Here is a 72,089-nt window from a genome sequence, read left to right on the forward strand (position 1 = left end):
GTTGAGCTGATTACTTTTTTGTGTTTCTGTTATCCTTTCTTTGATTCTATTAGGGTAACGTGTGTATTCATTTACTCGTTTGCCTGCCCAATCACTTTTTGGGTGAAGCTTTAAATACCTTCCTCATGCTGGTATTTAGTGCTGGTGATATTGTCATTTTGAAGTCCAGCTATATTGCTGTTAGTTTCTGACAATCAGTGAAAGACCAGATAGGACACCTATCTCTGCTGTTTATGTTTCCCACTCTACACCTATCTTTTGTTTGTTGTCAGTAAGTAGGCGGCATATTCTTTAGCAATATACACTTGTTTGTCTTACACACTCTGGGATCACTTTCTACTTCAGCACACCTTCCCTTTAGTAGGTAATTTGCACTCAGCTCTGCCCTCTGGTACCTTAGGAGGAATATGAAATGCTTACATTTATCCCTTGTGAGTTGCTATACGACCATAACACTAGACCCCCCAAGGAATTTATTAAGATGTGTGGTGCTCACTATGAACCCCCAGGCGTGTCACAGAATTTTATAACGTTGAGCCGTGAAAATAAAAAATAACTTTATTTCCCACAAAAATGTTGTTTTTGTGGGAAATGAAGCAAGGAAGGGAAGGAGCGCCATTAGCCTTTTTGAATTGGCTGAAATTGTTAGTGGCTGCCATATCGCCTTTGGAGAGCCCCTTATATGCCTTAACAGTGGAAACTCCCCACAAGTGACCTTATTTTGGAAATTGTGTTGGCCCCAATTTTTTTTATTTTTGCAAGGTTACTAGAAGAAATTGCACCATAAAATGTGTTGTGTAATGTCTCCTGAGTACATTGATACTCCATAGGTAGAATACTATTGTTTGAGCAAACTGTTGAGCTCTGAAAGGAAGGAATGACGTTTGATGGAATGGTCTGTGGGTATCATGTAGTGTTTGGAGAACCCCTGATGTGCCTAAACAATGGAAACCCCCCAAAATTGACCTCCTTTTGGAAACTAGGCCCCACAAGGGTTTTATCTAGATGTGTGGTAAGCACCTTGAACCCACAGCTGCTTCAAATAATTTTATAGCATAGAACCGTAAAAATGTAAAAATTTGATTTTACCACAAAAATGTTCCTTCATTTTTACAATAATAGCACGAGAAAATAGCCCCCAAAATTTGGAACATGTGTCCTTTCATTCCTAAACCCTAAATCTGTGGGTGTACCCTGAGGTACTCTCATACAATTTGTAGCTTTTAATTTCGTACCTAGCCCTCTTACTGGGCTGGTATTGTTAGAATTTAAACTTCCTCTTGAAATGTTTTAGGGACTCTTCCTCATATGTCTCTTTGGGGAATGTGCACCTCAGCAAACTTGTTGCTGAAATGATCAATGACCGGACAAATTTGAAAAGTCTTTCAAAGTTTGGGTCATCTCAGGGTGGACACTGTGCATTATCCTTTAAGTGCAAACATTTGTGGATGACCTGAAAGACTTTTTGGGTCATAGCCATGCAGAACACTGGAGTGTTTCATAAAACATCAATACGCCATATTGCTCAATATCTGGCTTCTTCACTATGACCAAGTGAAGAACAAGGCTCGAAAACTTCATCATTTCTACTGTGACTATTGGAGTCCAGTTAGAAAATGATGAAACAGGGCTTTGGGCCAAAAACTGTTGGGCCTACAAATTTGTCTGGACCACCATGAGATTTACAAAATTCTCAAAGAAATGAATTTGAATAAATTCATTTCAGTGAGACCAGCCGTGTCAAATTGGATTACTGGTTGGGCCACAAATTCAGGAATCTGGGGCTCATAATTTTTGGGGGTGAGGTCAATAAGGGATCACTAACTATGGGCACTGGCTGATTTGGTGTCCTGGGGCGTCTGCATGGTGGTTCGGTATCACTGGAGGAAGAGGAGTAAAAATAAAGGAAGGTGGGATCCTCTCCCCTCACTATCAGTGTCGGTGGCAAGGACGGCATATGCCTCCCTGGCTGAATACCATCTTCGGGACATTTTATTTTTTGTGTGATGTGTATGTATAACATAATCAAATTTTATTTATTTAATTTTATTCAGGTGTGTGTGTGTGTGTGTGTGTGTGATGTAAACTTTTTTATTAGGCTAGAAGAAAGAAAAAAAATAGAAGAAAATAATCTACAAAGAAAAATATAAAAATACAATAAAAAGGAGACTACAATAATTTGGGAAAATAAAAAAGAACTAACTAAATGACAGTAAAAACAATTACTGAGCGAACGCAACTAAATTACGCTAATAATTCTATGCAATAGAAAAAAACTGTAGTATAAGTGCTACAAGAATTTCCCACTCCATTTCTGAAATTACAATTACTAAACAGACGTCAGTAAAAATCTGACACTAATTCTGACCATATTCATTAAAAATACCATAACAGATGTGGATCACTACAGCATATTTTTACTATCCCTAATCTAGCTCTATCTACTAATCTAAATTATTAGTTTGGAATCTTTTTTTACACTTTACTATCAGGGATGATCGGATACCTGAAATATTCGGCTTCGCGAATGACTCGCCGACCCCAGGGCCTTATGTGACTCGGTGTCGGGCTGGACTAGTCCATGGTAGTCAGCGGTGGCGGGGCCCGACTCCGTGACCCTGGTGGAGTCAATTAATATGGCGCTGTGGGGGTGATGATAATGTTAAAGTTTATATAAGATTCGTGACGCCACCTGTGGTAATTTGCAGCTATGGAGCCGCAGCTGCTGGAAGGGACCTCCGGGGCTGATGTTATAGCAGCTGAGATGTTGCTTGCTCTCCACAGGTAGAGCGGGTACCCCGGGGCAACCTTTGGTGCTTGGTAAAGTCTATTGGGTTGTAGATGCAGTGCAGGATAAAGCAGACAACACAGGGCTTGCAGTTAAGATCTTTACTCACTGTTTGGTCTCAATTCGGCAGCTGTCCGGTTGCCCACAGTATGCTGGGATCCACTGTCAGGTGCCTCCGCTGATCCCGGGTAGTTCAGAGGTCAATACCGGTGCACCCCTCCTGTGTCTCTTTCCTGACTGACTTCCTAGCCTCGACCGTTGTAGCTGTGCTGATTTTGGCCTCCACCACAGGGCCTGAATAAAGGGAGCTAACCGCAGTTGTATCTTGCCCCCTTCACAGGGGATCTGTGGCAGGTTGTGGCCCTGGGCACTTGCAACCACCCCGGGCCTTTCGCTGTTACTTTTGAGGAATTGTCTTTCTTCCCTCAGTCTAGGGACCGTCCTTGAATGCAGCCAGATTCCTCCACCCGATCTTCCAGTGGAACAGGCCACGAGCCAATATGCCCTTTCGTGGCCCTGGGATCCTTTCTCTCTCTTTAGGTGTCACCTGGGCCTAACTAGACCCCAGGATCTCCACCAGGAACTTCCTTCTCTCACTTTCTCCTTAGACTTTTCTCCTTCACTCTCCTGAGGTAACTACCCTCCCTCTCACACTCTAGACTTCACTCGACTGGCACTTCCTGGTTTCCTTGTCTACTCTTTCTTTCTGACTCCTCCCACACACCCACTGACTAGGCCCCACTTACACTATTGGGACCAGAAATGGGACTTACGGCCCCATGAATACATCTATTGGGGTTGCTGCCACTATCCCTGACCCAGTGTATGCCTATCAATTGGTGTGTGTAAGTTTAGTCTGTGGACCGGCATATGACCTCATTCTTACCCAGGATGGGACATCACACCTCTGGCTGAGGTGCAATATCTCTGTGGCGACGGAAGCCTCAGGGGCGCCACACAAATATCCGACAAATAGGTCGCCACTATGTGAATATTCGATGCATAATGTAAGTCTATGGGAAGCCCGAATAGTTCCCAATAGTTGTTATTCGGGTTTCCCATAGACTTACATTGCGCATCGAATATTCACAAATAGTCGAATAGTGGCAACCTATTCGGCAAATATTCGCGAAGCCGAATATTTGAGGTATTTGATCATCCCTATTTACTACCTGACACTAATCCAGAGTATAATCAGTAAAAAATACTGTAGTAGACGCCAATTACTACAGTGACACTATTTTTACTGTTACTAATCTAGTCCTATCAAATAATCTAAATATTTTAGATACTTTTTTTATTATAAAAAATAAAATCCCAACAATAGATGATGATCTGCGCTCATTAGCTGCAGGATGCACAAATGGATTTGGTGCTAAAAGGAAAAATAATAGACAGAAAAAAAAGTCCTGGGCAAAAGCAGGCACAGACGCCAATCAGTGATGTGCATCACTGATCAGCGTTCAGCGGCTGCAGGATGGTGGTGTAAAAAAGTCTGCCAAAAACAAGTGATCAAGTACTGATCAGCGCTCGGCATCAGAAGGAAGGTGGGAAGGGGTTAGGGAGAAGAAAGTATAGGTAAAAGAGGGGAGAGAGGGATTGGGGTGGACTGGAAAAAAGCAGAGGACAGGAACATAACCGGAAGAAAAAAGGCAGATTTTCTTTCTTCTTGTCTTCTGTCAACAGCAGGAGCAGCAAGAGCAGAACGTGTCACAGGTTAAAATAGTTTATGTCACCACAAATCCCAGCAGATCCAGTAGCAGAACAGCACAGTGATTGCTCTCCTCATGTCTCCAAGCAGGAATGAGGCGGAGCAGAGTGGTTACTGAGAGATTAGACCACATCTCTGCTCTCTAGTTCGAGCAGTCAAGCGTCATCGCGTGACTGCTCCAATCAGTAACGCTGTTGAAACCGCCATTACCTACTTACTGCTTAGCGTCGGTGCTGTTCTAACATCATTAATAGCTTGGCTTCAATGTTTCAGGCAATTTCATTTGCCTAAAACATTGGATTCGCTGTGATTGGCTGTTCAGAATTGCACTGCCAATCACAGCAATTGTAGTTGCGGGGGTGCGGCGAACCCCCCTGTGATGACGACCATTGGTGCCCTGCTGAAGACACGGTGACCAAAGGTTTCCATGACAGAGGTTTACATCATAGGACGCGATGGTGTTTAAAGGGGTTTTCCCACAAAGTTAATTTTAACCCCTTCACCACCCAGCATGTTTTCACCTTCCTAAGGCTATGTGCGCATGCTGCATCTTAATGCATCTTTCATCTTGAGTGCATCTTGAGTGCATCTTTTTTCCTGTGGTCACAAAAACACAGCTTATGGCCCAAAAAACGCATGAAAGTACACATGCATTTTGCCGCATTTTTATTAATGCGTTTTTAAAGGAGAAACAAAATATGGTAGGATAGGATAATTAATAGATAGATAGATAGAAATAAAGAACTTATAGAAGAGATAACAAGGAAGAACAGATAGAATAGATTTTTTTTTTAATTATTTTGTGGTAAAAAAATGATGTGGAGTCCCCCTCCCATTTTTCATATCTAGAACAGGAAAAGCAGCAACTGTGGGCTGCGGCCATCAGCTATCTTCTGTACTTTGGCTGGTTATGAAAAATAGAAGGGATCCCACACTTTTGTTTTTAAATTATTTGATTTACTATTTTTTCAAAAATGATATGGGGTCCCCCCATTTTTCTAAAACCAGCCAAGGTACAGCAAACAAGTGGGGGCTGATATTATTAGGGTGGGAAGGGCCATGGTTACTTGGCCCTTTCCAGCCTAACAATAGCAGCCCACAGCCACCCCAAAAATGGTGCATCTATTAGATGGGCCAATTCTGGCGCTGGGCCCTGATCTTCCTGTTGCCCTGGTGTGGTGGCAATTGGGGTAATAAGAAGTTAATGGCAGCCCACAGCTGCCAATAAACCTTAGATTAGTAATGAGAGGTGTATATGAGACCCTACTTTACTACTCTGTAAGTGAAAGTAAATAAACACAAACACCCCAAAAATCCTTTATTTGAAATAAAAGACAAAAAAACACCCTTTTTACCACTTTATTAACCCCAAAACACCCCTGCAGGTCTGATGTAATCCACACAAGTTCCCACAACGCTTCCAGCACTGCTACATCTGAATTCACACTGAGAACATGACTGCCCACTGTGAGGTTCAAGCACCAACTGAAGTGAGCCGTGCAATCAGCGGTGACATCACTCAGGTGATTTGCAGTCACATGTGGTTGACTCCAGCTGTGGCCGCGGCTAACCTGAGTGACGTCACCACTGATCGCAGCTCAGTCTCTGCCTGAACCTCACAGCAGACAGTCATTTTCTATGGCGCTCGCTGTGAGCTTCTGATGTAGCAGGGCTGAAGGTGTCATGGGACCTTGTGTGGATTACGTCGGACCTGCCAGGGTGTTCTGGGGGTTAATAAAGTGGTGAAAAGGGGTTTTTTTTGTCTTTCATTTCAAATAAAGGATTTTGGGTGTTTGTGTTTATTTACTTTTACTTACAGATTAGTAATGGGGGGTCTCATAAACGCCTCCCATTATTAATCTAGGGCTTAGTGGCAGCTATTGGCTGTGGCTATTTAGCTATTTAGCTGTGGCTTTATCTGTGATGGGTATAATAATATGAGGGGACCCTACGCCAATTTTATTTATTTATTTTTACTGTATGATGTACACTCACAAACAGCGCCTGTGATTGGTTGCAGGCAGACTCTTTCACACAGGCTGGGGGAATGTCTGACTGCAACCAATCACAGACGTCAGGAAAGCCGGTGGGTGGGGAAAGCAGTGCAAATGCAATGATGGTAATGAGTGGCCCTGGAAGTGAATGGGTGGCCGCAGGAGTGCCGTGCTGGAACCTCGGTAAGTATGAAGCGCTTGCTTCATTTTTATTTTTCTTTTTTTTAATTTCCTGAATTGCCAGATCCGGATCAACACATGGGGTATTATTGCACTCAGGAGAAACTGTGCAACAAATTGTTCAGTGAATTTTCTCTTGCTACCCTTGTGAAAATGCAAAATTTGGAGCTAAAGTACCATTTTTGTGGGAAAAAGTAACTTTTCCTTTTTTGTTTCACATTGCTTTAGTTCCTGTGAAGCACATAAAGAGATAATAAACTTCTTGATGCTATTTTGAGCAATTTGAAAGGTGCACATTTTTAGAATAGTGTCTCATTTGGGTATTATCTATCACCTAGGCCCCTCAAAGTCACTTCAAATGTGATGTGGCCCTAAAAAATGTAAATTCAGTTGGAACAATGAGAAATTGCTGATAAACTTTGAGCCCTTCTAACTTCATAAAAAAAGATGTTTCAAAAATTGCGCTGATGTAAAGTAGACATGTGGGAAATGTTATTTAATAAGTATTTTGTGTGACATAAAGCGGGTTTTACACAGAGCGACATCGCTAGCGATGTCGCTGCCGATCGTACCTGCCCCCCGTCGGTTGTGCGTCACGGGCAAATCACTGCCCGTGGTGCACAACATTGCTAACACCCATCACACGGACTTACCTGCCTAGCGACGTTGCTGTAGCCGGCGAACCGCCTCCTGTACCGCCCCACGCTCGGCTGCAGCCGAGCAGCTCGGATCCGGGCTCGCTGGTAGGTGGCTCGAGCATCTCTGGACCCAGGGGGCCCTGTGGTCACTTCGATCTGAAAGGGGCTGGTGGTTTAGGGGACGTAAGTGTACGGCCGGAGCCGTGGATAAGTTCGTGATGCCACCCACGGGATGTGGTGAAGGTAGACACCACCACTGCAGTTACGGTGCACCCGGGGGAGATGGTATGCAGCAAGATGTTAACCCCTCCGTGGGCAGGTATGGTGGCCCCTGGACCCGTTGGGTGTTGTGTGGTTGGGCGGTGCAGGGAGGTGCGTGGCTGGAGGGCACTGTTGTACTCACGATTAGCAACACACACAAGTCTCTGGTAAAACAAGTTGATGGTGGTCGGTGCCCGCAGCCGGCTGCGTCTGGTCCCCCACCCTGTTGGTGGTCTCTGCCTTTTTCCTGCACCGTGTTGTGTATCTGTGGACTGCCTGCGCTTCAGCGACGGGAGACTGCTCCCCGGCTTTGTGGATGTCGGGAGAGCCTTTTTGCCCGCAGACGCTGGCCCGTGGGATCTCTCTGCCTGTGCGGTGGCTTTCTATCCCCCTCATTGGGCTGTCGTCTTCAGTCGGGACTTTGGGTGGGAAAGGACCTATAGTCCAGATCGCAATCAGTTAATTAACTCACTCCAGTGGCTTCTGGACCTCGTTTCAGGGTGTCAGTACCTCCCTTTGTGCTCTGGTTTCCGAGTCGGTTCCCCGGGTCGGTACCGGCGGGCCACTACCCTGTCCCGGTCCATCATGGTTCCACCAAGCCGTCTTCCCGGCTCCTGCAGGCTGAGGCCACCGCTTTCCTCCTAACCAACCCTGGCACCTGTCAGACTGCTACAGACCTGGGCACAGGCCTGCTTCCACTGAACTCTCAAACTGATCTGACTGTGTTTCCTGCCTCAGGCTCTCTGGACTCCTCGGTGGGTGTGGCGAACCACCTGGCTCCGCCCCCTGGTGTGTCCATCAAGCACTGAGAGAGGTGACTAGGTTTTAATGGTTGGCTGATGACACCTTTTTAGGGGACAGGTGTAGTGCGGGGGTCTATCTGTGACTACCTGGGTAGTCCATTGCGTCACACCTCCTTTCTAAGGAGGCGGTTCGTGCGGCATCACAGCGGCGTTACTAAGCGGCTGCCCAATAGAAGCGGAGGGGTGGAGATGAGCGGCCGTAACATCCTGCCCACCTCCTTCCTTCCTCATTGCCGGCGGCCGCAGGTACGATGTAGTTCCTCGTTCCTGCGGTGTCACACGTAGCGATGTGTGCTGCCACAGGAACGACGAACAACCTGCGTCCTGCAACAGAAACGATAATTGGGATTAGAATGACGGGTCAACGATCAACGATTAGGTGAGTAATTTTGATCGTTTAACGGTCGTTCATGCGTTTCACTCGCAACGACATTGCTAACGAGGCCGGATATGTGTCACAAATTCCGCGACCCCAACGACATCTCGTTAGCGATGTCGTTGCGTGTAAGGCCCGCTTAACTCTCTGGTTTTCGGGCATAAAAATTTAAAGTTTTAAAAAAAATGTCACCAAATTTTAGATATTTTCACAAATAAATGCAAACAATACCAACCTAATGTTACCAGTGCCACGAAGGCCAATATGTTATGAAAAAACTATCTCAGAATCACTCAAATCCGTTGAAGCGTTCCAGATAACTTGTCAAAGTGACACTGGTCAGAATTGAAAAAATTTGCATGGTCATGAAGGTGAAACAGGCTGGAGGGTGAAGGGGTTAAAGAAATTGGCTGTTACAAGTAACTGCCCAACTACACCTATAACTGCTTTTTAGCACTTTGTCAATTTTTATAACATAAACTAAAGCAACATATTTTAATATACTATTTTAAATATACTTAATAAAAATTACATTTTAATTCACACACTGTTCTTTCTCCTTCCCCTCATTTTACGAGCAATTATAAGCTTTCCACTATTGAAATTCACACTAATCGAAAATGTAACGTTGGAGTAAAATTGGGTGAACTCGGTGAATTTGAATTTCCAAAAATTTGCCCATTTTCAGTCATGATGGAATTTTCACGGTTCAACAAAAGCCATTTTGGTAAATTCGCTTTCATGGGGTTTCTTTATTGTTTCTCAGTAAATGAAAGAATCCTCCTTAATTATGTAGTTTGGTTCAAAGGAGACATTAGTGAAGGAAGAAGTAACTTCTTTCATCCAACTTGAAATCAGCAAAGTTAGCAACAAATGTAACATTTTCAATGTGAATAGAGATAAGTGGACTCATGGAAGTTCGGCTCGGCGGGTTCAGCTGGACTTCTGATAAAGTTTGGTTAGGGACCCGGAGTTGACCTAAACCCCCATGGAAGTCACTTTTTGGGCAGTTGGGGTCTCCGCCCACATGCAGTGGGCGGGGTTTTTCCATATTTTTTTTTAGGTACACACTACATCCAATCATGCTGCTTTTATACCCAGTGTAAGTCGATCATCAGTGCAAGCATCTCACACTGGGGTGAGGACCGAGTGCACCCAAGCACATCACAGCTCGTGGAAGTGGTTTACATACGTAAAGCACCCAAACTCTGGGGGTTTTTTTTTTTTTTTTTTAAAGTCTGTGTTCGGTACAACCACCAAAACACCAAACCTCGGGTTCGCTCATCTCTAATTGTGAACCCTGAAAATGCTGAACAGTTGCTTGAAATAAACTTTAATATGTTAATAAGATGCAAAGAATAAATCTTTCCATTTACATTTCATTCCTCCAACAGAAAATGAGAACCCATGTCTACCATATAAAATTCTGAAGTGTAAATTATATATTACTGTAGATAAGAAACCACAAGAATACTAGTGATATGCCTGTTGTATATGAAGTGATGACAATCTAGGCATTGAAATATGTCACGCTCCCCGGGTCCCCTGTGCTGCCCTCCGGCTCACCTGTCACGCTCCCCGCTCTCCAGCACCCCTTGCCAGCGCGTCCCCAGCGTCCTGGTCCCCGCACCCGGCGTCCGTCGGCTTCACAGCCCCATCCTGGCCCTGCTGCTTCCTCCTCGCAGCTTCCTGCTCTGGCTTCTGGCACTCGGGCAGCGCGCATGCGCATTAGGGCGCGCGCGCGGTCATTGACCCTTTCTTAAAGGGCCAGCGTCCATTAACAGGAAATGATGCAAAACAGGTACAGGGTATAAAGGGGGTTTATGTCCAAGGGGGCGGGGCCTGATCTTCGTGTTTTTTAAGCTAGGAGTCAGGTCTCCTGGTGTATATGTGTATATACTCACCTATCTCTCTTGTAGAGCCGTGCCTGCCTCGCCATCCGGTCCAGACCGAATCCCGAACCCCGAACGCAGTCCATCTGCCATCCTGACAGTCCGTACCATCTCGGATCCCTGCGGTGACCTGTCATCTCGCTCCAAAGGTTCCGGACCCCGCCTGACATCTTCTCGGCTTCCGAACCTGAGCTGCGTCACCCGGACTACCACCAGTGACTCCGTAGTCCCAGGGACTTCTCCGTTATACTCCTGTGCACGGACTGTTCTGCTGCCTATAGTGCTCCAGCTACCGGACCCCTTACCACCATCTAGGAGTTCGGCCCAGTGGATCCACCTCCTGGGTCTGCCCGTCCACCTGGCCCTGACAGTAAGATCAGGCCATGGATCCCGCTGCAGCACTAGCAGCCGTACAGGAGGAACTCCAACGCCAGCGAGAGACTCAGACCCGCATGCTGCAATTTATGTCTTCTGTGGACGCCCGCCTGAACACGCTACAAGCGGCAGTCACGGCTTCAGCATCCCGGGCCTCCACTAGTCAAGCCACGGCTCCAGCTCCCGTGGCGACTTCGTCAGATACTTCCAGACTTCGTTTGGCCTCACCACCCCGGTACGCCGGAGACCCCAAGACCTGCAGGGGATTCTTAAACCAATGCTCCCTCCATTTCACGCAGCTGCCGCATTTGTTTGCCTCTGATCAAGCCAAGGTCGCCTTCATCATGTCCCATCTAGAGGGTGAGGCACTGGCGTGGATGAACCCCTTGTGGGAGAAGGGGGATCCTGTGACCACGAACATCCAGGACTTCCTGCAGGCATTCCGTGGCACCTTTGATGAGCCCGGACGCGCCTCCGCGTCTGCTTCGTCTCTTCTCCGGTTGCGTCAGGGGACTCTGACGGTGGGCCAATACGCAATCCGGTTTCGCACCTTGGCTTCGGAACTCGGGTGGAACAACGAGGCCTTAACCGCCGCCTTCTGGGAAGGACTCTCGGGGCGAATTAAAGATGAGCTGGCGGGTCGTGACGTACCGACCACCCTGGATGCCCTGATTACCCTAGCGACTCGAGTGGACATCCGCTTTCAGGAGCGATCCAAGGAAGTGTCCCGTGCGAGACGTCCGGTACGGCATTCCTCTCCTCCGCAGAAGCCCTCCGTACTTCAGTCGTCAACAGCTGGGGCCCCCGTCCACGAGCCCATGCAGATCGACAGAGTGCGGCAGTCTGAACAACGTAGAGCTGAGCGGCTCGCCAAGGGCCTCTGCTTTTACTGCGGAGAGGACACACACCTGCTACGCTCCTGTCCTGAGAGGCCGGGAAACTCCAAAGCCTAGGGTTGGTAGGAGAGGCCACCCTAGGTGCTGGGACTCTCTCAGACCCGGTTACATGGACTGTGCAAGTGACAACGGGAGAGACGCGGTTCACGGCTGAGGCATACCTCGATTCCGGGGCAGCAGGCAATTTCATCCAGCAGGCCACGGTGGACAAGTACCAGGTGCCTGTTACTCCACTTGACAAGCCCCTCGTGATTGCCTCTGTGGATGGGAGACCCCTCTCTGACACCATCTCCTGGATCACCAAGCCGGTGGAACTGCGTATCGGTGCCCTGCACACCGAGAACATCGCTCTCTACGTCCTCCCACACATGTCCCATCAAATCCTGCTGGGACTTCCCTGGTTGCGGACACACGAACCATCAGTCAGCTGGGGCACTGGCGAAATCACCCGATGGGGCTCTTCGTGCCATGAGAAGTGCCTGAAGACCATACAACCCATCCGACGACCTCCGGTTCCAGAGAACCTACCGGGGCTGCCCTCGGCCTATTGGTCCTTTGCAGACGTCTTTGATAAAAAGGAATCCGAGGTACTTCCGCCACATCGTCCCTACGATTGTGCCATCGACCTGCTCCCTGGAACTACACCACCTCGAGGACGGATATATCCATTGTCTCCAGCCGAAACAAGGGCCATGTCTACTTACATCACAGAGAGCCTGGCAAGGGGATTCATCCGGAGATCCTCCTCTCCTGCTGGAGCAGGTTTCTTCTTTGTCAAGAAGAAAGAGGGCGACTTACGCCCATGCATAGACTACCGGGGTTTGAATCAAATCACCGTAAAAAACAAGTACCCTCTGCCGCTCATCCCTGAATTGTTTGACCGGCTTAGAGGAGCTCGTGTGTTCACCAAGCTGGATCTTCGGGGTGCTTACAATCTGGTCCGCATCCGCTCTGGGGACGAATGGAAGACCGCGTTCAACACTCGCGATGGGCACTATGAATACTGCGTGATGCCCTTCGGCCTGTGTAACGCCCCAGCCGTCTTTCAAGAACTGGTGAACGACGTCTTCCGGGACCTTCTTTACGTCTGTGTGGTAGTACAGTTAGGTCCAGAAATATTTGGACAGTGACACAATTTTCGCGAGTTGGGCTCTGCATGTCACCACATTGGATTTGAAATGAAATCTCTACAACAGAATTCAAGTGCAGATTGTAACGTTTAATTTGAAGGTTTGAACAAAAATATCTGATAGAAATTGTAGGAATTGTACACATTTCTTTACAAACACTCCACATTTTAGGAGGTCAAAAGTAATTGGACAAATAAACCAAACCCAAACAAAATATTTTTATTTTCAATATTTTGTTGCGAATCCTTTGGAGGCAATCACTGCCTTAAGTCTGGAACCCATGGACATCACCAAACGCTGGGTTTCCTCCTTCTTAATGCTTTTCCAGGCCTTTACAGCCGCAGCCTTCAGGTCTTGCTTGTTTGTGGGTCTTTCCGTTTTAAGTCTGGATTTGAGCAAGTGAAATGCATGCTCAATTGGGTTAAGATCTGGTGATTGACTTGGCCATTGCAGAATGTTCCACTTTTTTGCACTCATGAACTCCTGGGTAGCTTTGGCTGTATGCTTGGGGTCATTGTCCATCTGTACTATGAAGCGCCGTCCGATCAAATTTGCGGCATTTGGCTGAATCTGGGCTGAAAGTATATCCCGGTACACTTCAGAATTCATCCGGCTACTCTTGTCTGCTGTTATGTCATCAATAAACACAAGTGACCCAGTGCCATTGAAAGCCATGCATGCCCATGCCATCACGTTGCCTCCACCATGTTTTACAGAGGATCTGGTGTGCCTTGGATCATGTGCCGTTCCCTTTCTTCTCCAAACTTTTTTCTTCCCATCATTCTGGTACAAGTTGATCTTTGTCTCATCTGTCCATAGAATACTTTTCCAGAACTGAGCTGGCTTCATGAGGTGTTTTTCAGCAAATTTAACTCTGGCCTGTCTATTTTTGGAATTGATGAATGGTTTGCATCTAGATGTGAACCCTTTGTATTTACTTTCATGGAGTCTTCTCTTTACTGTTGACTTAGAGACAGATACACCTACTTCACTGAGAGTGTTCTGGACTTCAGTTGATGTTGTGAACGGGTTCTTCTTCACCAAAGAAAGTATGCGGCGATCATCCACCACTGTTGTCATCCGTGGACGCCCAGGCCTTTTTGAGTTCCCAAGCTCACCAGTCAATTCCTTTTTTCTCAGAATGTACCCAACTGTTGATTTTGCTACTCCAAGCATGTCTGCTATCTCTCTGATGGATTTTTTCTTTTTTTTCAGCCTCAGGATGTTCTGCTTCACCTCAATTGAGAGTTCCTTAGACCGCATGTTGTCTGGTCACAGCAACAGCTTCCAAATGCAAAATCACACACCTGTAATCAACCCCAGACCTTTTAACTACTTCATTGATTACAGGTTAACGAGGGAGACGCCTTCAGAGTTAATTGCAGCCCTTAGAGTCCCTTGTCCAATTACTTTTGGTCCCTTGAAAAAGAGGAGGCTATGCATTACATAGCTATGATTCCTAAACCCTTTCTCCGATTTGGATGTGAAAACTCTCATATTGCAGCTGGGAGTGTGCATTTTCAGCCCATATTATATATATAATTGTATTTCTGAACATGTTTTTGTAAACAGCTAAAGTAACAAAACTTGTGTCACTGTTCAAATATTTCTGGACCTAACTGTATATCTGGATGACATCCTTGTCTTCTCTCCGGACCTCCAGACCCACAGAGAGAACGTGCAGCTGGTTCTACAAAGACTGAGAGAGAATCGTCTGTACGCGAAGTATGAGAAGTGTGTCTTTGAGCAGTCTTCTCTCCCCTTCCTGGGGTACATCATCTCTAATACCGGACTGCAGATGGATCCAAAGAAGGTCTCCTCCATTCTCAACTGGCCTCCTCCTTCTGGACTAAAGGCAATCCAACGCTTCCTGGGATTCGCCAACTACTACCGCCAGTTCATCCCTCACTTCTCGGCTCTGACTGCTCCTCTCTCCGCTTTGACCAAGAAAGAGGCTAATCCAAAGGACTGGTCACCTGCGGCCGACGCCGCGTTTGGCTCGCTGAAGCGGGCATTTGCCTCCTCTCCTGTACTTCACCGTCCGGAGTTAAACCGCCAGTTCACCTTGGAGGTGGATGCCTCCTCCTCAGGAGCCGGAGCAGTGCTCATGCAGAAATCCTCCTCCGGGAAGATGGTGACTTGCGGATTCTTCTCCAAGAGCTTCTCAGCGCCTGAACGCAACTACACCATCGGTGACCGAGAGCTCTTGGCAGTCAAACTGGCTCTGGAGGAATGGCGCTACCTTCTGGAAGGAGCAGTGTACCCCGTTATCATTTACACGGACCACAAGAACCTGGAATACCTGCGGTCTGCTCAGCGACTGAACCCACGGCAAGCCAGGTGGTCCTTATTCTTTGCCAGGTTTGATTTCCAGCTCCATTTCCGACCCGCGGACAAGAATGTACGCGCTGATGCCTTGTCCAGGTCTTTCATGCCCATAGAGCAGGAGGAGGAGACTACCCAACCCATCATCTGTCCTAGCAAACTCATTCCAGTGGCTCCTGTCACCCTGGCCCAGATACCGCCCGGGAAGACCTATGTCTCTGAGACAGACAGGCAAAAAGTGTTACACTGGGGTCATGCCTCGAAAACAGCCGGTCATGCTGGTCAGAAGAGAACATGGGGTGCGATTGTACGCCATTACTGGTGGCCATCTCTTCGCACGGACGTCGCTGCTTTTGTCTCTGCCTGCTCCTCTTGTGCCAGGAACAAGACGCCCAAACACCTGCCATATGGCCGTCTTCTGCCTCTGCCGATACCTTCAGTTCCGTGGCAACACATAGCGATGGACTTTATTACAGACTTGCCATTGTCCTCCGGACACACAGTCATATGGGTCGTGGTGGATCGATTCTCTAAAATGGCTCATTTCGTCCCTATGGCTGGATTGCCCTCTGCTCAGGAACTCGCGGACGCCTACATACATCACATCTTCCGCTTGCATGGCTTTCCATCTCACATCGTATCCGATAGAGGAACTCAGTTCACCTCCCGCTTCTGGAGGGCTCTCTGCAACCATCTGGGAGTGACTCTGGACTTTTCATCTGCATACCATCCTCAGTCTAATGGCCAAGTGGAGAGGGTCAATCAAATATTGACCTCTTTCTTACGTCACTATGTCAACGCCCATCATGACGATTGGTCCACGCTTCTTCCTTGGGCTGAATTCTCCCATAACCACCACATCAGTGAGTCGTCCTCCAGCTCTCCCTTCCATGTCATTTACGGACTTCAGCCCTCCGTCCCATTGCCTGTATCCCCTTCTTCGGATGTCCCTGCTGCTGATACTGTAGCCCGTGACTTTGCAACCATTTGGGACTCTGTCAAGGCGTCCCTTGGGCGTGCTTCCCTGCGGATGAAAAGACACGCAGACAAGAGACGTCTGGACCCTCCGTGTTTCTCTCCTGGAGATCTAGTCTGGCTTGCATCCAAGTACGTCCGATTGAAGATACCATCCTACAAGCTGGGTCCTTGCTACATCGGGCCGTTTAAAGTCCTCAACAAGATCAATGAGGTCTCCTACAAGCTACAGCTCCCGGCCACGATGAGGATACCCAACTCATTCCACGTCTCCCTGCTCAAGCCGGTTGTCCTGGGTCCCTTCTCCGCTGCTGCCAGTTCGGCTCCTCCACCTATTGCCGATGACGACATCTATGCGGTAAGGGATATCGTGGCCATGAAGACCGTACGGGGTCGACAGTTCTTCCTGGTGGACTGGGCAGGGTATGGTCCTGAGGATAGGTCCTGGGAGCCCCGGGAGAATGTGGGTACTCCGCTGATCCGTGCCTTCCTGTCCCGGTTGCGGGGAGGGGGGCGTGGGGGGGGGGTACTGTCACGCTCCCCGGGTCCCCTGTGCTGCCCTCCGGCTCACCTGTCACGCTCCCCGCTCTCCAGCACCCCTTGCCAGCGCGTCCCCAGCGTCCTGGTCCCCGCACCCGGCGTCCGTCGGCTTCACAGCCCCATCCTGGCCCTGCTGCTTCCTCCTCGCAGCTTCCTGCTCTGGCTTCTGGCACTCGGGCAGCGCGCATGCGCATTAGGGCGCGCGCGCGGTCATTGACCCTTTCTTAAAGGGCCAGCGTCCATTAGCAGGAAATGATGCAAAACAGGTACAGGGTATAAAGGGGGTTTATGTCCAAGGGGGCGGGGCCTGATCTTCGTGTTTCTTAAGCTAGGAGTCAGGTCTCCTGGTGTATATGTGTATATACTCACCTATCTCTCTTGTAGAGCCGTGCCTGCCTCGCCATCCGGTCCAGACCGAATCCCGAACCCCGAACGCAGTCCATCTGCCATCCTGACAGTCCGTACCATCTCGGATCCCTGCGGTGACCTGTCATCTCGCTCCAAAGGTTCCGGACCCCGCCTGACATCTTCTCGGCTTCCGAACCTGAGCTGCGTCACCCGGACTACCACCAGTGACTCCGTAGTCCCAGGGACTTCTCCGTTATACTCCTGTGCACGGACTGTTCTGCTGCCTATAGTGCTCCAGCTACCGGACCCCTTACCACCATCTAGGAGTTCGGCCCAGTGGATCCACCTCCTGGGTCTGCCCGTCCACCTGGCCCTGACAAAATACATATCTGTGGTGTGTATAATATACTATATGGCTATACTATGGGCTTTTGCCTGTTCACCTACTACAGCTTTAATGATATGGCTTGCTGGCACCATTAGTGTTACATTTACAGAGCGCAGTTTAGTCAGTCGGGCCTACTTGTCTTGTTTACATTAGCGGCATATGGTCTGGGTTAGGATTACGTGCTGGGAGTGTGTCATTCCAGCCCTGTGTTTGTCTATAGTCCTGTGAAGGGAGGGGGGGACATGCTGCACATTAATGCATTTGAGGATTTTTTATTAATGTTGATGGATGTGAAGGAAGTTAGGAGGGTATAGTTAACAGGTGAAACCCAAAGCGGGAAATCTTCAAGTTCAATTAAATAAACAGAGGTCCCAGTGCTTTGACATTGTCAGCCGTACTGCTAAAGCTTTCAAAACATTTGGCAGACTGTAGTTAGAAGTATGATTTGAGGTCCAGATCTTGCTAAACTGAACTCTTATTACCAGGGGCATTAACGATCAGAATCACAAAGGTCACAACCGTGACTGGGCCATGTGGTCGAGGGGGCTGCCAACCTCAGCTCCTACTTTAGCTAGATCAGTGTCTGAGGGCACACATCCACCTGAGATCCTTTGCGGTACAGAGACCTGTCAGATCCCTGCACTAGAATGCATGATGCCGGCCAAATGGAGGCCAGCAGCTGACGTCGGCATCCCCTTGACTGTTGTTTTTTATGCATTGGAGGCAGAACGGGACTATATGAACCAGATTGGGCCCAGGATAAGAACATATATATCCTGAAGGTCACAGGATAAATACATATATATCAAGATGCGGACATATTTTCCAAGATGGTAGACAGCAATACCAATAATGGGCCAAGAATGGTAGACATGTATACCAGGATGGGGAACATATATACCAGGATGGCTACATACATACCAGGATCTGCACAGGATGGGGGACTTATATATCAGAATGGGGGACATACATACCAGGATTAGCCTAGGATGAGAACATATATCCAGAATGGTGAACATATATACCAGGATGGGGACATATATACCATAATGGGGACATATATACTAGGATGGGGACATATACCAAAAAAGGGCCCAGGATAAGGAAATATATCACTGGTTGGGGACTTATTTGCCAGGATGGGAGACAGATATACCAGGATGGGACCCAGAATATTAGAAATGTATACCAGGATCTGGAACATTTATACCAGGATGGGTACATACATACGAAGATCGGGGACTTATATACCAGAATGGGGGAAATACATACCATGGCTTGCCCAGGATGAGGACATATATTCCAGAATGGGGAACATTTATATCAGGATGGGGGACATATACATCAGGATAGGGACATATATACCATGATGGGGACATATATACCATGATGGGGACATATATACCATGATGTGGTACATATATTCCATGATGGGGAACATATTTACTAGGATGGGGGACTTATTTATTAGGATGAGGGACATGCATATCAGGATGGGGACATTTATACCAGGATAAAGGATATGTATACTAAGATGTGGCCCAGGATGGGGACATATATACCAGGTTAGGTGACATATATACCAGAATGGTGGACATATCAGTATGGCGGACATATGTACCAGGATGGGGCCTAGGTTAGGATGGGAGACATATATAACAAGATTAAGGACATATTTACCGGGTGGGGCATGTAGTCCAGGATGGGGGATATATTTACCAGGATGGGGTCCATATTTACTAGGATGGGGACATATTTACCAGGAACGGGCCCAGGATGGGGGACATTAGTCCATGATGGAGTACATTACTTTACAATGAAGGAAAAGGGTGTGGGGGCAACTCGTAAGTCTCTATAGACTTTGTACCGTTACAAGGGCCCATACATCTGACCAACATGCAGGGGTGGGAGCAGATCCAAATTTTGCACCTTTACTTACACAATTGCTTATATTACTTATATTACATTCATTAAAATTTGTACATGTTGTAATTCTTTTCCAAATATTGAATTGTGGCCATAAATAGAGTCGAACACCCAGCACCCCTTCCAGTCAACTGTTATTTACCAGATGTCGAATCCCCATTATTCTCATACAGATAATTTATTCTGTGGTTAGTTCATCAAAATGTTATGATCAGATAACCAATTTTAAAGGGATTGACCAACAGTAAAAATCTAATGCATGGATTGATTAAAAAAATGGAATCATACTTACCTTTCAGTGCTCCTACAGATCAAACGCAACTCACTATGGAGTTCTGTGGCTACTCAGGAAGAGGAGTCTACCCCATTTGGAAGTCAGAGCACAAATCTACAAATCTGCTATGATGTGCTCTTTGCACTTCTAGTCACGTAATTGCAGGCTGGAGCAATGCTGTGACTTCCGAATGGGGCAGATCTGTGGAGTGACCTGAGCTGGATCAAAGAGATCACTGGAAGGTGTTAAGTGAGTATTTTTCTTCAATCCATACCTAAAAAAAATAATCTTACCATCTGAAAACCCCTTAAGGTCTCTTGAAGGTGATGCAATACAGCCCCTTCCCCAAGGCATGGGAGTGGTACAGTTTACAGAGCATAGCGGTTAAAATTAGTACTGAACAAGTAAAAAAATATATTTCTAAGTAAATATATTTCTAAACGTGTTATTGGATTAAATTTCTCACCAGATGTTGGTAGCAACATATCCAATCCACAGAAGCAAAGAAATCAAACCATGGATGTCCATAAATTTAGTGTAATCATGAGAAATGACACAGGAATAAATTATTGAACATGCTTACTGAAACTTATTTAAAGCTTTGCCGGCGCCCATGCCCTGTTTTATTCTATGGTTATGTAGAGCATTGCCTCTTCAAAAATGTCATGTGTCCAGATTCTTCCATTCACTCAAATATGGTTTCTGTGGGTACACATGCCCAGGTTTGCCTTAGGGATATGTGGTGCATTGTCTTCTTAATAATAGTGCCCAACGATGCACATGCTCAGTCTTCTTCCGTCATGCACAGCACTGACTCTCTCACATGTGACATCCTGGGGTGATTTTCCCCTGCTTGACATGCCAAAAATGACAACTAATTTGCTTTGCACATGGGTTTTAGTGCTACTGAACATCCACCTGGTTTTCGAAAAGGGAGTAATGGGTAAGCAGTGTTATCATTGCTTTATACTTTCTTTGTATTGTTCTTGATTTATACTTCGATAAGACAGGCTTTTTATACTTCAACAAGACAGGCTTTTTTAGCAGTATACTTATTCATATTCCCTATTTGGACATACTGTGTGTATAAGGGGTGCAGTTTATATGCCCCTACACACTATGTGATACCTACCATGCATTTTGTATACTTGCTGTTCTCACCCTTACTGCCAGTTTTTATTTTGTAAGGTCTGGAGCTGATTCCTGGTGTGGCATTTGCATTTGGAAGCTGTTGCTGTGAACCCAAAACAAGTGGTCAAAAAAGCACTCAGTGGAAGAGAAGAAAATCAACATTAGGCTAGAAACAAGAAGAAACCCGTCACAGAGACAGCAGAAATGTTATTTCAACAGTTTGGTACATTTAGCAAAAAAAAAAAAAAAAAAGTGGACTGGTGAGCTTTGGAACTCAAAAAGGCCTGGACAACTGTGGTGGATAATCACAGAATCCTTTTCAAGGTGAAGAAAGACCCCTTCACAACATCCACCTAAGTAAAGAACACTCTCTGGGATTTAGGTATTTCAGTATCCTAACTTAAACATAAAGAAAATACTTCATGAGAGCAAATACAGTGAGTTCTCCACAAGGTGCAAACCATTCATCAGCCTTACGGTATGTGCCCACGATCAGGACTCGCTGTGTTCAGAACGCAGCGGGTCCTGACCTGCGGAGCTGTGCGTCTCCTCCGCAGGAGAACGCAGGAGACCACAGCTGCTCAGACCCATTATCAGGGTTCAGTGCGCTGCGGTCTCTCGCTTGTGTTCTCCCTACGGAGGACGCATGCAATTCTGCAGCAAACAATTGACATGCTGCGGGTCTAGAAAGATGTACCTCAGATCAGTGTTTGCTGCGGAAAAAACAAGTGAGCACAGGATTTATAGAAATCCAATCCACTATGCTTGTACTGTACAACACAGCGTTTTGGACACAGCTGAAGCATGCTGCACCCAAATTTCTGCAAATACTTATCGTGGGCACGTACCCTTAAAAATGGAAAGGGCAGATTAGACTGTGCCAAAATAACATCTAATAAACCAGCCTAGTTCTGGAAAAGCATTTTTTCGGACAGATGTAACTAAGATTAACATGCATCAGAATGATGAGGAGAAGAAACCATGGAGAAGGCTTGCAATAGCTCATGATCCAAAGCACACCACATCCACTGTAACACATGGTGGAGGCAGTGTGATGACCGGGCATACATGGCTTCTAATGGCACTGGGTCACTAGTGTTTATAGATGATGTGACTAGCAGGTGGATGAATTCTGAAGTCTACAAGGCTTGAGTTTGGCTTGGTTTCAACCAAATAGAGCAAGGTTGATTGGATGAAGCTTCACAATAGAGATGAACAATTACCCAAACATACTGTGAAAGTAAACCCATCGAGCATGCATTTCACATGCTTAAGAGAAAACGTAAAGAGGGATTCCCATCTCCAAGATCCTCTCCCAATATGTAATAGATGTAGTAATAATAATAATAATAATATTAGTAACTACATCCAATTAGAAATGTAGTATAGTTCTCCTGATATAGTCATGTCTCTTACAAAATGTGCAGAGCATTGTAGCTAGGTATACTGACAAGCAAAACTGTAAAGCGGGCTTTACACGCTGCGACATTGCTAGCAATATTGCGAGCGATAGCACCCGTTATGTCGGTGGCGCATCACGGGTTGATCGCTGCTGTAGCGAACAATATTGCTTCGGCAGCGTCACACGCAATTACCTCTTCACCAACGTCTCTCTGGCCGCCAAACAATCTCTCCTTTAAGGGGGAGGTTCGTTCGGGGTCACAGCGGCGTCACTAAGCGGCCGCCCAATAGAAGCGGAGGGGCGGAGATGAGCAGGCGGAACATCCCGCTCGCATGCTTCCGTCCTCATTGCCGGCGGCCGCAGGTACGGTGATGTTCCTCGTTCCTGCGGTGTCACAAATAGCGATGTGTGCTGCCGCAGGAACGCCGAACAACCTGCGTCCTGCAAAAGCAACGATAATTGGGATTAGAACGACACGTCAATGATCAACGATTAGGTGAGTCATTTTGATCGGTAATGGTCGCTCGTGCGTTTCACACGCAACAACGTCGCTAACGAGGCCGGATGTGCATCACGAATTCCGTGACCCCAACGACATCTTGTTAGCGATGTCGTTGCGTGCAAAGACCGCTTAAGGCTGAGTTCACATGTCTAGTAATCATCTGTTAGTACAGATTCTGCAGAGATCTGTTGGAGAAAAAGCTCTGCAAACCCAACTTTTTTGTCTGTTGCTAAATAACTGATGTCTTCCAGATCCATATTTTAGCATTGTAGTCTATGGAGAACAGATCCGTTGACTGATTGCTATTTAGCCATCCGTTTTCCTTGCATTTGTAACAGATCCGTTTTTTCTGACAGTATCCATTTCAAATGTAAGATAGACAGCAATTAGATCATTTCTCCATAGACTACCATGTGAAAAAACTGATCCGGCACAAACCATTTTGCCAACAGATCTCTGCAGGATCCATTCTAACATATGATTAAAAGGACATGTGAACTCAGCCTGACAATATTTTGCACTTTTGACTTTCAGGCTCCATATTTCACCATCTACTACAGCATGGGTCCCCAATTCCAGTCCTCAAGGGCCGCCAACAGTGCATGTTTTCAGGATTTCCTTAGTATTGCACATGTGATAATTTAATCACCTGCACAGTTGATGATTCCAACACCCATGCAATGCTATGGAAATCCTGAAAATATGCACTGTTGGTGGCCCTCGAGGACTGGAGTTGGGGAACCCTGCACTACAGCTTTGAGTGTGAGACTACCTTCATTTTATAGACAATCATCTTGGGTATAGGAGGCTTTACATGCAGCGATATCGCGGAGATGAGCAGCCGTAACATGCCGCCCAGGAGGTGGGCGGGCTGTTACGGCCGCTCATCTCCGCCCTCCGCTTCTATTGGGCGGCCGCTTAGTGACGCCGCACAAACCGCCCCCTTAGAAAGGAGGTGGTTCACCGGCATCAGTGACGTCGCTAAGCAGGTCTGTGTGACGACTCCAAACGATTTTGTGCACCACGGGTAACGATTTGCCCGGGATGCACAAACGACGGGGCGGGTACGCTTGCTAGCGATATCGTTAACGATATTGCTGCGTGTAACGGGGCCTTTATCTCATACATAAATTTGACTTGCAACTATTTAGCTAATGATTAGTTATGCAGATTCTTGTCATGTCACTGCATTGTTACTGTTGTGCTCCCGGTGGCACATTTTTTTTTTCTTCAGGTATACTATAAATTACAGTCTGTTATCACATTCCCTAATAGCTCAGTGTGATATTAGGTTGATTCCCAAGTGAAAGGTCACTGGTTTAAATTGAGAAAGTGGAAAAAAGTGTGACTTCTTTCTGTGCTGCTAAAATTTTTTGGTGAAAGGATGCAGGAGACACAGATGATTTTTGCATTTTTTTTTCTACGCGTTTCAAGGTTTTCCAACCTCATCATTAGGAAAAACCACATTTGTAAATGTTAGAAAATAAATTTGTATTGTGATTGAGGACAACCTTTTCTGAATCCCATGCAACATTTACGACCCCCCTTTCCCTTTTGAAACTGCACCCTTGCACTGCCAAGATACTTGCTAACTCTGCACCCAGTATACCCAGCACAAGCTATGAAGTGATCTCTGAAAAACTAGATCAAAATAATGTAAGGACTCACTGGCTAAAGACCAAATTTGTTTTAATAAAAAAAATAAATATATTTAACATAAGCTAAGACTTGCTGTAGATAAAAAAAGGTAATTCTCTAATTAGGCATTCCTGTTAACCTCATAGGAGGATTGAGCCGATCAGTTACACATCAACCCTTCAGTAGCATACTTTCTTGATTGATATATTAATGTAGTCTTTGCCCTTTTGTAAACTTTTAAAAGCTCAATGTTGCGTAAATTACGCTCGAGAAAACAACACAAGCCTGTAATACAGGATGAAGGGCATTAGTCAATTTGAGTTCACAAAAAATATCCCTTTGTGGTAGACACCTGCACGTGTTAGCTGAGTGTTTAGTGCCGTTGTGAAATCTTTCTTGAATGATTTCTGAGGTGTTATGACATCTTGAGTAAAGATGAACCAAGAAAGGGATAGACAAATACAATCTCTGCAACCCGGGGCCTGGATCTTTGTAAAAAAGAAAATACAACACAACAAGTCTACTGGTGGCTGACACACAATATCTACATGAAGAACCACTGTACAATTGTCACACCGGGGCAAGAGATTGCATGGGGTGCGGCCCAAGAGGAGGGGTATGCCAACGAAGATGTAAAGGTAGACCCTGACGATGGGGTGAGAGGAGAAAAGTCACCACCTAACTCACTTGTGGCTGATCCTTGACCTCCTCAATGTCCCTGGATGGGTTGACTCCAGTTTGTCTCCTGAGAGGGACTCCACCATATGCTGCTGGAAAGAGAACCACAGCTCTCTCCAGCGCCTTCACAGGTCAGCATAGAATGAACTATAGCCAGCATAGGAGAGAGTAAGGAGTGGGTTTATATAGCAGGAGGGAGTGGCTGCAGCAAAGATTAACAGCTACAGTAGGACTGAAAGGAACCTTAACCTTAACTCCTTCAGTACCAAATAAAATTAAATTCGCTCCCACTCAGGATAAATCATGAGCGGATTTTAAATAGGATCTGTGATCAACTCAACGCTGTGACCTTCTGATCCCAGATTCCTCCCGAGGTCTCAGCAAGGGGCACCACAGTCATGACAACAATGCATCAAGTTACTTGCAAACTAGTGACAAATGAAGTATACAATAAACTGTATATTTTACTTATCAATAAAAAGAACTGCAAGAACTCCCAAAAATTGTGTTGTGAGCCACTTTGGAGACTCCATAGGAAAGACAACTTCTGTATGCTGTCCAGTAATGGAGTGAATGTCTACTGTAATATTATGCTGGAGAGGAGAAGACATTAGGCATTTTTTACTGATCATATGGCTCTTATATTGTGAATCTCACAAAAGTCCAAATGTTTTTTCAGTGATATTTAGGAGAAGAGCAGCTCTTTTAATATAATATACTTTTGCTAAAACATGGTATTAAAAAAATGAAATATCAGACAAGATGAGTGTTCTTCGCTAAATGTACTGCTATACTGCCAATCTCTATAAAGTTGAATGTAAAGCAGCACGATAAAGTGGGATAGAGGGTGGATTTAGTGGCCTCTATGTGGTTGAACATGCAAAAACATGCACTTACTAGTGGTTAGTCAATGCCTTAACAAACATTAAAATCCCAAAGTGCCCCAGATCAGTGTCAGCAATAGTGCCAAATATTAGTGCGGAATACATGCTTTTAAGCAATGTCTCTGTCAAGCATGGTACTGGCTACGGGTTTCTTCTCCATCAGCAAACACAGCTCTATGCTCCCATCCTCCTCTGTCACCCCTTCCACAATTTGACAGTAATCCCTGATTATGCAGGAGCTTCATAAACCAGTGCTGTTGCTGCATCTGTTCTCCTCAGACCGAGCCAAAATGGCCTATATGATGTCGCATCTGAGTGGCGAAGCCCTGGCTTGGATCAACCCACTATGAGAGAGAAATGATCCAATCATCCAGAACCTGCCTGTCTTCTTGTACACATCCCACAATGTGTTCGGCGAGCGAGGTCAAGTTTCTTCAGCCGCATCCTTGCTGCTCAGACACCACCAGGGGAGTCTCACCGTAGGAAAATATGCTGTCTAGTTCCACACCCTGTCCTCCAAACTGGACTAGAATAATGAGGCACAGGTGGCTATACTCTGGGAAGGGTTGTCTGGAAGGATAAAGTTGCCGGGTTGGTATGTGCTATCTTCTCTGGATGAACAAGTATCACTAGGTATCCACATCAACTAAGAGCATTCCAAGGTTCTAAGAGTGATCCAGAGAGGCAAACCAAGAGAAAAGGTCTTTGCATCTGGTTCCTTCATTCCAGAGGCCCATCATGCTGCTATGTTTGGCTTCCGCGACTCCTTCTGAGCACTTGGAGGGATATCAAGTGCATTCAGCGAATCGCCACCGTGAGATCTGTCACACCAATGAGGGGTGTTTCTGTAGCGCCCCACGGGGCAGGTGTTTTAACCTACTCATTGTCGTGCCGGGGTGTAGATCTTCTGCGTCATCATGGGGTGGTCTGGCTCGGTTCTGTTGACCCGAGGCATACAGAAAGGAGGGTGGTAGGAAGGATGGAAGTGGTAGTTGAAGGTTGGGAAAGTCTTTTTAAGAATTTCAAAAGTAGCCTAACTGGATTCTGGTTCTGACGGGAATTTCATACAGCAGCCCATTGTGGATCACTTTCTGATTCACGTCTTTCAGCTGCAAATTCCCATTGCTGTGTGATCCGTGGATAGAAAGCCCCTATCTGAGGCTATCCAGCTCATCATTGAGCAAATTATCCTTCAGATGGAAATGTTGCATATGGAGAAGAACGCCTTCCACCTGTTACTGGGAATGTCACATCCAATGTTACTGGGCTTGGCGTGGCTTCAGAAGCATGAACTGTTACTCAGGTGGGGTCTATCCTGCCATGAAAGTTGTTTGGCCAACTGTGAGACCCTCTAAACTTCTGTAGCTGCCTACTGGGTCTACGCATATGTTTTCAACAAAATGGAGGCTACGACTTTGTCGCTAGACAGGCCATATGACTGTCCTATTGATCTCATTTCCAGTTCCACGCTGTCTCATAGTCATATTTACCCTCTGTTACAGGCTGTGACCCAAGCCATATCCAAATACATTAAGGAGAATCTGGCAAGGGGATTTGGCCAAAAGTCCTCCTCATCGGCCGGAGCTCGATTCTTCTTTGTAAAGAAAAAGGAAGGGCCTCTTCCGCCATGTATCAATTCTAAAGGTCTCAACTTAATCACAGTCAAGAATAAATAACTGCTCCTGCTAATACCAGAATTGTTCAAGCGCCTTCGAGGTTCCAGGATTTTCTCCGAGCTCGACCTCCATGGTGCACACAACTTCATCCGGATGCAGTCGAGTGATGAATGGAAGAGGGCTTTCAATACACGTGACAGTCATTATGAGCACTAGGTAATGCCATTCGGGCTCAGCAATGCTCTAGCAGTCTTCCAGGAATTCGTCAATGACATATTGAGTTCTGCTCTGTTCATGCATGGTAGTGTACCTGGACGACACCTTGGTGTTTTCTCCCAATCTGCCCACACACAGTAGAGATGATTTTCAGGTGTTGCAGGAGCACAATGGAGGACTCTGTGTGGATGACATAGGACGCATCATCAACACAGAGCAGGGAAGGAGGACGACGATCGCAAAAAGATAGGAGGTGCCGGAGTGAAACCAGAGATGCCCATCGGACCGGACCACCCCAGGTGAGTATAATTAAAGATGTTTGTTATGTTATACAGAGTGGCTTGGGCAGTTATATACAGCATTCTAGAATATTGTATACAAGGGCTTACTGGTAGTGACTGCTATAGGGGACAAATCTGGTTACATGTACCCTTTAAGGGGTTACATATAAAGAACTAGTAGTGGGTAGAGATGAGCGGACCCTTGGAAGTTTGGTTTGGCTGGTTCAGCTGGACTTTTGAAAAAGCTCGGTTTGGGACCCAGACTTGACCTGAGCCCCACTGGAAGTCACTAATTGGGCAGTTCGGCTCTCCGCCCACATGCAGCCAGCCATAAACAAATCACTTCTGGAGCAGGTGGGTGGGGTTTTTCCATTTTGTATTTTTGGTGCATACTACAACTGGTCATGCTGTTGTTACCCCCAATGCAAGCCGCTCAAACTCTGTAAGTGTGGCGCCCCTGAGGCTCCAGTCACCACAGAGTATTGCACCTTATTTATGGTGCGATATTCGCCTTGGGTAAGGAGGGGGTTAATCACCGGTGTTCCACAATGACACTTTACATAAAGCTTAGGAGCCTTCTCACAGGGGGGATGGCTCAGGGCAGATAGGGGAGTGGCCGTCACGATGCATGGGACTTCCCCAGTCACTGAAGCCAGCCACCTGGGGGGTGGGTTCCACTTGGGGTAGACGTAGGAGTAAACTCACACAATCTTCAGTCAGTTGACCTAGGACATCAGTTCTGGGACACAACACCATCACCACTTTCTTCTCTTCTCTTCATGGGGCCTGCAGCTTGGAGCAGAGTGCTCAACCCAGGTTCCTCATGGCTGGAAGGGCAACTCTGAAAAAGGACTTTCTTCTTTCAAACACAGGTGACTTCTTCTAACTTATCCAAGTTCGACGGGGCACATCACAGCGAGTGACCAGTACTACCCGGGCGAGCGGCACAAAGAGTGAGTAAAGACACCTGGAACCGCAGCACCTGACTCGGACTCTTATTACCGGCGCCACCACCTGCACCTCGGCGTCAAAGGCCATCGCCATCACTACTCCCCTCATTATCTTTCCCGGGGCTCGCTCCACCTGTGGGGAGCTATACCATCTTCGGCTGCTATTACCATCAGCCCCGGAGGACAGTGACAGCAGTGGCGGCTAATCTCTGGCCGCGTACCACAGGTGGCATCACGATAAACATCCTATTACAACCCCCATCATCCTCCCTTCTTATTGGTGTACACCTCGAGGCACGAAGCTGGACAGGCTAACACGACATCATAGACCACCACACTGGCCCGGTGACAAGTAAACCAGGTACGAGACCCATGCCTGACTCCCCCTGCCCCCTGGGTGCTACATTTTGGCATCATGAACAGGATCTCGTGCCCAGGCCAAAAACCTGGGTACTGTGCACCTTACTGGACTGTGTTTAACATTTTGCTTAAAAAGGACAGTCGCCATTACTGGCGCAGAGCGGGAAACGAGGGAGCGTGCCTTTGTGGGTGGAGCTTGAGAAGCACGCGAAAGAGAGCCCCACTGCCAGCAACTAGCAGGAAACCCTGTGCCTGCAAGGATATGTCCAATAAGGAAGAAGACCAGTTTATCCCAGACACTGCACCCGTGACACCTGAGCTGCCAGACTCAAAGCCTTGCACTTCAGGAGAGGAGTGGGCACAGTACTGCTTAAAGGAGGCGCCCCTGCTGAGTGTCAGTGGGGACGGACTTTATGATCTGTCTAAAACATACCCACCAGCTGACACTTTCATGATGACACCTTCGGCCCACCCGGGTCCTTGAGGAGTTCAGTGCTGGAAGTTCCATTGCCCGGAGAACTGCAACGGGATTGAGAGTGAGTTGCTCATGATCCTGCCTTTGAGGAAAGGTGTACTGGATTGCTACCTGAGAGTCGTCCTGGATGGGAAACATGGTTTTGCTCCTGTTGGCATCATAATACCGGTTTGCTGTTGTTGTGGAGAAGCAGGACACTTTGCCTGCGAATGTCCCTTGAGTGCCCAAAGCCAGGGGGCTGGGACCAGTCCTCTGGCACCACCAGCAGCCAAGCAAGAATAACTGTTTATCTTTTCCATATGCAAATGTTGATAATGATTTCATGATGATACTGCTGACCGGTAACTGTTGAAAATGTTTGAAACTGTTTACTAATGGTGCCTCCCATAAAGGGAAGATTATGTTATTTGTTATTGCATACCAAAAATATTACGGTGTACTAATTTTGTTTAATTATAGGCCAGGAGTGCTGCCATTTGCTGTGGGGGAATGTGGCGCCCCTGAGGCTCCAGTCGCCACAGAGTATTGCACCTTATTTAAGGTGTGATATTTGCCTCGGGTAAGGAGAAGGTTAATCACCGGTGTTCAACATTCACACTTTACATACAGCTTAGGAGCCTTCTCATGGGGGGGGTGGCTCAGGGTAGATAGGGGAATGACCATCATGATGCATGGGACTTTCCCGCTCACTGAAGTCAGCCACCTGGGGGTCGGGTTCCACTTGTGGTAGAAGTAAGAGCAAATTCACACAATCTTCAGTCAGTTGACTCGGGACATCAGTTCTGGGACACGACACCATCACCACTTTCTTCTCTTCTCTTCATGGGGCCTGCGGCTTGGAGTGGAGTTCTCAGCCCAGGTTCCTCATGGCTGGAAGGGCAACTCTGAAAAAGGACTTTCTTCTTTCAAACACCGGTGACTTCTTCTAACTTATCTGAGGTCGATGGGGCACATCACAGAGGGTGACCGGTACCACCCGGGCGAGCGGCACAAAGAGTGAGTAAACACACCTGGAACCGCAGCATCTGACTCAGACTCTTATTACCGCCACCGCCACCCCGCGCCTCGGCGTCAAAGGCCATCGCCATCACTACTCCCCTCATTATCCTTCCCGAGGCCCGCTCCACCTGTGGGGAGCTATACCATCTTCGGCTGCTATTACCATCAGCCCCGGAGGAGAACGACAGCAGCGGCGGCTAATCTCTGGCCGCGTACCACAGGTGGCGTCACGACAATAATCCTAGTACAACTCGAATCATCCTCCCTCCTTATTGGTGTACACCTCGGGGCACGAAGCCAGGCAGGCCACTGCGACATCCCAGACCACCACACCGGCCTAGTGACGAGTAAAACAGGTACAAGACCTGTGCCTGACTCCCCCTGCCCCCTGAGTGCTATACAAGCGGCTCACACCAGGCTTAGGAAGCACCCAAACTCCGAACTTCAACTATGTTTTTGTGACACCCTGGCCTATTAGGTCGTCACAGGGTATTGTGCAATGTGCCCTTCTGCACAGTATCCACTCCTCCTTGGTTACGGACCTGGTCCTTTGGTGTTGCTAACAGGTTAGCCAGTCAAAATCCTAGGAACACTTTGCACCATACCCACCAAACACACCATTGGGGGACTGAAGGGAATAGGGCCGCCCATATGGAGGGTTGGTAGGGGAAAGTGAAAAAGTGAAGAGAAATTAAACAGGAGTGAGAGGAGTAGGAGGTGGAAGGTGACTCTCTGTGAGGGAGAGGTCACCGGTCTGGAGCAGGGCTCCTGAAATTTACTAGGTGGCAGATGTTGGTCTGGGCTTGGTAGGAGCTGGAACCCCAGTCACAGAGGATCGCATCAAGGGGCACGGACTGCTGAGGAGGGCAGCCGGCGGCCTTGAGCCATCACCGGGAAGGGGCCAGGGCACGACGGGGTACGTGGACCCTAGGCAGGGAAGTAGCTTCATGCGTTCCGGTAATTTACCCAACGGGGGTGAAGACTTCAAGATTCATCCCCAACCCGCTCCAAAATGGGGGTACTAGCGCACTGATGGGATAGGACGTTCCCAAATACAGTCCAAAGAAATCCTATGCATGAACGTTGAGAGCAAGCTCACTCCGTTAGTCATATGGGTGAGCGGGACCCAAAAAGTTTCAAGCTTGAGAATCCAACTAGTGAGAAGGTGCCACGGAAAGGGTCACAGGCTAACAGCAACACCAAGGGCACGGATCCACGCGTGCTCCCTCCATGCTGCAGCGGTGCTCAGAATTCTGGTTTACAAGCTGTCGGAGTCATTATTCTTGTACTGAGTGAGTACGCTGAAAAGCCCCTTTTCCTCTACCCAATGGCACCCCAGTCACCAACACCCAACAGGCCACGGGGCACAAACCCCCTACCCACGGAGGGGTTAAACATCCTGCTGCTACACCATCGCCACCGGGCTCCCCAACAGCAGCGGTGATCTCAAGGTCACGTGGGTGGCGTCACAAACTTACACATCCCTTGTACATATCTACCCCCTTCCTTTTGAATTTGAATGTCCGCGTGAACCCCCGGGTCTGGAGACCCCTCGAGCCACTGCGGTTCTGGATCCGAGTGGCTCGGACGTTGGCATGGGGGCGGTACATTTTTTTTGTAAAGTCTGTGTTTAGTACGAACACCAAACCTCAAGTTCGCTCATCTCTAGTAGTGGAGAATTTGGCTAGTATTGCTAAAGAAAACCTGCCATCAGAATTTTATAACCCAAACTAACAGTATGTATATACGGGCACTTTACTGATGATTAAATCCTAACCTTCCTTTAAAACACCCTTTTTCCTGTTTGAGAAGAATACATCTTTAAAACTGTATGCCAATGAGTGGCAAGTGATCTCTCTTTTTATTCTCCGCCTGCTGACTGCTTCCTGTCTCTGACTGACAGCTTACTCATGTTTCATTCATACAAATATTTTTGGGTTGCTTCCTGAGAATTAGTTTTACATTTTTGACCACTAGTGACTGAGGTTCTTTTTCCATCATTTTTGTGGCATCTTTTTTCTGGATATTTTTTTTACTCCATTCAACACTAATAAAAAAATTAGGTTTTTGAGATTTTCAAGCAAAAACAAGGGCAAAACAATCAAAAAGACACCCTAGTGCCTTTTAAGCCTTCCAATTAATTTGTATTGTTAAGTTTAGAGCATATTAAGAGCCAAAAATGCCTGAAGAATGGTCAGGTCACTTCTTTTAAATGCCTAAACTGAACATGTGCACAGCAAGTCATTTTTATATGGACGTGCATGTGTTCATTCTTTGGGAGTTTTCCGGGTGCTTTTACAGGCGGACTTCAGAACGGACCTGCATGAAAAAGACGTCACTAAGGCAGGCTTTACACGCTACGACATCGCTCAAGTGATCTCGTTGGGGTCACAGAATGTGTGACGCACATCCGGTCGCTTTAGTGATGCTGTTGCGTGTGACACCTATGAGCGATTTTTCGTCGCAAAAACGTGAAAAATCGCTCATTGGTTACATGGGGGTCCATTCTCAAATATCATTACTGCAGCAGTAACGAAGTTGTTCCTCGTTCCTGCGGCAGCACACATCGCTCCGTGTGACACCACAGGAACGAGGAAGCTCTCCTTACCTGCCTCCCGGCCACAATGCGGAAGGAAGGAAGTGGGCGGGATGTTACGTCCCGCTCATCTCTGCCCTTCCGCTTCTATTGGGCGGCGGTTCAGTGACGCTGCTGTGACGTCACTGTGACGCTGAACGAACCGCCCCCTTAGAAAGGAGGCGGTTCGCCGGTCACAGCGACGTCGCAGGGAAGGTAAGTCTGTGTGACGGGTCCGGGCGATGTTGTGCGAAACGGGCAGTGATTGGCCCGTGTCGCACAATTGATGGGGGCGGGTACCCACGCTAGCGATATCGGTACCGATATCGCAGTGTGTAAAGCGGCCTTTAGTGTCAAAGGGGGAAGAGATTGCTCCATAGCCCCCTGTGTTGTGTGTGTCTATGCAGGCTCATGGGCGCCTGAGCTGTATACCTCGCTATGTGACAACGTACTATATACCATAGTTTATCGCTTGGCTGATATTTCTTTATTTTGTATACAAAGGTTTAGTAGTGTGAATGGTATAAAATTCTTTGATTAGTAATGTCTTAAGTTGTCTAAAATCCCCAGAAATATCCAAGTGTGCAGTTTACCAGTGGGTGACACAAAGTTGTAATTACTTAATATCTTTTTTTCTTGCTTGAGGTCGCAGCGAGTGACAGCCGTGTGTCACTTCCCACAGAGCAGATTGAGAAGTGTGTTAAACCTGACACCAAATCACACACACTTAAGATGACAAATTAGATCGGCTGTCATGATAAACACAAGCGTGTCGACTTAATAACACCGAACAACAATGTAACGCGGCGGTGAAATCACGTTACGCGCTTTAATTATTCTTATGTTTATGGGAAAAGTCCCGGGTTCATTCGTTTGTGGCCCCTTTCTAAATATAAACGTTCATTCTTAATATCAGCCATCAATGTAGATCTTTTCGTTCCTTCTAAAACATCAGGTTTTCCGGTTAACCCTCGCACGTCCAAAACAAACAGCAAGCAAACTGAGTCGTCATTTTACAGTAAACTCCGTAGACCGTACAAGGGTTAAATGAAAATAAACAAGCATCTCAAGAAGACAGGATGTACTAGGGGAGCATTCAGCCTTAGATCTCTACTAATAATTGGGACCATTCTAAACCACCAGACCACATAAAAGGGCCAGTTTCTGTATGTGCCAGCAGTGGAAAGTGACCAGATAAAATAAAAGTAGGATGAGGTAAGCAGGTCACAGGACTGGAGCTGGGATTAGTTGGCCTCCGTCTGCCTCATTTGTTCCACGGAAAACATGCAACATAATGCTCACGTCTTGTGTTATGTTACCATGCCAAGGAGACGTAGCACAATGGGAGACCATGTTCCTCCAAATGGAGTTAACCTTTACAGTTTGTTATATTTTCAGGTGCAACACAACCAAAAAATAGCCATGTAGATTAGATTATACTGCAGCTACCTCCCAAAAAAATAAACAATATGGTCTTGGTTGTACATGATTTAATGAACGATTTGTTTGCGAAACCCAATGTGGTCATCATTACAATTTGGATGAAAACGTGTAGATATAGATGTGTTCATACGTACTTTTGATCAAATTCGGACTCCAGTTTCTCATAAATAAAATTCAATGCAATATTGTGATATTCCGGCAAAATCCTTGACTGCAATTCACATCACGATTAGGGATGATCGAATACCTCAAACATTCGGCTTCGCAAATATTTTCCAAATAGGTCGTTGCTATGTGAATATTCGATATGCAATGTAAGTCTATGGGAAGCCCAAATAGTTCCGAATAGTTATTATTTGGGTTTCTCATAGACTTACATTGCGCATCGAATATTCGCAAATAGTCGAATAGCGGCGACCTATTTGGAAAATATTTGCGAGGACGAATATTTGAGGTATTCGATCATCCCTAATCATGATCATATACACATGTAGCAATAAAGGGGTTGTACGGTCTAAAACGACAAGTCTGCAGTCAATCTATGTGACTGTAGACTTGTGAATCCTCACATCGCTGTGAAGATTCTCCAGTGTCAGCTGGGAACAGCGGTCACATTGCCGCACATTGTATAATCCCAGCCAGAATCCGCCTACACCGTTTTCAGCCTTGCACAATATACTTAATTAAGTGTACCGGAAACGGTCTAGTCAGATTCTGGCCCGTTCAGACACTGGAAAATCCTCACAGTGCACAGTGTGCGTGATGTGAGGATTCATAAGTCTGCTGTCACATAGAGTGACTGCAGACTTGTGGTTTCAGACTGGACAGCCCCTTTAAGATCTCCCTATAGAGTTTGGCAAAACCATGGGTTCAAATCATTAAAGGGGTTGTCTAAAACCAATGCTGAATATCATTGTAAATTTCTAATTAATTTGATAAACTGTCAACTTTACAAATGTACTTCAATAAAAAAAATCTGTACTATTCCCTCTGTTTCTTCCTGTCTGCATTTTATTTTTTACTCCTGAAAGCATTTCATTTGAGTATCCCATCACGCGCTGGGGATCTGGAAGCCGAATGTTATCAGGGGGCTGGTGCTACAGTCACGGCCTCACCTACAGTCACCACCCTGAAACAAAGCATCATCAGTGAAATTTGGGTGCTAATTGATTAAGAGGCACACCTTACAACTGAAGTACATCTCCAACAAAAATATTACTCTAGTCAGGGAATCGAGTCAGTTTCTGGCACAATTTACGACATCTTTGTACCATAAATTTTCATTTATCACAAGGACAAACTTCATCATGCCTCATCCCACCCCAGCTCTGCCCACCTTGGTGATGCTAGCCATGACTGGAATAAACACATCAAAAGTTACAAAGTTTTAATGTAACTTTGAGCTTCAAAAAATGTTGCTACATTGAAAGTAGTTTTACATCACAATTCTGGCAAAATTTGAAACTTTTTTTTCAAAGTTGCTCACCTCGGCTCAGATGACACATCTTTCGATATGTTGAACTAGGCGGAAAGGAAAGGAAGGACACATCAGTGGACTGATTTGCAATTAAAAGGATTTTTTTTCCAAAAATATAACATTAATATCCTTTCCTTAAAATATGTTTGAACATTGGTTGTTCGGACCCCATGAGCAGGATCAAAAGTGTGAATTACTTAAGGCCCCGTTACATACAACGACGTATCTAATGATATATCGCCGGGGTCACGGATTCCGTGACGCACATCTGGCATCATTAGCGACGTTGTTGCATGTGACACCAATGAGCAGCCGTTAACGATGGAAAATACTCACCAAATCGTCCATCGTTGACACGTAGTTGATTTTCAATAAAATCGTTGAGTGTTAATGTGGCGCCCCTGACCTGGTCAGGCACCACAGAGTATTGCACCCATGCGGGAGCAATGCTTCCAGGTAATCTCCAAAGGCCAGGATGAGGTGCACACACAAACATATAGTGACCAGGCCTCCCATATCACCAGAGGGGACCCTTGGGTAGCCAGAAGGGGTTAACTTTCAATTCCCAGCTAGGGGTGTGTTCAGGGGCTGGTTGCTAGGAAGCAGGGCAGAGAGAGAGAGGAAGTGAGGGGTCGAGAGGAAGAGGTTGAAGTGTATGGAGGGGGAGCAGAGAAGCTCCCGTGCAGACAGGTCCTGAGGAGTGCTGTAGCTGAAAGCGGAGGAGAACGGAGTACTGTGGGTCGGCCTGAAGAGCATCCAGAGAAAGAGGGGTGGCTGAGTACGGAGATCCCAGTATCCGAGCACACAAGGGGAACTAGGTCCCCAGAACAGGCAGCAGATCATCCAGAGCTGCTTAACCTACAGGTTGGGGGGGTACTTCATGCCCTCACCACGACTACACAGAGCTTGAGCCAAGCAGCACACCAGGCCCATAAGGGGACAGGGCCAGAAGCCATCCCACCAAGGCCACGCTGCCGGCAGACGAGCCAGAGAGAGGGGAGCAGGGTGGTAACAGCTTCCCTGGAGGGGTCCTACTACGCTTCAAGCAAAGGATCCTCCTAAAACAGAAAGAGTGCAAGGAAGGCGAGTGGACAGCTACCCTCAGAACGGCCTCCTGGAATTCCTGGTTCCACCTGGTTATCACAGTGTCGCCCGGGCATCTCACCGTGACCTCCAAACAGTGAGTAAACACGTTAAAAGACTTCTTGGACTGTGTTTGAGTCATTCTGCGACTTGTGGTACTACAAACCCACACCGGGCCCTGGGGCTTGCCTCACTCTCAGGAGGCTACTATATCCGACTGCACCCACCATCAGCCCCAGGCGTCCCCTAACCTGCAGTGGCGGTCCCCACTGACCGCAATACTGAGAGTGGCGTCACGATCAAAACTGAAGATTCCCTACCTGTGACCAGCACCAGCTACGTGGAGTCCCTGAAGGTATGCACCGATACAACACCTGCGGGGCTTCACATCTTCTGGCGTCACGAACAGGATAAGGACTAGACCTGTTCAGACAGGTGACCGTGTGCCTCAGAGGTCCGACCGCAAAAATTGAACCGCCGCCATATTGCCATCTTCAAAAGCGCGCGCTGCAGCCCGCGCGAGGGAGAAGAGCACCGCCCACGAAGAGGTGTGGCCGCCCCAGAATCCCCACAATTCAGAGAGCGTACTGACCCAGGAAGTGGAAAGGGAGCGCGCAGATTTCTGAAGAAAAATGGACGCTGCAGGAGGTAATGCCCCTGGTCAGGGCGACGCAGCCCAAGCGATGCCAGCCCCTGTCGCGCTGGACGCCGCAGCGCCTGGTGCCGGTGCCGCGGTCGCAGCTGCGCCGGCCGAGGTCGCCCCCATAATGCCAGTGTCCTTGTTGTATGCCCCAGGGGCGCAATGGCTGCCTCAATACGCCGGTAAAATAGACACGCTGACCGGGTTTAAGAAAAAGATCAACACCCTGCTAGACATGCACGCGATGACTGGTAAACAGAGGGCCGCTGTGGTGCTGGGACAATTGACTGGAGCAGCAGAATTGGAAGCTGAGTCCTGGGCCAATGATGACCGGAGCTCTGTTGAGACCATCTTTGCCAAACTAGCAGCTGCTTTTGAACACCGCACGGAGGGAGAGCTGAGAACGGACTTCTATCACTGCCGTCAGAAGCCCCAAGATAGTATAAGAGACTATGCCCTCAGGCTGCAGGCTGCACTACGGGCTCTCAAGCTGGTGGACCCTGTCAGTGATCAGGAAGGAAACCGGATGATGAAGGAACAATTCTTGCGGGGCCTGCGCTCTCCTGAGGATGGGAAGCAGATGAAGCTGTGGTCCCTGGAACACCCTGACGTGGACTTTGCCATTCTGAAAGACAGGGCAGTGAAAGCACTCCAACCTCCTGTGGACACAGACCCTGCCAGTTCCACGGCTGCAGGAGCAGAATCCTCCACGCAGGCCCTGATGACTGCAAAAGGACTCAACGCGCCAGCAGAGACCATAAGTACGCTATCCTCCCAAGTGCAGCAGCTCACTAAGGACGTCGCACAAATCCTGAAAGCAATGCAGTTGCCCTCAGAGACCAAAGTCCCTCATCAGATCCTGCTAGCCGACAACCCAGAGGACGTCCCTTGGATGCGGAGGAGAAGGGGTCCCCCAACTCGAGGCAGGAGCAGTGATCGCTATGACTCAGCTGGACAACCCATCTGTCGTCGTTGCCAGAAGGCAGGTCACTATGCAAGGGCCTGTCCTTTAAACGAGTCAAACCTGGGGCCGAGGGCCAGTCCTCAGGATTAAGAAGATCAGGCCCAAGTCGCTGCTGTGATCAGTACGTGGGTGGACGTCCTGTCCTGTCCATCGTCTTGGACGGGATCCCTACCCCGGCATTATTGGACACCGGCTCTCAGGTCACCACGATCCCGCATGTCCTTTATCGGAGGTTTTGGTCGGACGGCGATCTCCGACCACCGGACCCCTCCCTCACCATCTATGCTGCCAACGGACAACCTATAGACCAGATCGGGGTCAAAGAGGTAACCATAAAGGTGGGAAGGCAGGAAATGAAGGGACAAGGACTGATTGTTGTGGACACTGATGTTAGAGAAAGGAACCCGCAAATGATTTTAGGCACTAATGTCATAGAAAATTGCCTAGGGGAAGTGTTGTTGTTGCTTCACCAGATTGTTGAAGGTGCTGACGGCAGGTCGCAAAGAGCCTTGCAAAAGGAGATCCGAATCATTCTGAGGAAGCAACAGGTAAAACAGACTGGCGGTGAGATTGGTAGTGTACGGGTGATGGATGCTAACCCCATTGTGATACCCCCACGGAGTGAAATGATGATGTGGTGTAGAGCAGCGGTAGGTCTCAGAGGACAAGATTACCAGGCTGTACTAGAGCCCACTCATTCAGACCACTGGCCCACGATTCTGACAGCCAGGGGGGTAGTTGATGTACACAAGGGACGAGTGCCTGTACGAGTGTTGAACTGTGGGGAGGAGGAAGCCAGACTCCCAAGGTACGCTACCATAGCCAAACTGTTTACATGCTCAGATGACGCCATAACACCTGTAGGTCCCCTGACACAAGCTGACTCAAAAGAGGGCGAGACCTCCCAAAAGCAGTTAGAGGACTGGTGCCAGAAACTACACGTGGGGACTGACTCTACACCCGACTACCAGAAACATGGGGTTTACAGGGTCGTGCAGGAATACGAGCAGGTCTTTAGTAAGAACCCACTAGACTTTGGTAGGATCAAAGGGGTGCAACATCACATACCCACAGGCAGTCATCCTCCCATTAAGGAAAGACATAGGCCTATTCCACCAGCCCATTACCAGCGCACAAAGGACATGCTGAAGGACATGAAGGAGGCAGGAGTCATAAGGGACAGTTGCAGCCCCTGGGCAGCTCCCCTGGTCCTGGTAAGAAAGAAGGATGGCACGATGAGGATGTGTGTGGATTACAGACGGATAAATCAGATAACACACAAGGATGCCTACCCTTTGCCAAGGATAGAGGAATCCCTCGCTGCCTTGAAAGCCTCTAACTACTTTTCTACCCTAGATCTTACTAGTGGCTACTGGCAAGTATCTGTAGCAGAAGAAGATCGGGAGAAGACGGCCTTCACCACCCCAATGGGCCTCTGTGAGTTCAACAGCATGCCATTTGGACTCTGCAATGCCCCCGGGACCTTCCAGAGGCTTATGGAATGCTGCCTAGGGCACCTCAACTTTGAAACCGTCCTGCTCTACCTGGATGATGTCATCGTGTACTCCAAGACCTACGAGGACCACCTGAAACACCTGGCTGAAGTCTTTGAAGCACTATCCCGATATGGAATGAAGCTGAAACCATCCAAGTGCCATTTACTGAAGCCAAAGGTCCAGTACCTAGGTCACGTGGTCAGTGCAGAAGGAGTAGCACCGGACCCAGAGAAGGTCACAGTCATCCAGGAATGGCCCACACCTACTACCGTCCGGGAGGTACGTCAGTTCCTTGGCTTGGTAGGCTACTACAGAAGGTTCATCAAGGGCTACACGAAAATGGCGGCGCCTTTGCAGGAGCTCCTGGTAGGCCACCCAAAGAAGAGAGGAAAGATCTCCGGCCCGCCATTTCACTGGGGAGAAGCAGAAGAACACTCCTTCAGACAAATGAAAGGGGCCTTGACGGGTGAAGAGATCCTAGCCTACCCTGACTACGGTCTGCCATTCGTACTGTACACAGATGCCAGTAATGTGGGACTGGGAGCAGTGCTTTCACAGGTGCAGGGAGGCAAAGAGCGTGTGATTGCTTACGCCAGCAGGAAGCTCAGGCCTACCGAAAGAAACCCAGAGAATTATAGCTCATTCAAGCTAGAGTTCCTGGCCATGGTATGGGCTATCACAGAGCGGTTCAAGCACTACTTGGCAGCCACCAAATTCACTGTCTTCACGGACAACAACCCCCTGACCCACTTGGATACTGCTAAATTGGGTGCCATGGAGCAGCGTTGGGTAGCCCGACTGGCGAATTATGACTTTACTGTCAAGTATCGAGCTGGCCGCAAGAACGGCAACGCAGATGCTCTGTCCAGGATGCCTCACCTAGCAGACGAGGGTGAAGATGAAGATGATCTGGAAGAGATTGAGCTGCCAGCGTTCCATCGCCATGGAGCAAAACAGTGTCGGCAGTCGCGTGCCAACCGCCAAGAGGTGACCCTGAACCCACTACCTCATTACAACTGGAAGGAGACCCAGGAAAATGATCCAGCGGTGGGCTTGGTAAAGAAACTGATCAGCCAGCCTGGCGCCAGCCTTGACAAAGGAGCCCCACCTGAGGCACAGTACCTATGGAAGGAGAGGGGTCGATTATTCATCTATCAAGACAAACTTTACAGGAGCATCATTGACCCGAGGACGCATGAGAAGGTGTGGCAAGTGATTGTACCACAGAAGGATACGAGGATGGTGCTAGAAGCCTATCACAATGGTGCAGGCCACTTTGGTTGGAAGAAACTGGAGGCCCTACTTAAAGTAAGATTCTACTGGGTGGGCATGAGATCTGCCCTAGAGAAGTGGTGTCGAAACTGCGGGCCTTGCAATCTTAGAAGAAAAGACCAGCACCGCCAGAGAGCACCACTCCAGCCCATCCAAACTAAACGGCCCCTGGAGATCGTGGCCCTGGACCATGTAAAGTTGGCACCCAGCAGACAAGGCTACAACTACGCTCTCACTATGGTTGACCACTACTCCAGATTCCTGGTGGTAGTACCAGTCAAGGACTTGACAGGTCAAACTGCAGCCAAAGCTTTCCAGACACACTTCTGTCGACCACATGGCTATCCAGACCAAGTGCTCACTGACCAAGGACCAGCCTTTGAAGCTGAAGTGTTTAAGGAGTTTTGTAACCTATACGGCTGCCAGAAGATCCGTACTACGCCTTACCATCCTCAGACCAATGGCATGTGTGAGAAGATGAACCACATCATTCTCGATCTTCTGAAGACGCTCCCACTAGAAGAACGAAGTCAGTGGCCGGAAAAGCTGCCCGATCTAGTGGACATGTATAACAACATCCCTGTGAGTTCCACGAACTGCACACCGGCATACCTGATGAGGGCCAGACCAGGGAGATTGCCAGTAGATCTGGAAATGGGAGTTGAGACCCCTGAAGACCATCAACAAGGTGCTGATTGGGATTCCAACCGCCAAGCCCAATACAAGAAAGTACAAGAGTGTGTGGAGCGAAGCCTGACTCAGCAGCGTGAGAAACAAGAAAAGGCCTACAATCGAAAAGCACCTGCTGTTCCTTTGATGCCAGGAGATATAGTTCTCAAGGGAAAGAGAAGGCGTCATAAACTTGACAATCACTGGGAAGAAGAACCCTATACTGTGTTACCATCAACGCTTAGCAATGAAAAGACATGCCTTATCAGCAAAGATGGAGGAAAAACAACAGCTGTCGTTTCTAGAGATCGCCTAAAGAAATGTCCTGAACAACTAAGAATCCCTGAAGAAATTCCCAACCCTGTGCCAGTTCAAGAACCAAAAGAAAGGATGATCCATACTGCGCTTGGAGATTTTCCAGCAAGTTGGCCTCAATACAATGGAGCAGTTGTTATTCCAGTCATTACATTCACTCAATCTAGAGAAGTAGGAGACCTAGAAGCACCTGTTCAGAACCTAGAAGTGCCAAATGTAGCTGAAGCAGAAAACCACGCATTGGTATCAGTACCCAGTACACCCAGAATTCACATTGAGACACATACATCGGGTGGGAGGACACAACCTCAGACAGATGACAGTATAGTACTGCGTAGATCAACCCGCAGCAACTTTGGTCAGCTCCCATTACGCTATAGACAAAGTACAGTTTAGTTCAAAGTGACTGTATGAAATGTAATGTTTAACCTGTTTATAGTTAAGCAACGTTTAAGCGAAATGTGCCCACAAGGACTATTGTGAGACCTCCTTAAAATGTTAGACCACTGGTTATGAACTGGATTTAACCACAAACGTTTGCATTGTAAAAAGTTGCCTCCTTGGTATCAACCCCAGAGCCTGCCTGTTGAGGGGCATGGCTCTGCACCAACAAGGGGGCACGCCTGTTTATGGGGGCTGCCCTCCAACACTCGGAAGCGGGTACGCCTGTTTATGGGGCCTACCTTACACCACTCCCCTCAGGAGAGGAAGATTGGAGGAAAGGTCTGGGGAATGTGATGGCCCAGACCTGGTTACCAAAAGGACCGGTGACCTACCTCCTGGAGGTTTTTGGGTGGGTTCGGACATGTGGGTGGTTGGTGGTGGAATGGTACCTGGCATGTTTAAATGTAAATAATTGCCCCTGTGTGGGAAAAGTTTGTAATTACCTTTTTTCTTTCTCTTGTCTTTGCAGCCCGAGGACGTGCTGATGATAACTAAGGGGGAATGTGGCGCCCCTGACCTGGTCAGGCACCACAGAGTATTGCACCCATGCGGGAGCAATGCTTCCAGGTAATCTCCAAAGGCCAGGATGAGGTGCACACACAAACATATAGTGACCAGGCCTCCCATATCACCAGAGGGGACCCTTGGGTAGCCAGAAGGGGTTAACTTTCAATTCCCAGCTAGGGGTGTGTTCAGGGGCTGGTTGCTAGGAAGCAGGGCAGAGAGAGAGAGGAAGTGAGGGGTCGAGAGGAAGAGGTTGAAGTGTATGGAGGGGGAGCAGAGAAGCTCCCGTGCAGACAGGTCCTGAGGAGTGCTGTAGCTGAAAGCGGAGGAGAACGGAGTACTGTGGGTCGGCCTGAAGAGCATCCAGAGAAAGAGGGGTGGCTGAGTACGGAGATCCCAGTATCCGAGCACACAAGGGGAACTAGGTCCCCAGAACAGGCAGCAGATCATCCAGAGCTGCTTAACCTACAGGTTGGGGGGGTACTTCATGCCCTCACCACGACTACACAGAGCTTGAGCCAAGCAGCACACCAGGCCCATAAGGGGACAGGGCCAGAAGCCATCCCACCAAGGCCACGCTGCCGGCAGACGAGCCAGAGAGAGGGGAGCAGGGTGGTAACAGCTTCCCTGGAGGGGTCCTACTACGCTTCAAGCAAAGGATCCTCCTAAAACAGAAAGAGTGCAAGGAAGGCGAGTGGACAGCTACCCTCAGAACGGCCTCCTGGAATTCCTGGTTCCACCTAGTTATCACAGTGTCGCCCGGGCATCTCACCGTGACCTCCAAACAGTGAGTAAACACGTTAAAAGACTTCTTGGACTGTGTTTGAGTCATTCTGCGACTTGTGGTACTACAAACCCACACCGGGCCCTGGGGCTTGCCTCACTCTCAGGAGGCTACTATATCCGACTGCACCCACCATCAGCCCCAGGCGTCCCCTAACCTGCAGTGGCGGTCCCCACTGACCGCAATACTGAGAGTGGCGTCACGATCAAAACTGAAGATTCCCTACCTGTGACCAGCACCAGCTACGTGGAGTCCCTGAAGGTATGCACCGATACAACACCTGCGGGGCTTCACATTAATTACGCAGGTTGTTCACACATCGCTATGTGTGACACCTCGGGAACGACGAACTACAGCTTACCTGCGGCCACCGGCAACGAGGGAGGAAGGAGGTGGGCGGGATGTTACGGCCGCTCATCTCCGCCCCTCTGCTTCTATTGGGCGGCCGCTTAGTGATGCCGCTGTGATGCCACACGAACTGCCCCCTTAGAAAGGAGGTGGTTCGCCAGCCACAGCGACATTGCTAGGCAGGTAAGTCCATGTGATGGCTCCTAATGATATTGTGCGCCACGGGCAGCGATTTGCCCATGACGCACAAACGACGGGGGCGGGTGCTTTCACCAGCGATATCGCTACCCTTTACACAGATACATTGCTATGGATAAAGATTTGCTTGGCATGCCCTGTAACAGTAAGGAAAAAAAATGTTCCTTGTCAATAAATGTCTTCCTATATGTATCACCATGTCTGACTCTTAGCTTACTTTTTCATATTCGAGTGACCCTTCCCAGGGCCCTTCTGCCTATTTAAAGCTATAACATAATTTCTAGATTAAAAAGTCAAGTTCATGGAGTAATTTCGTTTTCAGAATGGTTTAAATTGATGGATAATCCAGATCATTATCCGCCTGTCTATATATTTCATACGATGGAATGCAATCTGGTAAATTTGTCTTTTCTAGATGGGTTCTAAGTACTCTCATGTGATAATTGTCGAAATTCTGGAAAAAAAACCCCACGTTGTTACAGGGTATCAGTAAGTGAAACGTATTGGTTTGGGATCCTCCTCGGAATTTAGCTTATATTGTAACAAACTGGCGACTATGTGAAGTATTCAGACTTTAGAGAATTCTACATCTTAAGGTTCATATTGATTGACAGCGATCTTTAAACATCAATGTCTAAATGTCTCGGAAGTAGAGGTGTAACCTGCCACTCCTGGGCCAGAAAGCATAATCTATAGCAGGACCACCACGTGCCAAGAGCTACAGCCTCCGTACCCCTTCTAGATCTGCCCTCTCCTTCCATGGCTCATGATCTGTTACTGTTGGCATTGTATAGGCGATTGGTCACAGGTTAGTGAAGGCTGAGAGCCTGTTAAACATAACTGGGTCATTAGAGGTAACAAGATCCAAGAGGAGACAGAAGAAAAGCCACATAGGAATTGCGAAATCTCTCTTGCGAATGGAAATCTTTCATCTCTCCTCTTTATGAGGGTATTTGGGGTGAGGTTAAGGAGGAAAAGAACAGACCATCAAATTTTTCATTTTATTTATTTATTTCCTGTTTTACAGTCACCATTTCCAACTGGCTGAAAATGATCAAAAATAAAACTCCCTACCGTCAATGTTCTCATTTGACCTGTAGGACATGAGGTCGGCGGGTCAGCGCTGGGTAGTGAGGAGGGTTTGCCGGCATACCCTAGGGGAATAACACAGCTGGACTTGTGGTGAAACACCGGCTCTTCATCTCAGCATTTTTTCTCCCTAAAAATAGAGCAGGAAAAAAAATGTGTTTCTTTTCATTTGCAAACTTGTTTTGCATTTAGCCTTACTGAGCGCGGTGTGTTTATACAGAGCGAGCATTGCCAAGGCTGAGTGCTCTCCGGTACCATGCTGTGAAGTCAGAGGCTCAGACTGCTGGACCTTAAAGGGAATTTGTCAGCAGGTTTTTGCTCCCCCATCTGAGAGTAGCATAATGTGGGGGCAGAAATCCTGATTCCAGCGATGTGTCACTTACTGAGCTGTTTGCTGTTATTTTGATATAATCAATGTTTTCTCTGCTGCAGATCTAGCAGTTATACCAAGCTCATGAATATGCTGGACTACCTGGAAGCACGCCAAGTAGTCCTCTAATGATAATCTACTGCTGATTAATTAGTGATTTTATCAAAACTACACTAAGCAGCCGAATAAGTGACACATCGCTGGAATCAGGATCTCTGCCCCTACATTATGCTGCTCTCAGATTAGGGAGCAAAAACCTGCTGACAGATTCCCTATAATGCAGAATAAATAACAGGATCCAACCTACCATATGGCAGTACTTTATAATGTGTGTTTCCTCCAGTTTCCTCCCACACTTCAAAGACATACTGATACTTATAGAGAACTTAGATTGTGAGCCCCAATGGGGACAGAGATGATAACACCTGTAAACTGCTGTGGAATTAATAGCACTATATAAGTGAGTAAGATACATAAATGCTAGTATCTTCTTATTTGACAAAGGGACTTTAGGGCCCCCTGAAGAACCAGGGCAATTGCTATGTTGGCACCTCTGAGTATGCCCACACACAAGATACTGCCCTATACAGTATATCCCAAAAGTGAGTACACCCCACACATTCTTGTAAATTTTTTATTATATCATTTCATGGAAAAACACTCAAGATATGACACTTTGGTACAATGTAAAGTAGTCAGTGTACAGCTTGTATAACAGTGTAAATTTGGTGTGCTCTCCAAATAACTCAACATATAGTTATTAATCTCAAAACCAAGATGTATGTTGAATATATTCCTGATGGTTCAATGAAAATTAATAAAAAATAATTGGTTAAAAAAACACTGGCAACGGGTTGCAGCAGTTTTGATACAGTCAGAGTTCTTTTATGTAGCAGAGCTCAGAAAGTTAACCCTGACCACCTCCCTGATTAGCAGCTTTCAATGTACAGTGTATATGGACAGTAAGCTGCCAATCAGTGCTAGGGGCGTGGTTGTACCAGGGTTCACGTGGCAGCTAGTCTGGTAGTGATAATCTCCTGTTGATAAAACACTCATTGTATTGCAACAACAGTACACAGCCTAATAGGTGACACATAAGTGAAATCAGTGTTTTAGCCCCTACCTTGTACTATCCTTAGGGGTACTTCTCACATAGCAAGATCGCTAGCGAGATCGCTGCTGAGTCACGGTTTTTGTGACGCACCAGTGACGTCATTAGTGATCTCGCTGTGTGTGACACTGAGCAGCGATCTGGCCCCTGCTGTGAAATCGCTGCTCGTTACACACAGTGCTGGTTCATTTTTTGGTCCTTGCTCTCCCGCTGTGAAGCACACATCGCTGTGTTTGATAGCGAGAGAGCAACAATCTGAATGTGCAGGGAGCAGGGAGCCGGCTTCTGGCAGCCTGCGGTAAGCTGTAACCAAGGTAAATATCGGGTAACCAAGTGAAGTGCTTTGCTTGGTTACCCGATATTTACCTTGGTTACTAGCGTCCGCCGCTCTCAGGCTGCCAGTGTCGACTCCCTGCTCCCTGCACACGTAGCCAGAGTACACATCGGGTAAATAAGCAAAGCGGTTTGCTTATTAACCCGATGTGTACTCTGGCTACGAGTGCATGGAGCCAGCGCTAAGCGGTGTGCGCTGGTAACCAAGGTAAATATCGGGTAACCAAGCGCTTGGTTACCCGATATTTACCTTAGTTACCAAGTGCAGCATCGCTTCCACACATGGCTGGGGGCTGGTCACTGGTCGCTGGTGAGATCTGCCTGATTGACAGCTCACCAGCGACCATGTAGCGACACAGCAGCGATCCTGACCAGGTCAGATTGCTGGTGGGATCGCTGGAGCGTCGCTAAAGCTTCTGACAGATTCCCTTTAAGGATGGGACTATGTGTTATCTGTTTTCAGCTTCAGGTAAATCTGCCTCCAAAAGATAATGTCAGGGTAGAGAAGGATAACCCACTTGAAATTACAATGCTTGATCCTATTGTTTTCTGGTCTCCTCTGTCCACATTGAAAACACATGAACATTCAGCAAAACTGAGCATTCATGTGTGTGGGATGTCAGGAGCGATAGCTATCTGCTGAACAAACATGTAACCAGGGGTGGACATATCATTGGTGCAACCTTTGCGGCCGCACAAGGGCCTGAGAGGAAGGGGGCCAATTTCTACCACCAAAGTAGTGGGAATTATGCGTTTTGATGAGCTTTTGGGCTGCCCACATATTGTTCTGCACATAGGCCTTTTTTTCTGTGTTCGCCACTGCATTTGACCTTCAGCTATCTCTTGTGTATGGCCGGATGAGGAAGAAATCTCTAGCAATAACTTAGAAGTGGCTATTCCAAAAACAGCAACATTTCCAAAACATTAAAAACACAAATAATACATGTGAGGGTAGATGACAGCAATGCCAAGAAGAGTTTTTCAGAACACGCATGATTCCAGGACTTGAAAGGGAATATTACAGCAGAACAAGATCAGACTGGGCTCTACCCAACATATTAACATAAACCGGCTGCCAAAGAAAAGACAAATGAACATCATTTCAATAGAAGCCCAGCCCAGGTCGTGATTAATTTGCAGATTGTCAGTGATACATCAATGTAACTTATGCCACACTTCTTGGGTTGTGTATATAAATGCAGATGAACAGTGTGTACATAGCATGGTGGAGCACTGTCATTACAAGACGTCTTAGAATTCCATAGAACTCCTTGTTATTTCATCAGCAGTCCAACACAATTTACACTTTTTACTTTATTTCTTGACCTCAGTTTGGAACATTTTGAGCCTTGCAAAAAGTTAACACATCAAAATGCCTCCTGACCCTGTCATCACATAATGTCCTCCCGCGCACAATCGTTACATAGATACTTCCACGACAGTCAAATTATGCTTTATGTCTCTCTGATTTATTTGTTTTGTGAAATCTAGAAGAAAATGTTAGTTTACTACAGATAAAGAAAGTGTCAGTCCTCCCAGACCACAGAAGAAGATTCATTGCAGAATTTCCTAAGGCAGATATCACATTGGGCTCCAGGTTTTGGCCTATGCCCCAGCCAACATGTGATAAAGATGTCTGCGTCACAAGATTGTGGACGATCAGAGTACAGGAACTCGAATTATTGACCTAATATGATTAATTATGATGATTTTACTAAAGGATGATCTGTTTTCTAATCCTTAATAAGTTCATTCTAGTATATAAGTAGTACAAAAGTCATAGTGACTAAATGAAAGTTAAGTAGTACCTTAATCCCATAAGCACCTGAAGCATGAATATAAGGCCTAAGCCACACGGCATGAAAATCGGAGCGAGTGGAATGCGATATTTTATAGCATTCCACTCGGACCAATATTAGCCTATTTGCCAGCACCCATGAGCGATTATTTCTCAGCCCTAATGGGACCGAGAAAACAATCACAGCATGCTGCGACTGTAATGCGAGTCTTGTTTCTCTCGCACCCATTCAAGTCTATAGGGCGAGAGAAAAATCACACTGCACTCGCGGTACACCGGTGTAATGCGAGTGTAGGGCGAGAATTGCAACGGAGGAGAGAGGGAGATAAATCCCTCCCCTCCACAGCACCGGCTCGCCCCTCCTCAGAGCCGGCCCGCCCCCCGCAGCTGAGGTTCGCTCACATGATTGGACCTCAGTCGCAGTAACACTCGCATGACACACGGCTCCTGCTGTGCTGCCAGCGTGAGCCGAGTGTCAAGCGAGGATTGCAGTAGATCCCCATGTGGTCCCGGCCTAACTTTTGTAATAATGGTCACTATTTACAGCACAGACCAAAAGTTTGGACACATCTCATTCAAAGAGTTTTCTTTATTTTGAGGACTCTGAAAATTATAGATTCACATTGAAGGCATCAAAACTATGAATTAAAACATGTGGAATGAAATACTTAAAAAAGTGTGAAACAACTGAAAATATGTCTTATATTCTAGGTTCTTCAAAGTAGCCACCTTTTGCTTTGATTACTGCTTTGCACACTCTTGGCATTCTCTTGATGAGCTTCAAGAGGCAGTCACCAGAAATGGTTTTCCAACAGTCTTGAAGGAGTTCCCAGAGATGCTATGCAATTGTTGGCCCTTTTGCCTTCACTCTGCGGTCCAGCTCACCCCAAACCATCTCGATTGGGTTCAGGTCTGATGACTGTGGAGACCAGGTCATCTGGCGTAGCACCCCATCACTCTCCTTCTTGGTCAAATAGCCCTTACACAGCCTGGAGGTGTGTTTGGGGTCATTGTCCTGTTGAAAAATAAATGATGGTCCAAATGATGGTCCAACTAAACGCAAACCGAATGGAATAGCACGCCGCTGCAAGATGCTGTGGTATGCATGCTGGTTCTGTATGCCTTCAATTTTGAATAAATCCCCAACAGTGTCACCAGCGAAGCACCCGTACACCATCACACCTCCTCCTCCATGCTTCACGGTGGGAACCAGGCATGTAGAGTCCATCCGTTCACCTTTTCTACAAAGACACGGTGGTTGGATCCAAAGGTTGTACTCATCAGACCAAACACAGATTTCCACTGGTCTAATGTCTATTCCTTGTGTTCTTTAGCCCAAACAAGTATCTTCTGCTTGTTGCCTGTCCTTCGCAGTGGTTTCCTAGCAGCTATTTTACCATGAAGGCTTGCTGCACAAAGTCTCCTCTTAACAGTTGTTCTAGAGATGAGAAGGTGTGTCCAAACTTTTGGTCACTGCGACGTCGCTGAACAGGTATGTGTGTGTGACGCTGCCGTAGCGATATTGTTTGCTACGGCAGCGATCACCACATGTCGCACGAACGAAGGAGGTGGGTGCTATCGCTCACATCACTAGCAATCGCTAGCGATGTCGCAGCGTGTAAAGCACCCTTTATAGTCTTGAAGACCGACCATCACTGATAGACAGCAGAATATGTGCAGTGTTTAAAAACTCTTTTCTATGGAGCTTGTACTGTATTGAAGATGAGAGAAGAATCGGGTTTTTTTGCCTTGGGTTTGCTGATTTTCTCTGTTGTCCTGATGAAGGAGGCTGCGACCTCAGAAACGTGTTGACTTGACCTGTACATGAATAAAGAGAATAATTAATCACCATCACTTCTTGGTGATAGCTCGGCAATAAACCCGATTCTTCTCTCATCTTCAGTCCGAATATTCCGGGCCTGCTGCCATTACCTTCCCTATTCTGATACAGGTGTTGTGACTCCCACAACCCTGCCAGGTGAGTGTATTCAATTGCACTTATCTACTGTATATCACCAGATAAGACCCAATTTGCGCTATTTTCTCCACAGTACTTTTCCTATTGAGCTTGTAAGCATTATATATATGTATATACTGTATATATAGAGAGAGTATATATATTTGTAATTGAGTGAAATTTTAACCTCTTCCCCAATTTAGGGCTACAGTATTTTAGAACTTTGCACATACAATATCACACAGGTTTTTTTCATCTGTAACACTCAAGCTTGTGTCACGGGTAACAGACAGTCATGTGGTTTCTGGCCATAGAAGGTCAAAGTATTTGGCTGCACAGGATGATTTTTCATTATTCCTGCTGTCAGTATTCTCTTGGGATTTTTAATTTTGTGTTTTGGGGTATAGTCTCTGACCAACTATTAACATGGCTCTTTTATCTGTCCTAATCCAGTTTATTCATTGGTATAAGGAGTTTTCCTGCTGTTTTAATCTCTTCCCCTTTTGGACCCAGCAGGAGCTCGCCTTCCACCCAGCTTCTGATCATCAGTATTATCTTGGTGCTTAAACACCCCTTCCTTCCTTGGACTGGTGATGGTGATATTTTCAGTTAATTCAAGCTTTGGTTGCAAGCAGATGGCTTGTACTCTGCAGTGGTATCTTTGCTGAAAACGTTGCTGAATTTCTACCTCAGTCATCTGTAGATAAGTAGTTGATGCACTTTCCTCCTGTGTGTCCTCCTTGTGTTGTCTATAGTGTATAGTGGTGTTGATGAAGCACTCATCCCATAGATTCCCTATTTAGGGCCCAACACTAGGGATAGTTATCTAGGGTTTTGAGGGACCCCAGGGACGAGCAATAGGTTTGATCAGGGGTCACCATCTTCCCTTTCCTTAGACACAGGGTTTCCCTTCCCTTTCGCCATTCGCTTTGTACTTCCCCATACCTAGCGTGACAGACACACACTGAGTGAATTTCAATATTTTCAGACTTGCTTTTTCTCACACCTTTGCTGCTATCAGTGACTTCTTTTAGGACCAATAACACTAAGATTTGGACTACTAAGACCACCAATGACAGTAAATGATTGTTAGCCACTTGAACTGATTTCAGTAGTATCAGTTAAACCATCTAGTATAATTTGTTGAAAATACATGTATACTTGTACACTTGGCCAAATCAATCAGATTTAGACATATATAAAGACTAAAAAGAATAAATGAGGCTTCATAAATCAATGTTTTGATGTTTTCTATCCACTCCTGGAATCGTTACAATTCGTGTAACACCAGTAATACTGTGAAAACAGAAGTCACTTTCTAGCAATTCACCTTCATCTCCCCGGCAAGGTAGTGAAACCACACACTGGAGAGGTTGGTTTTACTGACTTCGAAAGAATAGATACATTTATAAGTAGTCCATAGATGTGCATAAGTGTCTTCACATTCAGGACTGGTGAAGAGTCAGAAAGCAGCAGATTTTCTATATATCTCTACAGGCATTAAGTCAGATAAAAACAAGTCTAAAACAATAATCTTAAGTGTCTTCAGTGGTGAAAGAAGAGGTTTGAGTATAAGTGGGAGCAACACTTTGTAAAATGTATTGGTATCATGTGAATTAAAATAATGAAAGTTTTTATTACCGTAGGGTAATGTGTGCAGGATTGCAGCAATCACATGTTATCTCTGGTTGGAAAACCCAGTAGCAAGTGACCCATGTTAGGTCATTGAGTGGGAGAGACACTATGTGTCCTGCACTACACTCAATAGAGAGACATCCGTGAGGTTGTCTTCAGTTTCAGAACAGAATGTAGCTGAGCTTTTCTGCTCCTTCTCACCCAAATTCTAACCAATTGTAGAAGATGGGCATGCCCTGTACCGGGTATGTCATATACTCTGTGTTATATTTAGTACTGATTACATATGATAATATGTTGTGCTTATAGCTGAGTGCAAGTTCCAGCAACAGTAGAGTGAAACTGTTACCAAAGGCGCCTCTTAGTGGTTGGGCTGAGATATCGGCAGAATGGAAGAGATAGGATTAAATTCGAAGTGATAGAGGCGGGAAAGAAGATGGTTTGGAAGTTTCAAGAGAAGCCAATCTAGAATATGGTTCAAGTGTGAGAAGATGTGGCCTCGGTGCTAGGGCCAGTCATCGAACCCTGAGGTAACTTCGAGAGTTCCAAAGCTAACAGTTCACCTCAATGGTCTTAGAGAGCCACTGGGGCCGGGAATCAGATGAAGGTGAGTGTAATCAGGGAGAAGAAGACACAGATCTCATAGCTTGATGACGAGATCCAAGATAGTGGATGGGGACAGGTCAAGAAATAGTACTCCACACTGTGAGGGAGGAAGCAAAGGAAGGCCATGTCTGTCATAATGGTGTGAAGAATTAAGTGAACTTTCTGGTTGGCTAAGTGACCACTGGTGTCACGTGAATTACTGATTGTCTACAATGATGACAGCCAGTGTTTGGATGGAAATTGTCCTGAAGAAACCAGTAAGTGTCGTGCACCCCACCCGAGGTCTTATCAGCACACAGTGGCTTCTTAGCGAAGGAGTGCAGTGCCCGAGTAGCCTGGGGCTGGCACCTTCCTTCACAATCAAAACTTGTGACATATCTTTCTGACCTAGCAAATTAGTCCCAATGCTGATAACCCTACTGTCTTATCAGTTAAGTAATTCATGTTATTATTTAAGTTGTGCTGCTGTGATACCATAATTTCCCACGGGATCAATAAAGTGTATCGTATCGTAACCCCTATACTATAGTTTCTTTCTCATTGCTACATTGCAGTTTACCTAACATTGCCAATTCTTTCTAAGAACTCATATAAGGTACATTCTACAGTAAAGCTTGCAGCATTCCATATCTGTACACATCATCGTACAGAAATGACAGAATTGTGTAAGAGAATTTTAATACAGAGCCAAGATAATACATGCCCAACAAGAAAAACTGATAAAAATCGCAATACTGACTACATAACATAGATTTATTACTGAAATGAGAGCTGAGTGTTTCCTGGCGAGTAAAGCATGTAGTCGTAGCCCAACAGATACATACGTCCACAACCAAAACAGAACTGTTGCAGTCACTAATAGGTTATAAAAGTGATTGACTTTTATGGACACATCAGAATAAATAATTAATGTTCATGATGTAATCATCATAATCTTTTAGTGATTTGTAATCAATGTGCCAAATATATTCTTACTCATCAGCTTGCAGCAATTATCCTCATAGAGGACAGTATTAACTTGGCTAGGTGAGGTTAGAGAAACCACTGGGACAACATTTGGTCATCTAATTGCCTTTATTATCACCAGAATTGTCTACTCTAAAGGGTGCTTTACACGAGACGATCTATCATGCGATAGATCGTCGGGGGTCACGGTTTTTGTGACGCACATCCGGCATCGCTTGCGACGTCGGGCTGTGTGACACCTCCGAGCGACGCAGTATCGCTCACAAATCGTGAGTCGTGTACTCGTCGCTCGGTTTCATAATCTCGTTTAATTAAAATGGCGCCGGTTTCTCATCATTCCCGGAGTAGCACACGCCGCTCCATGTGACACCCCGGGAATGATGAACAGTAGCTTACCTCCGTCCCGCGGCACCCGCCGGCTATGCGGAAGGAGGTGGGCGGGATGTTTACGTCCCGCTCATCTCCGCCCCTCTGTTTCTATTGGCCGGCCGCTGTGTGACGTCGTTGTGATGCCGAACATCCCTCCCCCTTCAGGAAGAGGATGTTCGCCACCCACAGCGACGACGCACAGCAGGTAAGTGCGTGTGACGGGGGGTTACCAACTTTGTGCGCCACGGGCAACTAATTGCCCGTGACGCACAAACGACGGGGGCGGGTACGATCGATCGTGAATTTGCACGATAGATCGTTCCGTGTAAAGCAGGCATAAGGGAAACTGTCAGCATGTTTTTACATATATGTCGCGGGCGGAGGAGGGGACGCTGCGCTTTCCCACTGCTCGGGTCCGGCTGCTGCTGCGGCTGCTGCTGCTCGGTGGTGGCTCGAGCGGTGGGCCGGATGCCGGGGACTCGAGCGGCGCTCCTCGCCCGTGAGTGAAAAGGGGATTGGATTTATTGTCCGTGACGCCACCCACGGCTGTGGTGATAATGGTGACACCACCGCTGCTCTGGACGGGGATCCCGGGAGCGGTGACAGGGAGCAGCTTTGTTGTTAGTTCTCCCCTCCGTGGGTAGGGGGTTGGTTGTCCAGGGGCCCGGTGATGGGGTAGGGATGGATGGCAGGCAGGTTACAGGGCCTGGCGAGGTGCATGGTCGCAGGGGTAGTGCGGTGCCGCACGGCACGGTGGTTCTCACTCAGCCCAATGATGCACACAGAGTCTCTGATGAAACAAACGGCTGGATGGACGGGTCCCACAGGCAGCTGCGGTGTTTTCCCCTGACCCCAGGTTGGTAATGTAAGTCCTTTCTTTCACCTCCGTGCAAGCTCCTCCTGCGCTCCGGTTTCCAGCTGGCTCCCCGGTTCGGTACCGGACGGGCCACTACCCTGTCCCGGCTACCTACGGTTCCACCAAGACTGTCTTCCCGGCTCCTGCAGACGGCCACTACCGTCTGCCTCACTCTCTACCCGAGGGTCCTAGGCTCCAACCTCGGTCCCTGTCTGCTTCTGTCTCCCTGCAGACCTCCTCTCTCTTGCTCTCCTAGACTTGTCTGAACTTGTTTCCAGCCCCAGGCCAGCTAAACTCCTGGGTGAGCGTCTCCATCTACTGACTCCGCTCACCTGGTGTGTCTGTCTGAACCCGAGGAAGAAATCAAGTCACACTGGGAATGTCTGTTGTGAACTGCTGGGGGTGGAGGTGTGTGTGTGTTGTTACCTGTGGCCCCTGGCTTGTCCAGGGCGACACATATACAGTATAGGTAGTCATATAGCTGTATAGGTCCTTGTCACCCCGTAAAAATGATACCTGTTTTGTAAAATTCTTATGTGCCAGTCACATGAAATCTAGCGTAGAAGCCATATGGCAGTTGGTCTGGATTTTCATATGAATTCTATGCTAGATTTCTTGTGACTCGCAAATCAGATCAATAATAGGGGTCAGTATTGGGCCCGCTTCTTTTCAACATATTTATAAATGACCTTGTTGGGGGCATGCGGAGTAGAATTTCAATATTTGCAGATGATACTAAACTCTGCAGGGTAATCAATACAGAGGAGGATAATTTTATATTACAGGGAGATTTATGTAAATTGGAGGATTGGGCTGAGAAGTGGCAATTGAAGTTTAATGTAAATAAATGTTGGGTAGAGGAAATAACATTTATGATTATGTACTTAATTGTAGAACACTGGGTAAAACAGACACAGAAAAAGACTTGGGTGTATGGGTGGATGGTAAACTTCACTTTAGTGGCCAGTGTCAGGCAGCTGCTGCCAGGGCTAATAAAATAATGGGATGTATTAAAAGAGGTATAAGGGGCACTTTGCACACTGCGACATCGCAGGTGCGATGCTGCGATGCCGAGTGCGATAGTGCCCGCCCCCGTCGCAGCAGCGATATGTGGTGATAGCTGGCGTAGCGAAAGTTATCGCTACGCCAGCTTCACACACACACTCACCTGCCGTGCGACGTCCCTGTGGCCGGCGACCCGCCTCCTTGTTAAGGGGGCGGGTCGTGCGGCGTCACTGCGACGTCACACGGCAGGCGGCCAATCAGAGCGGAGGGGCGGAGATGAGCAGGATGTAAACATCCTGCCCACCTCCTTCCTTCCGCATATCCTACGGAAGCCGCAGTGAGGCCGGTAGGAGACGTTCCTCGCTCCTGCGACTTCACACACAGCGATGTGTGCTGCCGCAGGAGCGAGGAAAAACATCGGACCGTCGCGTCAGCGTAATCATGGATTACGCCGACGCTGCACCGATGATTCGATTACGACGCTTTTGCGCTCGTTAATCGTATCATCCAGCCTTTACACACTGCGATGTCGCATGCGATGCCGGAAGTGCGTCATTTTCAATTTGACCCCACCGACATCGCACCTGCGATGTCGCAGTGTGCAAAGTGCCCCTTAGTGTTCATAAAAGAAATATAGTTCTACCTCTGTACAAGTCACTTAGAATACTGTGTACAATTCTGCTCACCGATATATAAGAAGGACATAGCTGAACTGGAGAGGGTGCAGAGAAGAGCCACCAAGATTATTAGAGGAATGGGTGGGCTGCAATACCAATACAGGTTATTAAACTTGGGGTTATTTAGTTTGGAAAAATGAAGGCTTAGGGGGGATCTAATCACAATGTATAAATATATGAGGGGACAGTACAGAGACCTTTCCAAAGGTCTTTTTACACCTAGGCCTGCGACTGGAACACGGGGGCATCCGCTACGTCTTGAGGAAAGAAGGTTTAATCATAATCACAGACGAGGATTCTTTACTGTACGAGCAGTGAGACTATGGAACTCTCTGCCGCATGATGTTGTAATGAGTGATTCACTACTAACATTTAAGCAGAGCCTGGACGCCTTTCTTGAAAAATTTAATATTACCAGTTATGTATATTAGATTTTATGACAGGGTGTTGATCCAGGGAACTAGTCTGATTGCCGGATGTGGAGTCAGGAAGGCCATTTTTTCCCCATTGGAACTTGTTTGCCACATTGGGGTTTTTTTTGCCTTCCTCTGGATCAACGTTAGGCTACGGGTTGAACTAGATGGACTAAGGCGGGCTTTGCACACTCCGACATCGCAGGCCGATGCTGCGATGCCGAGTGCGATAGTGCCCGCCCCCGTCGCAGCAGCGATATGTGGTGATAGCTGGCGTAGCGAAAGTTATCGCTACGCCAGCTTCACACACACTCACCTGCCGTGCGACGTCCCTGTGGCCGGCGACCCGCCTCCTTGTTAAGGGGGCGGGTCGTGCGGCGTCACTGCGACGTCACACGGCAGGCGGCCAATCAGAGCGGAGGGGCGGAGATGAGCAGGATGTAAACATCCTGCCCACCTCCTTCCTTCCGCATATCCTACGGAAGCCGCAGTGAGGCCGGTAGGAGACGTTCCTCGCTCCTGCGACTTCACACACAGCGATGTGTGCTGCCGCAGGAGCGAGGAACAACATCGGACCATTGCGTCAGCGTAATTATGAATTACGCCGACGCTATACCGATGATACGATTACGACGCTTTTGCGCTCGTTAATCGTATCATCCAGCCTTTACACACTGCGATGTCGCATGCGATGCCGGAAGTGCGTCATTTTCAATTTGACCCCACCGACATCGCACCTGCGATGTCGCAGTGTGCAAAGTGCCCCTTAGAGTCTCCCTTCAACCTTAAAAAACTATGATACTATGAACTATGAGATCTATACAAAACAGATATAATTTTTATTGGGGGATAAGGAGCTATACAGATATACCACTAAAGTGGGCTTTACACGCTACGAGATCGCTACAGCGATCTCGTTGGGGGTCACGGAATTTGTGACGCACATCCGGCCGCTGTAGCGATGCCGTTGCGTGTGACACCTATGAGCGATTTTGCATCGTTGCAAAAACGTGCAAAATCGCTCATCAGCGACATGGGGGTCCATTCTCAAAAATCGTTACTGCAGCAGCACACATCGCTACGTGTGACACCGCAGGAACGAGGAAGCTCTCCTTACCTGCCTCCCGACCACAATGCGGAAGGAAGGAAGTGGGCGGGATGTTCGTCCCAGTCATCTCCGCCCCTCCGCTTCTATTTGGCGGCGGATCAGTGACGCTGCAGTGACGTTGCTGTGACGCTGAACGAACCGCCCCCTTAGAAAGGAGGCGGATCGCCGGTCACAGCGATGTCGCAGGGAAGGTAAGTAGTGTGACGGGTCCGGGGCGATGTTGTGCGACAGGGGCAGCGATTTGCCCGTGTCGCACAACAGATGGCGGGTACGCACGATGGCGATATCGGTACCGATATAGCAGTGTGTAAAGCGGCCTTTATTCTATATGTAAAAATGTGCTAGCAATCTCAGTAACAATTTCAGTTTAAGCAAAACAAAGTTGGCTGGCCAGTAAATGTGTATGATGACTGCCTGACTTTTCCCCGACAGGGAAGAGAGGTGCATGGTTAATTGAATTACAGTGCTTGACAAAGGGTATTGCGGGTTGCGGTAATGGGAGTACTGCCACTGCTGGAAAAAGTACCGGGGCAGATGGTGTGGTGCAGCAAGGTGTCAGCCCTCCGCAAGTAGGGAAGGCTCTGGCCTCTGGGGTGTTGGTGGATATTTGGGAGCGCAAGGTGCAGGGGAACCAGAGTACTCACTGTGGGTAGTCGTGGTGCTGGATGAGGATTATAAAGTAGACACTCACACTGAAGATAAACCAAAGTCTCTGTGCATCACAGTAACTACGGTGAGCCCGTCCAGGTGTCTGCTCCCACCAGTGCCACTTGATAATCTGGAGCCGCCACCATGCACGATTTAGTTCTCTGTTGTGGCCCCTTGGCTTGAAGCTGTTAGGAACCAGCTCACTATATTTAGTCTAGCTGTGCTCTTGATGGCTGGTACTTGGGATTTTAGTGAGCTGCTTTACTGGAAAGCCCTATCCCCCCACGGTGTGCTGTCACCTTCAATCTCTGAGCTCTTAGGGAAGTTCATAAAGATACTCTCCCAACCTGGTTAATTATCAGGATGTTGAATCGGCTCCTGACCTAGGATCCTGTACCCCGTCGTGCTCGGTACCGGTCAGTTCTTTTGGGGTTCTGATGCCGACAGTCCTCCTAGATTATGTCCGTCGCACCCTTTTCCAATGTCACTGCCACCGGTCCCCGACTCCTCTGGTCCCGAACTACCATCTGCGACCCAACCTCGGTCTAGCTCCCAGGAGCTACTACTCCAGCTCCGCACTGTTTGAGAGATGCCACTAAACTAACTTCCTCCCTCCTACCAGTCTGCCTAACCCCTAGGTGGGTGGCCCTATTCCGCTTAACCAACCCACTGGTGTGTCTGACAGGTCAAGATGTGAGATGTGATTGGGATTTGTGCTAATGATAGTGTGCCGCCCCAGGAGCGCTGATCCTGTTCGGGGACGCCACAGTGCAGGGAATCTTCTGGCCACGGATAGGTCAGGTTAGCTTCTATGGGAATTATGACGCCACTCTCGGTATTTGTGGTCAGGGGGTGACCACCACTGCAGTTTAGGGAGCGACCTGGGGCTGATGGTAAATGCAGTCAGTTGTTGGTGGCCTCCCGAGAGTGAGGCTGGCCCCAGGGCTCAGTGTAAGTGTGTAGTACCACAGGTCGCAGAAGAACTCACACACAAACAGCAATATCTTTCAGGGTTTTTACTTACTTTCAGATGGTAGCTGTGAGTCAACCCGGGCGATGCTATGATGAACCAGGAGGAACTAGGTATCCCTTCGGCTGATGTAGGGGTGACTGCTGACTCGCCTTCCTTGCCCTTCTTGTTTTGAGGTGACTCCTACTTGTAGTATTGCTGGAATCACCCAAGGAAGTCGCATCTGCCGTTCTCCCCTTTCTGGCCCGTTGCGGGCAGCGTGGACCAAGTAATTCTGGCTGCTTGCCTTCTGTCACTTATGGGCCCTCTCGCTGCTGTAGCTGTGGACTCTATGTAGGTTGGTGAGGCACATAAAGGGCCCTCACCAGCAGGTTTCACAGGCCAACTGAATGGGCCCCTGCTCTGGGGACCTTTTTCTCCTTGAAGGCTGGGTCTACGAGCAGTCCCCTTACTCACCCACCTCTTGCTACTGCCCTAGGTGGTTTTCAGGCGGCACTGCTGAGTAGCCTTTTTCCCCCGCCAGCAGCCACTGACTGGTGCAGTATATAAGAATAAGGCTGCACATCAAACTTAGATAATGGTATAATGCCTCAAGCATATGGAAAAATATTGGAATATACAATGAAAAATGCTACTTGCTAATTTGAACATGTGAATAATGAATTGCATACCTGCTATGAATATTAGGAAAAAGGAGATATTTAGCAATCGCATTGATCAATGTAACTGAGCCCCAAAACCTCGTCAAGGTATATCTCTATATTGGGGTCCCTAGCTCTGTGACCCTAACTGTGTGTCATCTCATTGCAATTAAAAACTGCTATGGGTGGAGAGGGGTAACTAAGGACTTTCTTATATAGGAGATGGAAAAAACATGGCCGAAAGGGGCGGAGCTGTGTTCACATTCAGAAAAAAAACTACATATAACTGAATAGGATAACTGAAGTGAGCACTAATATATATATATGAGTGCAAGCCAAAAATACATACTATATATAAGAATAAGGCTGCACATCAAACTTAGATAATGGTATAATGCCTCAAGCATATGGAAAAATATTGGAATATACAATGAAAAATGCTACTTGCTAATTTGAACATGTGAATAATGAATTGCATACCTGCTATGAATATTAGGAAAAAGGAGATATTTAGCAATCGCATTGATCAATGTAACTGAGCCCCAAAACCTCGTCAAGGTATAACTCTATATTGGGGTCCCTAGCTCTGTGACCCTAACTGTGTGTCATCTCATTGCAATTAAAAACTGCTATGGGTGGAGAGGGGTAACTAAGGACTTTCTTATATAGGAGATGGAAAAAACATGGCCGAAAGGGGCGGAGCTGTGTTCACATTCAGAAAAAAAACTACATATAACTGAATAGGATAACTGAAGTGAGCACTAATATATATATATGAGTGCAAGCCAAAAATACATACTATATATAAGAATAAGGCTGCACATCAAACTTAGATAATGGTATAATGCCTCAAGCATATGGAAAAATATTGGAATATACAATGAAAAATGCTACTTGCTAATTTGAACATGTGAATAATGAATTGCATACCTGCTATGAATATTAGGAAAAAGGAGATATTTAGCAATCGCATTGATCAATGTAACTGAGCCCCAAAACCTCGTCAAGGTATATCTCTATATTGGGGTCCCTAGCTCTGTGACCCTAACTGTGTGTCATCTCATTGCAATTAAAAACTGCTATGGGTGGAGAGGGGTAACTAAGGACTTTCTTATATAGGAGATGGAAAAAACATGGCCGAAAGGGGCGGAGCTGTGTTCACATTCAGAAAAAAAACTACATATAACTGAATAGGATAACTGAAGTGAGCACTAATATATATATATGAGTGCAAGCCAAAAATACATACTATATATAAGAATAAGGCTGCACATCAAACTTAGATAATGGTATAATGCCTCAAGCATATGGAAAAATATTGGAATATACAATGAAAAATGCTACTTGCTAATTTGAACATGTGAATAATGAATTGCATACCTGCTATGAATATTAGGAAAAAGGAGATATTTAGCAATCGCATTGATCAATGTAACTGAGCCCCAAAACCTCGTCAAGGTATATCTCTATATTGGGGTCCCTAGCTCTGTGACCCTAACTGTGTGTCATCTCATTGCAATTAAAAACTGCTATGGGTGGAGAGGGGTAACTAAGGACTTTCTTATATAGGAGATGGAAAAAACATGGCCGAAAGGGGCGGAGCTGTGTTCACATTCAGAAAAAAAACTACATATAACTGAATAGGATAACTGAAGTGAGCACTAATATATATATATGAGTGCAAGCCAAAAATACATATTATATATAAGAATAAGGCTGCACATCAAACTTAGATAATGGTATAATGCCTCAAGCATATGGAAAAATATTGGAATATACAATGAAAAATGCTACTTGCTAATTTGAACATGTGAATAATGAATTGCATACCTGCTATGAATATTAGGAAAAAGGAGATATTTAGCAATCGCATTGATCAATGTAACTGAGCCCCAAAACCTCGTCAAGGTATATCTCTATATTGGGGTCCCTAGCTCTGTGACCCTAACTGTGTGTCATCTCATTGCAATTAAAAACTGCTATGGGTGGAGAGGGGTAACTAAGGACTTTCTTATATAGGAGATGGAAAAAACATGGCCGAAAGGGGCGGAGCTGTGTTCACATTCAGAAAAAAAACTACATATAACTGAATAGGATAACTGAAGTGAGCACTAATATATATATATGAGTGCAAGCCAAAAATACATATTATATATAAGAATAAGGCTGCACATCAAACTTAGATAATGGTATAATGCCTCAAGCATATGGAAAAATATTGGAATATACAATGAAAAATGCTACTTGCTAATTTGAACATGTGAATAATGAATTGCATACCTGCTATGAATATTAGGAAAAAGGAGATATTTAGCAATCGCATTGATCAATGTAACTGAGCCCCAAAACCTCGTCAAGGTATATCTCTATATTGGGGTCCCTAGCTCTGTGACCCTAACTGTGTGTCATCTCATTGCAATTAAAAACTGCTATGGGTGGAGAGGGCTTGCACTCATATATATATATAAGTACTCACTTCAGTTATCCTATTCAGTTATATGTAGTTTTTTTTCTGAATGTGAACACAGCTCCGCCCCTTTCGGCCATGTTTTTTCCATCTCCTATATAAGAAAGTCCTTAGTTACCCCTCTCCACCCATAGCAGTTTTTAATTGCAATGAGATGACACACAGTTAGGGTCACAGAGCTAGGGACCCCAATATAGAGATATACCTTGACAAGGTTTTGGGGCTCAGTTACATTGATCAATGCGATTGCTAAATATCTCCTTTTTCCTAATATTCATAGCAGGTATGCAATTCATTATTCACATGTTCAAATTAGCAAGTAGCATTTTTCATTGTATATTCCAATATTTTTCCATATGCTTGAGGCATTATACCATTATCTAAGTTTGATGTGCAGCCTTATTCTTATATATAGTATGTATTTTTGGCTTGCACTCATATATATATATTAGTGCTCACTTCAGTTATCCTATTCAGTTATATGTAGTTTTTTTTCTGAATGTGAACACAGCTCCGCCCCTTTCGGCCATGTTTTTTCCATCTCCTATATAAGAAAGTCCTTAGTTACCCCTCTCCACCCATAGCAGTTTTTAATTGCAATGAGATGACACACAGTTAGGGTCACAGAGCTAGGGACCCCATTATAGAGATATACCTTGACGAGGTTTTGGGGCTCAGTTACATTGATCAATGCGATTGCTAAATATCTCCTTTTTCCTAATATTCATAGCAGGTATGCAATTCATTATTCACATGTTCAAATTAGCAAGTAGCATTTTTCATTGTATATTCCAATATTTTTCCATATGCTTGAGGCATTATACCATTATCTAAGTTTGATGTGCAGCCTTATTCTTATATATAGTATGTATTTTTGGCTTGCACTCATATATATATATTAGTGCTCACTTCAGTTATCCTATTCAGTTATATGTAGTTTTTTTTCTGAATGTGAACACAGCTCCGCCCCTTTCGGCCAGGTTTTTTCCATCTCCTATATAAGAAAGTCCTTAGTTACCCCTCTCCACCCATAGCAGTTTTTAATTGCAATGAGATGACACACAGTTAGGGTCACAGAGCTAGGGACCCCAATATAGAGATATACCTTGACGAGGTTTTGGGGCTCAGTTACATTGATCAATGCGATTGCTAAATATCTCCTTTTTCCTAATATTCATAGCAGGTATGCATTTCATTATTCACATGTTCAAATTAGCAAGTAGCATTTTTCATTGTATATTCCAATATTTTTCCATATGCTTGAGGCATTATACCATTATCTAAGTTTGATGTGCAGCCTTATTCTTATATATAGTATGTATTTTTGGCTTGCACTCATATATATATATTAGTGCTCACTTCAGTTATCCTATTCAGTTACTGACTGGTGCAGTGTCTGACAGGGCCCTGCTACTCTGCTCTGTCCTCCAGATGCGGCTCTACACCTCCTGCTCCTTCAGCTGCCTCTGCACAACTCCCTGTCTCCAGTCCCACACCCACCACTACCTGGGAGGCGAGGGCTACGCCCCCTCCCTGGGACTGCCCAGGGGTCCCCTCTAAGCTGTGTGTGTTCCTGGTTACTTTATGTCTGTGTGTCCACACCCTAGTCAGCCTCTGGGATTACCTGTGTTGTGCTGACCCAGCATGGGTGCAGTACTCAGTGGTGCCTGACCAGGTCAGGGGCGCCACAATAGTCGCACCGATTTCTTAGGAACCTAGAACTATGGGGGGTAGGCCCTGCACCTTGGGTAAGGATTGCAGTACCCTGTGGCACCCTGATATACCCAGGGGCGCCACACCTCCTCCCTCCCTGCAATTGCTGGCCTTCCTGTGGGTTCAATAAAGGAAACCAACCTGCAGGATTTTCACTTTTGTGGGTCAGGTAATTTCCTGAAGACATTGTAAATACAGTCATATGAAAAAGTTTGGGCACCCCTATTAATGTTAACCTTTTTTCTTTATAACAAATTGGGTTTTTGCAACAGCTATTTCAGTTTCATATATCTAATAACTGATGGACTCAGTAATATTTCTGGATTGAAATGAGGTTTATTGTACTAACAGTCCATCAGTTATTAGATATATGAAACTGAAATAGCTCTTGCAAAAACCCAAATTGTTATAAAGAAAAAAGGTTAACATTAATAGGGGTGCCCAAACTTTTTCATATGACTGTATGAGTGTGCGCAGATTGAATTTTCTTTTATCAGTGCATGCGCCTCCATTAATAGTCATCTCCACAGTGTCCTCAGAAAAATGGTGTCACAGATCGTGGTACACAATAAAATATTTGCTTTGAAAACCCATACTGATGCATTATCAAAGGTATACCAAATGAAAATACTGAGTGAGCACCGACTTCAGAAGGAACCTGAACACCGAATACCGATCACCGACTGCAGAAAGAACATGAAGACCAAATACCGAATAATACCGATCACCAACTGCAGAAGGAACATGAAGACCAAATACCAAATACCGATCACCGACTTCAGAAGGAACCTGAACACCGAATACCTATCACCGACTGGAGAAGGAACATGAAGATCAAATACCGAATACCGATCTCCGACTGCAGAAGGAACATGAAGACCAAATACCGAATGCTGATCACCGACTTCAGAAGGAACCTGAACACCGAATACCAATCACCGACTGCAGAAGGAACATGAAGACCAAATACCGAATGCCGATCACCGACTTCAGAAGGAACCTGAACACCGAATACCAATCACCGACTGGAGAAGGAACATGAAGATCAAATACCGAATACCGATCTCCGACTGCAGAAGGAACATGAAGACCAAATACCGAATGCTGATCACCGACTTCAGAAGGAACCTGAACACCGAATACCAATCACCGACTGCAGAAGGAACATGAAGACCAAATACCGAATACCGATCTCCGACTGCAGAATGAACCTCAAGACTGAATACCAAAGATCGAATACCATTTCCAGTCCAATTCCAGAAGAAGATTCTAGTGAACCAAGCTACCCTCTAATGTTAGTCTTGCGGCTTAGCGGATTATACTAAAGCCCCAGTAGAGCCTGTATGTTGATAGATTGAGTTATTTAGATAAGTGGAATGGTGACAAAAGTTGGGGTCACACTGCTGCTTCCCTTACAGGGAAACTGGGACAAAGTTAACCTTAGCCCCATCTAGTGTTGTAAGAAAGCAAGTATACGAATACTGCATTTACACCTTGTATATTTCACACTGTGTATTAATGTTGTTGTTTTTTTATCCCTTGTGTTGTTCTCTGATCATACAGTACTTCATCACTGCCACTCCTTTGTGTACATAAATCTCTGTTTTTGAGTCACCACTGAGTCGCCTTTACTGCACCATTGCATTCTTCGTACCTTCTTTACAGTTTCTTGAAATATTTTCCTGTCTAAACAGGTTGTCAATCACATGACAAATTAACAATAGGCTCGTTCATTGGTCAAAATTATTTTTTAGCTTGTTTCAAAATCATCACTCTGGGCTGCACACATTCTGTGTAAATAGAAGGTGCCGCCAAGAACAATGGTATTCTATGCCCATAGAGCAATTGTATTAACATTACATTGTTATGCTGAACCAGGAAAGATTCACCCCAAAATTTTGACATTTAGACGTACACAACTTTTCTCCATAAGGAACATGATCACACAACTGAGGTGCGGCTGCTGAGAAGCCACTTCCTAGATGTCACCGCGGCTTTTTGTTGCATCATTCAAAATTAATTGCTAGTGACTAGTGATGAGCGAGTACTAAAAAGCTCGGGTGCTCGAAGCTCGGGCCGAGCCTCCCAAGATACTCGTGTACTCGGCCCGAGCAACGAGCCCAATGTTATCCTATGGGAGACCCGAGTATTTTTGTGAAATGACCCCCCGGCAGCATGGAGAAACCCTAAAAATGTCACAAAAGTCTCAGAAGAGTGCTCAAATGACATGGCAACAGCATGGGGAAGACCCCTTGAAGCATTTATCACTGAAAAGTCACAGCTGTGAACAATATTGTCCGCGTTTTACGCCATTTTTACGGACTCACCAGAAAACCTTCCAAAATGACCCCAAAATGATTTTTCATGGCGGAAATGTTAAGGGCACATACCCAATAGTGAGATAGAGCTGGTGTATGTTACTTTTTGAGATTAATACATGAAAGATTTTACGTGAAAACATTGTGTGGCACTCCGATGTCCCTGAGAAGAGACGTACATGAAGGCCTCTTGAGTCTAATGTGCCCATTTTGAGGAAGTGAGTCTTTGTAGTATTTTCCTTTGCCAGGGCAGTCCAAAATTGTGAGGTTCACCAATGCCCCTGCATACAGACGTGCATGAGGGCCTGTAAACCTGAAGTGCCCATTGTAAGGAAGTGGGTCTATTGTAGTATAGCCCTTAGGCAGGGCAGCCAAAAATTGGGAGGCTCCACATTGTCCCTGGATAGAGACGTGCATGATGGCCTGTAAACCTGAAGTGCCCATTGTAAGGAAGTGGGTCTATTGTAGTATAGCCCTTAGGCAGGGCAGCCAAAAATTGGGAGGCTCCACGTTGTCCCTGGATAGAGACGTGCATGAGGGCCTGTAAACCTGAAGTGCCCATTGGAAGGAAGTGGGTCTATTGTAGTATAGCCCTTAGGCAGGGCAGCCAAAAATTGGGAGGCTCCACATTGTCCCTGGATAGAGACGTGCATGAGGGCCTGTAAACCTGAAGTGCCCATTGTAAGGAAGTGGGTCTATTGTAGTATAGCCCTTAGGCAGGGCAGCCAAAAATTGGGAGGCTCCACATTGTCCCTGGATAGAGACGTGCATGAGGGCCTGTAAACCTGAAGTGCCCATTGGAAGGAAGTGGGTCTATTGTAGTATAGCCCTTAGGCAGGGCAGCCAAAAATTGGGAGGCTCCACGTTGTCCCTGGATAGAGACCTGTTAGGTTCTTAGTGCCTCCGTGCTTGCATTTAAAAACCGCACGTGTGTGCCTGTTGGTGGCAGATTTCCGCTGCATTTGTGTGAGTTTTGCAAAAACTTGGATATAACGCACAAGTCTAGTGAATACACATCAGCACAGCATTGCAAAATGCGCAAGGGCGTTGTCAACGAACAAGGAAGTGGACGTGATGGTGGTGCAGGCAGAGACCGAGGTTGTGTGCAAGCTCTAATTTCGCCACAACAAAGGGCCACATCTAGTCGCTCGCACGTCCTGTCCCAAATTCTTGGGGACCGCTGCAGTACACCGCTCTTGAACCAAGACCAGTGTCAACAGGTTGTTAGTTGGATAGCGGATAATGCTTCCAGTCAGATTGGCACCACCACAAACACTCTGTCTTCCACACGGTCAAGTGTCAGTAGCCGTGATACTGCACCGCACATTTCAGAACCTGATCCTCCTTCCTACCACCAGGCCGAGTACACGTCCACGGACATTACTGATCCCACACTTGGACACTCGGAAGAGCTGTTCGTTCACGTTTCCATTCACAAATTCTGGCCTCTCGCCAGCTCCTGTTGAAGTGGGCCATGACGAGATTGTATGTACAGATGCCCAAATATTTGAGCAGCCACGTTCTCACGAAGTTTGCAATGTGTCTCAACAAGGGGTGGACGATGATGAGACACAATTGTCAGGAAGTCAGGAGGAGGAGCAGGGTGCGGAAGAGGAAGACGACGTGGTGGATGATCCAGTAACTGACCCAACCTGGCAGGAGGATATGCAGAGCGAGGACAGCAGTGCACAGGGGGAGGGAGGCATAGCATCCCAACAGGCAGTAAGAAGCAGAGTGGTGGCCCCAGGCAGACGTCAGGCAACTGTTCCCCGGAACAACACGACACAAGGTGCCTGTACAAATGTTAGGTCTTCCCGAGTCTGGCTGTAATACTATTGTATGTATTGAGGATTTCGATTGCGTTAGGGCAATGACAACCAGAGACGAGTTCTTGGTGCAAGACGTTTATAATATGCAACCAGCAAATATGTACATAAACGGAACAAAAACACAGTAGAACATAAATACAGGAAATACCTTCCAGGGACGGAGTGAAAGGGAATTCCCGGGACCGCGCACCGGACTCCCCCAGGGAGACCACCAAGAGCGAACCCCTATACAGGGACTGTCTGGCAATCACCCCAGAAGCCCTAAATGCGCAGCAGCCGGGACACAAAAGGGCAATAGGTAAGTCCAAAAATGTCCGTACGTGATGTGAGTCCAGAGTGGTATTAAACGGAAGGAACCGGGCAGAAGTGCCGACCAAAGACGGCAAACGGAGTCCGGGCACAGCTAGATGATACCAGATGAAGTCCAGAGTCGGTGTCGGTTGTTTTCCAAGAGGATCCGAATAACAATCAGGAACCAAAAGCTGCAGGGCAGGAGCACACAGGAAGCAGTATACTCAGGCACTGGACTAAGCTTTAGGGGCGGCTTTTAAACAGATGGACAGGAAGTAGGGCAACAGAACAGAAAACTCCATGTTAACAAAGGGCAAGCTCTTTCAAAAGAAAACTGGAAAACCCGGAACTCTGACACTGGCAGTTTTTTAAGTTGGCTCCAGATGATTCTAAAAAGGCCATTTGCAACACCTGCCATGCCAGCATCAGCAGGGGTACCAAAACTAGCAGCCTGACCACCACCAGCATGATCAGGCACATGTCAGCCAAGCACCCGACTTTGTGGGAAGTACAACAGAGTCCAGGAGCAGTGCTTGCTGATGTCACTGCTACGTCTTCGCTGGTTGTGCATGCGAGCCAATCCCCTGTCCATGCTGCCTGCGAACAAGCCTCCTCCACTCCTGCACCTGCAGTTGCCTACGCAGAAAGAACACCATCATCAAGCACGTCCTTGTCCCAGCGCAGCGTTCAGTTATCCATTCAGCAAACCTTTGAACGCAGGCGCAAATACACTGCCAACACCCCACATGCCACAGTTCTAAATGCTAACATTTCGCGACTGCTTGCGCTGGAAATGTTGCCTTTTAGGCTGGTTGAGACAGAAGCATTCCGCGACCTGATGGTGGCAGCTGTCCCACGTTACTCGGTCCACAGCCGCCATTTCTCCCGGTGTGCCGTCCCCGCATTGCATAACCACGTGTCACAAAACATCACACGTGCCCTGAACAACGCTGTTTCAGCCAAAGTCCACCTAACCACAGACACGTGGACAAGTGCATGTGGGCAAGGCCGCTACATCTCGTTGACGTCACACTGGGTTAATATTGTGCAAGCTGGGACCCAGTCTGAGCGAGGGACGGAACACGTCCTTCACACACCAAGTTTTGCAGGCCCTACCTCAGTCAGGGTTTCACACACACTCTACAGCTCCGGAATGTCATGCTCCTCAGCCTCCTCCTCCTCCTGCGCATCCTGATCCACTTTACCCTCCACACCAGTCCCAAGCTGGAAGTGTCGCGGGCGGAGGAGGGGACGGTGCGCTCTCCCACTGCTCGGGTCCGGCTGACGCTGCTCTATGGCTGCTGCTGCTCGTTGGCTCGAGCGATGGCCGGATCCCGGGGACTCGAGCGGCGCTACTCGCCCGTGAGTGAAAAGGGGTGGTTTTGGTTTTGGGGATATTGTCCGTGACGCCACCCACGGTTGTGGTGATTGTGTGGACACCACCGCTGCTCTGGACGGGGATCCCGGGAGCCTGTGACAGGGAGCAGCTTTGTTGTTATTTCTCCCCTCCGTGGGTAGGGGGGTTGGTTGTCCCGGGGCCTGGTGATTGGGTACAGATGGATGACAGGCGAGTTGCGGGGCCTGATGAGGTGCAGGGTCGCAGGGGCAGCGCTGTGCCGCACGGCACGGAGGTACTCACTCAGCCCAATGATGATGACACAGTTCACGGTAAAACAAGTGGCTGGATGGACGGGTCACTCGGACGGCTGCGGTTGTTCCTCCCTGCAGGTTAGTGATGACTGTCTCTCCCTGCAC

The sequence above is a fragment of the Anomaloglossus baeobatrachus genome, chromosome 5 (genome assembly GCF_048569485.1).
Source record: "Anomaloglossus baeobatrachus isolate aAnoBae1 chromosome 5, aAnoBae1.hap1, whole genome shotgun sequence".
NCBI lineage: Eukaryota > Metazoa > Chordata > Amphibia > Anura > Aromobatidae > Anomaloglossus > Anomaloglossus baeobatrachus.